Consider the following 70,507-nt stretch of genomic DNA (forward strand, 5'->3'; position numbering starts at 1 on the left):
TTTCATCGTGTCTATAAAAAGAACATCAATATGAAGACAACAAAAAAAGTTTTCAGTACAATCAATTCATCCCTAAAGTAATCATAATCATATTCAAGAAATCAAAACTCTGTAGTCAAGCAAAGACTTCAGTTCTCTTACACTAGATTTAAATTTTTTTTTTATTGAGTTATTGCTGATAATAAATCTCAACCGAGTATTGAGTAAATTATGATCATAGATAATTTGAGTACTTTGTAATTTTTTTTTTAATTTATTAAAATGTATAGTGTAAAAATCATTTATGTAAAGAAATGTATATGTAAAAATCATTTCAATGTTGAAAGGTGAATGATGTAACTAATCAAGAGTGATCAAGAAAAAACCGTGTGAAAGCAAGAACGTTCTTATGTGAAGGACATTAGTGGAAAAACTTATAGATTGTGAGGACTAGACGTAGTCCACATTTGATGAACTAAAATACATTATTGTATAATTCTCTTATCTCTATTATTTATTATTTATCATTCACTATCACTAATTACGTAAAATTAATCAATTTCATTTATTTTTTACTAACCAATAATGTTATTGATTTTTTTATGAGTAACCAAAATTGATTTTGAGTTAAGTTAAACTATATTAATGAAAACATGTTAGATTGATATAAAAAATAAAAATATAAGTTTTCAATTGAAGTGTAAAGTAAAATACAAATAACAAAAATGAAAATTGCTTTCATAGAATTTTTATTTACTTAAGACTTTGAAATTCTTCTTTTAAAATTATATTAATAATAGTATTTGTTTCTTAATCTTTGTCGTCAACAATTAGATTATGTAAGTCTAATGTGAAACTTCTACATTTTTTTAATTTACACAAGAGTAGCTCTAACTTTCAACACTTAGTGTTTAGATTCTAATAAAAAATTAAACAAAATAAACACACAGTTGGATAAAAAAAATCAAACGTCACATTTAATTGATTAAATAATAGAAAATATAGATAAAAAAATTAATTTATGTAAAAATTATTTAAATAATAGACGAAAAACGAAATACAGAGATAATGTTAGATAAAAATTGGAATTAAAAACACCCATCTTTCTCGATAAAGGTAAAAAAATGCTACACGTATCATTTGTTAAAATTGAAGTTTTTATAAAAATAGTTGACACAAAAAAACAAACAAAAGCGAAAAGGAACAAAGCATCGTTCACCTTTTGATAGTGATTCATCAGCGGTTCTAGGTTTATCGTCAATAATAATAACAACAATAATAAAGAAAATGAAATTACGCATTCATTCATTTAATAAAGTACGCGAGTCAATTATTTTTACTCCTTTGTCTAATAATAATTGACAAGGTAAAAAAAAAATTGTCCCTAAAATAATGGATTATTTCAATTTTAAAATATTTTTTAACAAATATTTAATTAATATTATTTACATTGTTTTTAGTATATATTTTTATTGTATATTTTTATAACATTGATAATTATCCATACTAAACAAAATAATTTGTTAATATAATATTTTATATATAAATTTTTGAATACTTCTGAAATAAATAAATAATTTGAAGACTTATAAATTTGGAAATTACAAGTAAAAAGTACTCCTAACATTAGACCCTGTATCCACCATGCTCATTTGTCTTTGAGGAGAAGGGCAATGGAGAAACAGTTGCATAGGTTGTTTGTGTTGTCAAATGTATTTGTTTTTGTTGCATCTCTTGTGTCCACAACTGAGAGTCAGAGCAATGTCTCAGGTGTAGGAGACCCAGGAATGCAAAGAGATAGTCTAAGGGTAGCCTTTGAAGCTTGGAATTTCTGCAATGAAGTTGGCCAACAAGCTCCTCACATGGGTAGCCCAAGAGCTGCTCAATGTTTTGATCTTTCAGAAGGTAAGCCAAATCACATAACAAAACATATTACACAGTCTCTCTCTTTTTTTACTTATCAAAGATCATTTCAGTCAGGATTTGAACTCAGGTTTCCTGAAGAAATCACCCTTCACTATATTCCAGTCTCTTAAATTTTATATAAGTGCTAAAAAAATTCTACAATTTTTAGTTTTATTTTGTTGAAATTGTAACTGGTAGTGATGGTTGGCCAGGTTCATTGATTCACAAGGTAACAGAAAATGATAACAAACTTGGTGTTGGGGATTCATTACCTGGTCTGAAACCAGAATACATCAACAACACAGACCTCTATGCTGTTCAAAAGGAACTTTATTTAGGTTCTTTATGTGAAGTTGAAGACACTCCAAGGCCATGGCAATTTTGGATGATAATGCTAAAAAATGGAAATTATGACACTAGGTCTGGGTTATGTCCTAAAGATGGTCAAAAAGTACCTCCTTTTAGTCCAGGAAGGTTTCCTTGTTTCGGAACAGGGTGCATGAACCAACCCATTTTGTGTCATCAATGGACAAAGCTGAAAGGTGGAGTAATGAGAGGAGGATTTAATGGCACTTATGATTTGGATTATGGTTGTGATGCAGTTGATAGTAATGTCTCTTTTTATGAGGTTGTTTGGGAGAAGAAAGTTAATGTTGGAAGTTGGTTGTTTAAACATAAGCTTAAGACTTCAAATAAATACCCTTGGTTGATGCTTTACTTGAGAGCTGATGCAACTAGTGGATTCTCTGGTGGTTACCATTATAACACTAGGGGAATGCTAAAAACTGTAAGTCTAAAGTTCTCAACATTTCCTTCACAATCCAATGTTTCAAATGACAAATGCATTAGCTACATATTAATTAAGATTTGTTAGTTTAGTTAGAATCACTATATAATAAAGTTTATCCTACACTTATTGGAATCAACTTTTTTCATTCAATCAATTTCAAATAATCCATCTTTCTCTCAATTATTTTTCTATTTGTTGGGCTCTGTCATGCTTCTGAATAAACACTCTATCTCATTATCACTTTACTTCTTTTTCCGGTCAATTTTGTTTAATTAACTGTTAAATTAATAAGTATTTTAATTTCCTTCAATGTATCAAATTTAATTAGACAAAATTAACCATCTGCATTTTATAATTCAGCTTCTAGAATCACCAAATTTTAAGGTGAAGTTAACCTTAGATATCAAGAAAGGTGGAGGATCCAAGAGCCAATTCTACCTTCTAGACATGGGAAGTTGCTGGAAGAACAATGGTGCACCTTGTGATGGAGATGTACTCACTGATGTCACTAGATACAGTGAAATGATCATCAATCCAGAAACTCCAGCTTGGTGTAGCCCTACAGGTTTAGGAAACTGTCCACCATTTCATATCACTCCAGATGACAAAAAAATATTCAGAAATGACACTGCAAATTTCCCTTATTCAGCTTATCACTATTACTGTGCTCCAGGCAATGCTCAACATTTGGAGCAACCTGTTAGCACTTGTGATCCTTATAGTAATCCTCAAGCACAAGAGATAGTTCAGTTGTTGCCTCATCCTATTTGGGGTGAGTATGGTTATCCCACCAAAAAAGGTGATGGTTGGGTTGGTGATGCAAGGACTTGGGAACTTGATGTTGGTGGCCTTTCAAGTAGGCTTTACTTTTATCAGGTCAGTAATTTAATTTACTACTCTTTTATTGGAAACTCATGAGTCATCACATTACATCACATGCTCATTTGTAGGATCTGGATTACATGCTGTAATAATCACACATAGTAATTAATTTTGACCATTAATTTGAGATCAGTTGGTTCAGATTTCACATTCATTCAACATATTTAAACAATTTAAGTCACTGTGATTTTGCAAAAGTTACATAGTATAATTTCTGCAAAATGTCAATCCAAACGGAAAACCAAATATCCACCAAGTGCATGTTTGGTTTGGCAGTAGAAATGGCAAAATCACGGTGAACCACTATGATTTTGTAGAAACTACACTTTGTAGCTTTTGCAAAATCACGGCGACTCAATGTGATTTTGCAATCTCGCCACAAAACTAAACATTCACTAAGTTGTTGATTTAGATTGCATGGTCGAGTTCAGTAACTGTGTCAGGGGTTTTTTTCCCTCACGTATGTGTCTAACAAATTTTAATTCATTTTTGTTGTGCAGGATCCGGGTACTACTCCTGCCAAAAGAATATGGACATCTATTGATACTGGTACTGAGATATTTGTTAGTGACAAAGATGAAGTGGCAGAGTGGACTCTAAGTGACTATGATGTTATTCTAACACACCCAAGAAATAGCTTGGTGACTCAAGTAGAAAGAAAATAGGATTGATAATAAAGAGTAAACTAAACTTTTGGGATTATTAGGTGATCCAAAAAGTTCAGGTTTCTAAATGCTCATTGTCAAAAGAAATCCTGAGGAATAAAGTATAATAAATTATGATAATCAAGGTTAATGATTTCAACGAATTTATTTGATTCAATCATTCTTGATTTTTTGTTTGTCATGAGATAAATTTTTTGTTTTTACTTTTTAGAGGTTACGGGTATGGACATATTTCAGTTAAGTAAATAGATATTTTAGAGCAATTAAATTTGAATATATGAAAATAGATAAAAATTGATAGGCGTGTTGTAAATTGATGTGATGAAAAATCACTTCAGTTGACAATAAGTTATTGTTAGTACTTGGAAAAAATATTGAAGTAATTAAGGTATGTTATTTCTGCTGAAGATAATTTTCATTGAGGTGAATGAGTTTCTACTTTTATAATAGAAACTACTTTTTGAAATTTATACAAAATTATGGCTTTGATGTCATTTTGCTAAACTTGGTAGAAACTACTTTTTGAAGCTTAGGGATCAAATTCTTTGTCGAAATAGAAAGAAAAAAAGTCATATTCGAATGGCCAGGTTAAAGAAGCACGTTTTCTTATCTCAAGTCTCAATCAATCCAATCCAGTGCTTTATCGAGTACCTTAAACGCAACGCTAGAAGTTTGGTCAGTTGGCCATACTTATTTCAGCTGGGATAGAGAGGATGATGAAGAAAATGATGTAAAAGGTATCCATATTTATATGATATTTGCTTTTATTTTAGTCATGCGAATCTTTAAAAATAGAAAATAACGTGAAAACAACTCAACTTTTTTATAACCATTAATCAATATTGAAAAACAGACAACGGTTTCTAAATGCAAATAAGTCATGTATAACAAAAGAGCCATCAATTCATCCTTTTTTTAGTAGAAGGTACTTAATGTTTGTTCGGACCATATTGCCGAAGGAACGCCTTATTACAAATATTGGAATTTAGACGTAAAAACAAATTAGTTTAAAGTCTAATACGAAGAAAGTGATAATTAATGCCTTATTGGAATTTAGACGTAAAAACAAATTATTTAAAAAATGCAATCAATGCATTTCACTTGAGAAGATGAATATGACACTTAAGTGTTTGAATATAATTCTCCATAAATTTAAAATAAATGCTTATTCATATTTCTAACAAACAAGTTTAAAGTTGACACGTGGTCTTCTTTTTTAAGAAATTTACATCATTCGTTCAACATTAATTATTAAATTACTTCGAAAATTTGTATATACCATCCAACTTATTTATTAGTTTTTCTCCACTCGTAATGAATTAGACGAACTCTCGTTATAATTAACTTTTGTTCATTAACTAATATGACAATTAATTTAATAATAACTCATGTAACATTCTAGATGCCAACTCATATCTACTTATGTGTCTATTCATTACAGTAGTGAACAATTCCACTGCTTTCCTTTATTGGAAATTTATATTAACAGTTCAATGTTAATTATACTGGTCTTTCAAATATAATTACATACATAATTTACTTAGTTACCTCAAAAATTTGCATATAGTCCAACTCATTTATTGGTTGTTCTTCACTCATAACATATTACACGACATTTCATTATAATTAATCTTCGCCCATTATATTTCTCCCTCGAAAAAGTAAACATAACATTTCTTTGCTTCACTGATAATGTACTTAAATTCTCACTTAATTAGCATTGGTCCACTCTTTTCACCCTTTAGGTAAGTATAATTGTTGCCCAACTCCTTAAATTAATTTTATCAATTCATAATATACACAATCAACAAAGAATGAATATGCATATTACTATATACACATGCATCGGTTTGGTATAGGTTATTTGGTCTTGAGTTCCTTCCATTTGATTTTCCTTCATTCAATTATCCTGCTCATTCATTCACAATGGTCTTCAACAATTTTTATCCGAACATTTCATTAGAATAATTCGAAAAGTATGTTTATACTTTATATTATTCAAACAAATATACATTGTAAACATTGCATAATATATGGTTTTATTGATCACACAGATTTAGTGTCTAATTCATATTAATATTTGTTTGACAGTTTTGTGCAATCCGACAAGATTAATGAAAGAACGACTGCTTATGGAGAATTATTCATGAATGCTAAATCAGAAGAAAATTTCACAAAGTTCTTTACATGCGCACGGTGGAAATGATTAACCAGTTATTCTGCACAACATTTTCCTTAACAAAAGATCATTAGACTACTATTAAAACCATTGCATTCATTAAATAAGTTGTTTGGCTCAATGCATTAGATGCAAAGAAATTCTATATTAGTGATCTATTAAGTTACCAATGTAATAGAATACAATGTCATTTAGGTTGAGTAACAAATTAGTAAAGACAAATAATAGCCACTTAACGATTGGACAACAATTAATAGTATAAACACATGACTTATGTTATACCTTCATTGACACATGTGTTGGCATTAATAGCACAAGAAGTTCATGAGTCTTAGGTTATTGGATATTAACACATCTTTAACCCATGTGCATATTTTGGTGTGGCTAAAAAAAAAGGATTCATGAACTTAAATGAATATTATCATGCCTCTTCCACTACTCCATCTAGACGCATGTTCATAAGAAAAATCAAATGATTAGAAAACTGTAAGTATTATAGGGTTTGAGTAGGTATGGTGTCATTTTACTTGTTAAAAAGATTTAGACATACATTATCTAACGGTTGACGATGAAGGTCAAGAAAAAATACTACTTCTAATATAGTTTAAAAATAAGTATTTCAAAGTCTTAAGTAAATAAAAATTCTACAAAAATAACTTTCATTTTTTGTTATTTGTATTATATAAATTTACCATATTTTTATTAATATTGTTAATTTTTGCATGAAGTTTTTTTTACTGACCCGTGCATTGTGCGGGTATAGGTTTAACTAGTGAATCAAGATCCAAAATATTGGTGTACAATTTTCAGCGACATTGGTCACGTGTTTGGACTTTTGCACCAAACTTAATTGTTTATGTGTAATAATTACTATTAGATTATTAATTTTTTTATTGAATATAATTAATTTTTTAAATTTTATATAAAACATAATTTAAATTTACTAAATTGTTCATTTGTATGTCAAACACGTAACTATCGAAATTAAATATTTTTATTAAAATAAGGATATATTAGGAATACTTACATTAAATTAATTAATTTTAGTTGATAAGACGGATCAAAATTTGATGTCTCATTTTTGTTTATAATGTGACTAGAGGAAGTCAGTTGTAAGTGTGTAATGATATTAACAACTTATAGCACAAGATATATACTCCCAATTGCTACTAAGAACCTAATAGAACTTTTCAAAAGAAAGTTTCTTTTTCAAACAATTATTTTTCGGTTGGATCAAGGTCCACTTCTGGAACCCCACCTGCATTAGTAGAGGTGCATATTTTCTAAAATATTGAGTTTTTAAATATATAAATTTTGTTGATTCTCTTTTGGTAATAAATAGAAATCGAGGAATGAATTATGTTTTTCATTTGATGCAGATTAGCTTCTTGTTCTTCTAAAAGCATGTAGGACTTTTTTAATATATATAAAAAATCAAATTGATATTAATATTTATTTAATTTCATTGATTAAAACATGGCATTACAATCTTCTCTTTATTTCTCTTTTGTCTTCATCTTCTTCGTAACAGAAGAGTTCATAATAGAAGAAGAGTAATTTATGATCATTTTTGGATATGAAATCACCCTCTATATCTATTATTTTTTTGTTATCATTTTACCTAATGAAATAATTCTCACATATATTAATTTTTCTTTGTATTTTTCTGTTATCTCGCAACTTACGTGCGACATTTAATTTTCCTGTCTAATTGTTGTGTTTATTTTATTCAGATTTACTTTGATCCAGGACATACAAACAAATTCAATCAATGAAACATCATCAAAATTACATATATGGATATATGCATATTTCAATCACTTTAATTTTGTCAACTATGAAAATAAGTATCATCTTAATTTTTTGACATAGATTATCAAAAAATGAAAAAATGTTTCCAATTTTGTAAAATCATTTTTTACTATTTATTATTATTATTGCAAAAAGTATTAATTTAGGAGTAAAACTGAAAAAATAATTAAAATCAATACCACTTTAAAAAACACAGCAACACTTATTTTGAGAGAATTTTTATATTTTCTAGTCCCAAAATAATTGCTGTAGTTGACCATATCACACAAATTAAGAAAAGATGATAAATAAATTAAAGAAAATGGTGATTTTATTAAACTATCTATATCAACTATTGATTTATTTTCATTATCATAATAACTTAGAATGATGCACACAACATTATTTAGATGGTACAATTAGAAAATAAATATTTAAAGTTGCATTAAAAACGGAAAGCAATAATTTTTTTTGAGACAATTTTTGTGTGCAAATGTGACAATTATTTTTGGACAGAGGGAGCAATGATTAAAATTGATTTTAATTTTAATTAAAAGTAAGTTAAATGTAACATAATTTATGTTTGAATATATTCGTATAAAAGTGAATTTAATAATAAATTATAATGTAAAAATCACGTTATAATTCAAAAACTACAAATCTTAACTTCTGGAAGAAAAATCAATTATAATTATAACACCAAAACCAATTTTACAACTAAAGAGTTGATTTTGACTCTTCTACAATTGAAACCAAAGATACACTTATTGGCTGGTTTAATGTACTACGAGCTAATAGAAAGCAGTACACTTTGGTTCTCACAGATAGCAGTACACTTTTGCTCTCACAGAACCATAATAAAAGAGAGAGTTAGTAGTACAGCTAAAATTTCCTAGTACATGCATATGTACTGCAAAAAGTACAAACCATTCCCTCCTTATCCTATTACATATAGAAATCAAACGGAATCACACCTTCATTCAACAATGCATTTTATGCATATGGTAATTTGAAAACCCAAATGTTCAATGAGGCAACCTTCTTATTAGATGAGAAGCTGATTAATTTCACACAAAGAGGGGGTAAGATGATGTAATTTAGATGTAGAAAAGGTTGGGGGCTGAGATTAATTGTTAGAGACAGCACAAAGACAGGGAACAGGCTGAGCATGGATGGAACTATCGACAGAATTGAGGAGACAACTGTCATGGTTCCACTCATGCACTGCCTCTTCCCTGGCTCTGTTCCAATTACTCCTTAGTCCCTTTCCTCTTTTATTTGTTCATTTATTTATCTAGTATATGATTTGTTTTAAAATGTGTTGAATTAAAATGCAATGAATCCAGCATCTACTGATATACATCTCATTCTGTTTTTAATTACTAAATGAAAAACTATAATCCGATATATAATTGTGAAGCAAAAGTATGGTTATATGCCTTATCGTTATACATCTGTCAATTGTCATTCACTCATTCTAGTTTCTACTGTCTTATACATTTTTATAGTAGAGTGGACACTGAAATCAGACTTTTTCTGTAATTTCACGTGTTCTGGTTTGGTGGTTTAGGGGAGAAACATATGAGTTCAAAAAATAAAAATTCATGAGTTCAACTTTCCACACATACAAAATAACAACTAAAAACACTAACACTTCTAGTTAAATATGTTGAAATTTGCAGTATATGGACAATAAAGTGTGGTCCGAGTCATCCGACACATTTTGAGTGATTATGCATGAAGTAAGAAAGTTTTATTCTCTAAGGCTATGATATAAACTAGATTTCCAACTCTTGCAATGCTTGAAATTTGAAAAGATTAGGATTTATTTTTGACCGAATATGAGACTAATCTCCTAATATGTTTATCATAAAACACTCGCCCCTCGCACAAGCTCAACACTGCTTAACTAACTTAACTAACTGAGCTTAAACTCATTTGATAGTTATACATTATAATTTATAATTATATATTTAAAATTCTAAATTAAGAGCCTAAAAGAATAGAGAACAGAAGATCAGCAAGTTATCTGAGTAGTGATAAGCTGCAGCTGCATATTTTCTGAGTTCAACAGAGAGATTCACCAAACCAAGCCATGAATGAGAGAATAAAGACAAAATTAACAAAAAGAAGGGGTTTACATCACATGGTAGCATCAATTAATATTATTATTATTATTATCAGACAAGCATAAAGACTTAGTAAGGTCAACAAGAACACATGTATGATGATCTTCTCCAAGTTTATAATCAAGTTTACCAGATTCAATAAGCTCCAAATCCTCCAAAAGTATCACATAATGTTCTTCAACATCCCCTGCACTCTTTTTTCCTCCAACCATTGCTGCAACCATCTCCCATCTTTCTGGATGCCTCTCATCTACTAAAGCTAAAGCCAGCTCAAACAATTTGTTCTCCTTCCAACTCCACCCACATAACCCCTTTGGAATTTCATCCATGTCACTCTTCATCATAGAATTGTGATTCTATGAGGTGATTAAAAATGATGGAAATTCAATTACATTACATTATGCTAATAATAATAATATACTAATTTTGGAGAATCTCATTAGTACCTTATTTGAATTAATGGGTTGTATTATGTCTTCACCCTTGTGTGATACTTGGAGGAGTCAAGTACCTGCAAAAATCAAAATCATCTTATCTTTGGCGTCATTAAAAGGGCCACATGAGATTAAATTAAACTCAATTTATATATGATAATGAAAGGTTGATTATTTTGGGCCAAAACAGTAAAATGATAATATAATAAAATAGAGAAAATTAAGTACCTCACTATCCATTTTCTAGTAAGAATTAGACTCTCGAGATTTTTTTATTTCCTATTTAAGGTATTGATGTCATGTGGTCCTTGATTTTTTTGAGCATGCTTCATGTGGAAATTTATATACCTGAAATATTTATGCATAATGATAATATATTTGAAACATATGGATGAAGCAAGGCCAGAAATTGTCCAAAAATTATCTATTGCACGGATAGTAGGTGAATTTTGGTGGTTAAGATTGAACAATGCTTGATCTTTCTGATAGATTCGATACCTCACCAACCGGAATTAGGTCACTTTCGAAGGTGTAGGGTCTGATTAAAGTCTAAGATGCAGAAAGCACAGGGAAGTAAACAAGAACATAATAAGATAATTAGATAGCGTTTATTTTGGGTTTTTTCTTTTTCATTTTAGGTTTATTAATTAAATCACTTTCTTTCAGTCGATTAATATATAAAATAATTAAAAATAAGAAGAAAAAAATAAGCATGTTTCCAAAAATAGTAAAAACAAAAAGTCAATTTTGGAACTTGTTAACGCATTAGAGTCCCCCCATCAGTAGATATTAGAATTATCTTGACAATACTCACGGTTTTTCTCTGAAATAGGAATCACATTATCTGTAGGGGTGTGAAATATGATTAATTGAAATATATTGATAAATTGGATTTACCAAATCATTTAAATATTGAATAACATATTAAAAAATAATTCAGTTAATTAAAGTTAATTCAAAAATCAGTTTAACAATTTTAAATTTTTTTTAACCTCAATTAAGATAGTTTTCTTATAAAATTTTTGAAATTTATTTTTCTCGAAAAGATATATAGAAAATATCGAAACTTTAAAAAAAATTATTTTTTTCTTGCAAATGTTTTGAGAAAAAATCAAAAACATATTTTTTCTAAAAAAAATTTGGTTTTTTTTTAAAAAAATTGAAACTTTTTTTTATCTATTTTTCTCAAAAAAATTTTGCCAAAAGAATTTCAAAATTATTTTTTCAAAAAAAAAATTTATCAGAAAATTTTTTATATTTATCTTTTTTGAAAAAAAAAATTGTTTTATCTAAAGAATTTCAAGATTCTTTTTTCAAATAACTATTTTGAAATTGATTTTAACTAAAAATTTGTTCAAAATATTAAAGTAGTTTATATTTATAAACCAATTTTAAATAGGTTTAGAACTGCACTGAAATTAATTTAAAAGTAGTTTTCAATAACTGAACTAAACCATTTATGTAGTTCAACATAGTTCGATTTTTACACCTTGAACACCTCTAGCTACCTCCGTTATTTTTTATTTATTTTAAAAGCTAAAAAAGATATATATACTCTATATTTACAATTTATTTAGTAATAATTTTAAAGATAGTGATTGAAAATGATGATTATTGGAGGTGACAAAATGGTGGACAGCAGTAGCCGTGGAAGATAGAGGTGGTGTTTGGTGCTAACCAGAGTTGTGCTGGATGATATTTCTAAAATATTAATAAATATATGTAAGTTTATACGTTTTTTTATAGATACAATCAGGTTGTTGGTTCAGTGGTTGTTTTTCAAATTGATATTGAATAACTTCTCATATCCAAACTCAGGTACTACGCTAAAATGTGCTAAAAATAAACAACCAGATTGTTACAACTATTTAGTAAAAATATTTTTACTATGAATGTTATTTTTATATAGATTTTTGCAAATTGAATAACAGAACTAAAAGTTGTATCTATTCTTCTGACATTATTTTTTTAACAATTGTGTTCGGAAAAAATACAATACGAAATTTTGCTATTACTATCCACTTTGTCTCATTATTTTTTATATTCTAAATCATTTTATTCTTCTCTAATGCATGAGTGAAGAATAAGAAAGATTATCTTATAATATACTAGATACTTTTTGTGTGTTAGTAAAAATTATATTAAAATTTTTCAAAGTATCTTAAAGGGGATTTATTGTTCATCTCATTTGCATCCAATTGATGACATTTAGAGGTGGTAGCCAACAAATGACTACCATATAATGGTGATCAAAGGTCGGCGGTGATTGTGGTGGTCAGAAGTTGTAATTAAAGTGGTGTGTGACAACATTTGTAGCAATAGAATAGTGGTCGGTGATAGTTAAAATGGTGATTGACAATAATCAAAATAGTAACACAATCATTGATGATCATATATTAACATTTAAAAAAAAAAAGAATTACATAACATATTTTTTAGTTTTCAAATTTAAATGAAATATGTTTTTATCAAGGAAATAAATCAATTCAACCTCATTTTCCATAAATTTAACTTTAAAACAAATAATCATAAACTTTAAACTATCCCTGAGTTTAACCATGACAGCTATATACATAGTTAAGGTATCTGACCAATACTCATTTTTGTGATAAACTGGCTATACATTGAGAACCGGTGGAGTTTAATGGAAATTAAGATGCGACTTAGATATTTGAGAGTGATATTTTTATAATTTTTTTTTTGTAAGATATAAATCAAAGTCTAAACAAATACAGAATCATTATTTAAACTGTTTTTCTTTTTAAAAAATAATGATCTTAATTACTTGATTGATTTTGATTTTTTCAAAATTACACTTAGTATGAATACAATTATGAATAATCACATAAGTTAAATAGAATTATATACACAAAAAAAACTCTCAAATAATAATTATAAAGTAAACGCTGACATATTTTTAAGTTTTGTTAGATATATAATACCGCAACAATTAACTATTTAAAAGTGATGTCATTTTTTTCATTTTTTATGACTTAAATTTAGAATCCACCTCAAATATCAATCTTTGACTTGTACACATGTGAAAAATATCAGACTTATCCAAGACTTTGACACAGCATCCTAAAGAAATAAATATGTCACTGGCTCATGTTCAAGTATTTCAATCTTAGAATAAAGTAAATTTTATTTTTCTACTACAATACTATACAAAAAGCATTCATACATATACCTGGTTTCAAATATATATACAACTTAAATTTCAAGCCCACATATTTGTGGCATCACATTTAATTCCTAGTATCCATATTTGTCTTATTCTCTAATGGTCCTACAGTAGTTTCTACTTCTTTTGATATAATCCATATAATTTAAGGTTTAAAGTTTTACCTAATTACAATATAGTATTGTATCCAAAATTATAAGCAAAAACATGTCAAAAAAATTGATATATTTACATCAACTTTATTTGATGAACTTTTGCTTATATTTTGGGAGGACGAATAGATATTATATAATGGTCTAGTTATATATGCAATGGTGGATTTCATTTAGTGAAGCCAAGTTCAAAGGGGACGCCAGTGGCTGGCAACCATACACCACCTTGGAGCCATTGATCAGCAGTATATTTAATTGCTTCCTCTTTGGTAAGAACTCCATGTCCCCACTTAACTCTTGCTGAAGAATTAGCACCAAGTCCAGTGTTAGCATACTCAGCAAAGAAACATGTATCAAGGAATTGTGTTCCTGACCAAGGAAGATATCCATCTGGTTGAATTAAATCACCAATTGTATTTTCCATGAATATAGCTCTCGAATAAGCCTTCCATGGCCTCGCTAAATAAGACCTCACTGTCAATCTATCAGCTTCCAATGATGCATCTGGCATGATCTCACAATTCTGAATTACTACACCTGTTGGCATGTTCTTTTGATCTGTTCCATCAGCCACCACTATGGTTTGTTGATTTGGACCTGGTTTTCTCACTAGTATTTTGGAGCTTTGTATTAAGGTTGTTGAGTACCCGAAAATGAAATCAATCGTGCCTGAAATTTCACAGTTTCTATAGAATTGACGGTGGGCGTGTGCATACAATGTGTCTTGATAACCTCTTATGGCGCAGTCGAAGAATACTGATCTGTCACCTTGAACGCGAAGTGCTACTGCTTGATGCTTGCTTGCTCCTGCTGTGTTCTCAAATGCCATTGACTTTGCAACAAAATCTTCTGCAACAGTAGCTGCACATTCAAGTAATATCTTAATTCAATATATATATATATAATTTTGAAAATATAATTAGTAGGTGAAATGAATGGAGAAGAACTTACAAAATGTAGCAGTTCTCATAGTCTTCCAACCATCTACATAATTTTTACTACCAGTGATGATAGTCTTGGTAGGGCCATCACCAAACATTAGAATTCTCTTCTTTTTCTTGTCAACGGTAATGTATTCATCGTAGGTACCAGCCTTAACGTAGATAACATATCTACCTTCATGATCTTTAGGATAAGAGTTAATGGCATCAAGAACAGTGTTAAATTGGCCACTTCCATCTTTGGCAACAACAACATTAGGTTTAGGAGTACGACCTGTATCCATATCAGCCAATAGCCTGCGATCAGCAGCAGTCATCCAAGTTGGGTAACCATCGTGATCAACCTCAAGAAGACGACGAGAAGCAGGATTAACCTTCAAATCCAAGTTAAATGCAATGAGTACTTTGGAAATCTCAGACACAACATCAAGTGCTAACGCGGTAAGTTTTCCAACATAATCCAAACTGTCTGTTTGCAACTGTTCTTGAATCTTCTTTTCGCCGTCGGTGTCAAAGCCGTCAAGGCATGATTGTTGGTAGGCAATGACAGCACCTAACCAGTTTTTAAGTTCTGATGCACGGTCATTAACGTTGTGAATGTCGTTATCATTAACCATAATATTGGAGGCTTGTAATTCATCTATTGCGAATTCTAACAAGTCTTTGCAATCGTCAAGGGCCATTTTTGTGCTGGAAATGTTTTTGCTATTTTCAACTGTGAGTCTGTCGCTCATGTTAAATGCTTTGATCACATTATCCATTGTATTTTTGACAACACTTTTTATGTAATCTTTTGGGTCTGAGGTGTTAACAGCACTAAGAGTGTCAACACAAAATTTATGGTCATCGCTGTTTTGGCACACTGCTGTTACAGCTTTATTATGTGCACTCAAATCGTTGTTGTTATTGGTTCCATCACTGGGAACAACGGTTTCACCGCTTGGGCCTGATGTTCGAACAAGAGCAACAACACCTAAGGCAACACCTACTACAAGAATCACAGAAACAGCTGAAACTATAACTTTTCTTTCCATTTTCTTATTAACTTACTTTTTGCAATCTTTATTTTACCTTTTAAATGGTTTTATATATCTTTTTTTTATCAATGAGTATGTGATATGAAAATGAGGTTTTCAATTCCTTACTATTTCTGGGAGTGATGTTTTGAGATAATATTGGTCATTGTTTGATGAACCATTTCTAGTACTTTTTTGTTTTATATGGATGGTTCAAGGTTTAGTTTTTTGGATACGTTGACCATTTCTTTGAAAATTGACTTCTGGTTTCTATCAGATATACTAAAAATTGTTTAACCATCAATCCTTAAGGGAATTGATCGGCAATGCGTATGCACATTTGCTATCCATCACTTTTATTACAATTTCATCCGCTCAATTATTTTGTGTATGAGGCGTCTTAGACGGATAATTATTTGTGTTACACATTTTTTATTTTGGTCATCAAATTTTAAATATGAAGGACACACTAAATCAAAACAAACTGAAATTTATCTTTATTTTTTTGGTAAACTACGTGATTCGTAAATTATAATAAAATAAATATCTATTTTGGCATAAATAGTAAGAATTTTACTTTTTAACTTTTGTTCTTTTTTTTTACCGTGCAGCATATAGCTTTGTCGTGTGACCTACACACATTCATTGTGTTTAATTCACAAAATATAAATACTAGACGGAACAATGTATATCAATACAAAATTGTACACGATAACTTTTTATACTTTAATATGTTTGATGATCGATGCACATCACATATAAAATGTATAAAATATATATATATAAGGCTTGGTACTTTACATCCACCTCTTTTTAAGAAGGTGTAAATAACTTATACATTTTTATTTGGACAAAAACATCACTATTTATTATTTTAAATAAGTAAAATTGAATTGTAGTTTTGTAACTTTTATTTTTAATTATTATTTTATAAGTCGTTAATCTACACCACATTAACAATCTATACCTATTTATTTGGATAAAATCATCTTTACTATTTTAAATAAGTAAAATTGAAGACAGACAAGTGTCCGAAGCTTTTGCTTTTGCTTTTTAGAAAATATTCGTTTTTTCTGATAATAGTTTTTTTTTTTAAGTCTGAAATCGAATACGGTCTAGGGCTGAGACTTAATACATTAACCTATTTTTCAAAACATTGCATCAAAACAAATTTTTGCCAGATGACAAGCAATCCTTAGTATTTGTTATTTTGAAATTGAATTTATTAAAAGAGATCAAAACTCAATTCCGGATTTTCTAACAAGAGAATTTCTTCAAAACAAGACTTGAGTGATGCCTAGAAAATCAAAAAGAATCGAGGTCCAAAAGGACCAACCACTAGACAACTCAAAACCTCTTTCATCGGCAAAACTCATCCGATCTTGGGTAGAAGCAGTCGAAATATATACAATATATATATATATATATATATATATAAATATATAGTATATAATATATATATATATATATATAAATATATATTAGTTGGTGCAAATTAGCATCATGCACATTTTTATTTCAAACAAGAGAATCCAACATTAATAAGGAGATGAAGGAGAAAAAATGATGTAGAGAGAATCAAGATATATAGTAAAGAGAGATAAGAAGGAGATAATGAGAGAAAGAGAGAGACTAGAGAGATATAAGAGAGGGGGTGACATGAAAATGTATAGAGAGTGTGTAGAGAGAGCCAGTAGAGAAAGATAAGAGGGGGAGAGAGGGGAAGATATATAAGATAAAAAAATGAGAAACTAGAGATATACATGAGACAATAGCGAGATAATTAACTTTTAGTATTTGTCTAACACACCACACATGCCTATCCAAATAAACTTAAAACTTTCCTTGGATTCGAACCTCTAATAATCACCACCGCTGAACCAAAATCAAATATCTTGACAAGTTTACTTCGCAAATGTAATTAGCCATTGCTTTCTCTCAAAAATCTATATTTTAGAAACTCCTCTGACGACTACCGCATATCCAACAACAGATGAGGGACAAAAAAAAAACTGGCCTGAGAAACCATTGTTGTTTTAACATCAAAATAGAGTAAAATAAAATATTTATAAATAATCTCGTTTATTAAATGAATAAAATTTTACAAATAAAATTTTTTATATAGTAAATATTTCGTAATATCTCTTAACAAACTCAATTAATTATCAAATTTATAAATCTAACTTATAATTACAGTTAAAATAGAACATAACTTTAAAAAATAATCATTTGTTTTCAAAAACATAATCACTTATATCTGTTTAATTTATAACAGCTTTTGAAAAAAAATCATAAACTGAAAATAATCTTAAAAATTGTTTCAAATGAAAAATTATTTTTAGTAGTTTATCATAAAAATTATTTTTATAAATGATTTTTTTATTTAAAAAATTTAATTTTCATCGTAGACAACTTCTGCTATTTTTAAGAATCTCTAACAAATAATCTTAAAATTATCAAATATCAAAATCTCTTTTTATAATCCGTAACAAACGAGCGTTGAATAAAAAAATTGATGTATATATAAAAAACTAGTTTATACATATAAAAAAATTAAATAAAGTTAAATAACATTCTTAATTAGTGTGTATATAATTATTTTTGCTTATAATATTTTATTAATTACGAGTACATTTTGCTAGACCTATATATAGTGTATTTTTATTGTAAATCTCCATTTTATAAAGAGAATCATTCAAAGATTAATGATGAGATAAGTAAAGTCTAAGAAATAATTATTTCAGATATAATTTAAACTTAAGCTCTCCTTTAAACTTAAGCTCTCCTGAATAATTCACTATTCTCTAAAACTCATTAACTATTTTGACTCAGTCACTTTGATTATATAGAATACTAATTATATCATCATCTAATATTAAGAATCTTTGTATAAAAAAAAGATAGTCATATATAATTCTATCCTAAAGGTTTTTATTTTACTCAAAAGAAAATATACAGTTTTGAAAATACAAATTACTTTTTTATTACATTAAAAATTAAATAAATTTACCTACTATTCTTAACTTGTATTATATAATTAATTATTTTAACTTATAATTGAGTAAGGATAGGGTAGATGAAACACTTACAAAATAATTTTTTTCACAAACGAATTAAAGTAAAAAATTTCAAGTAACATATAAGCTGTACACATACAATTCTCCCATACATACAAATCACATGTAAAGGGTTCCACCTGAGCTAGCTAGCTTGAAATTGAGACCAGCTTCAAAGTAGAATCAACACATGTAAGCTAGTAAATTTTTTCTATGTACTTAACTGAACAAACTTGTGTGTACATAAAAAGTACACACCTGTAACTACTAACAATAAATGAATTCCCAATTCCCAACCCTTGAAATGAATTTGTTGAAACTGAATTAAGCTTTAGTGAAGCCAATGGTATAAGGAATACCAGTAGCCTTCAACCAATCATCAGCTTTTCCAGTTGGTCCAGCTCTAAGGAATTGTCCTGCAGTAAATTGTGCAGCTTCATTAGAATTAATATTAGGGTGATAACCTTTCCAGTTAACCCTTTTAGAAACATCAGCACCAGGTCCAGTATTAGCATATTCAGCATAATACAATGTGTCAAGAAATTGAGTTCCATCCCAAACACTCCATCCTTCTGGTTGAATTAAATCACCAATATTTGATTCCATAACAACTGTCTTAGAATATTCTTTCCATGGCCTACCCAAATATGATTTGAATTCAAATCTAACCGGTTGCAAAGCACTTTCTGCAACGATTTCACAGTTTTGGAGTACAATTCCTGTAGCCATGCTTCTTTGCTTTGTTCCGTCCGCTGTTACTGTGTTGAATTGATTAGGTCCTGGCTTTCTTATGACGATTTTAGAGTTTTGGATTAACGTTGGAGATGCACCAAATATGAAGTCCACTGTACCAGAGATTTCACAGTTGCGGTAGAATTGTCGATTTGTTTGAACGTATAATGTGTCTTGGTAACCGTGCATTGCACAATCAAAGAATGCTGTCATGTCTCCTTGGTTTCTAAATGCTACTGCTTGGTGTTTTTCTGGTCCTGCTGTGTTCTCGAATGCCATTGACTTTGCAATGAATCCATTTGCAACATTTGCTGTTATAAATACATAATAAACACATGATCAATTCAAGTTAAATTCATTGATCCAATATATATATATATAAAACTTACCAAATGTGGCTGTTTGCATCGTCTTGACACCATCTACAAAGTTTTTGTGACCGGTGACGATGGTCTTTGTAGGACCATCGCCATACATAAGAATATTTATTGACTTTTTGGGAATAGTGATATACTCGTCGTAGACACCAGCCTTAACATATATAATGTATCTTTCTTTGAAGTCTTTAGGATAGGAATCAATAGCCTCTTTAACTGTTTTAAATTTACCACTACCATCTTTAGCAACAACCACGTTTGGTGGAGGATTTCCACCGTTGTTTGTCTTAGACAATAACTTACGATCAGAAATTGAGAACCACGTGGGCAATCCTTCGTTATCTAGTTCATTAACATCCAAAAGACGACGAGAAGCTGGATTCAAATCCATTTTCAAGTCGAAAGTTTGGAGGATGTGAGTCATACTAGTTACAATGTCAAGTGTCATTCCAGTAAGTTTTTCCATTTGGTCCAAACTTTCTGTTTTCAAGAGTTCCTTCACCTGGTCCTCACCTTTGGTGTCGCTATCAAACCCTTCCGTGCATGATTGTTGGTAGGAGATAACAGCACTCAACCAATTCCTAAAGTCAGGTATTTGATCATGAATCGCTTGAATGTGGTTATCACGAACTAAATTAGCTGATGCTTCGAGACTATCAAGAGCGAATTCCATTAAATCTTTGCAATCATCAAGGGCCATATGGACACCAGGATTTTTGTCTCCATGTTCAATTGTTAACCTATCACTCATATTTAATGCACCTATAACGCTTTTCGCACTTGCTGCAACAGCAGCTGCAAAATAAGCTGTTGGATCAGAGGAATTGGCGGGTTTAACAGAGTTAAGAGTGTCATGACAAAGTTGTGGATTTTCAGTTACTTGACAAATGGATTTCAAATTTTTTTGATGTGCTGCTAATTCAGGATCACTACTATCCTTTTTGTTAACAACAACTACAACTCCAATGGCAACACCCACCACAAGAATGATGGATACACCAGAAACAAGCACTTTTCCGTTCATATCTTTTTTGTTTTAAACTTCTTCAGATCTTTTTTTATTTTTTTATTCCTCCCCTTATTTGGTTTTAATTTGTGTATGGAGAGGCTGATTGATTAGTAGAAATATATAATTAGGCACAGAAAAAACCACAAGGATATTGAGGTTCTTATATAGGATGGGAATTTCTTCTTTTTATTTTATTTTATTAGTCCTAGAATAGATGTGAGAAAGACAACCTTAAGATGAATGAGTGTTTAGAAATGTAGATCATAATTAGGACACTGTTATTTCTTCCTATAATAAGCAAGAATTGGTATTTTTCAGGATAAAATTATGTGATGAATTGGTGGTAGACAAGGTTAGCTTGCATTGTGATGGCTAAAAATAGTTGAGGCATGGACAAATTTTTAGTCTATGGATATATATTCTTTCAAGTCGTCCTTTATTGTTGGAAAACCACATACATGATCGATCATTCGTTGATGAACTTCAATGACTTGTTCCCGTTAATTCAGATGGCAAGGATCACTTGTGTTATGGATAGTGTTATATTTTGATAATTTAAGGAGTTAATGGTAATTCTTGATACAAATCAAAATTTGCAACTTTTTTTTATGTATAAACTAGCAAAATTTGCGGTTAGTATGACTGATCTATATTTATAATATATAAAAACATAGTCATAAGCAACATTTCATTTATTATTTTTCCATGCAATACCAAATTTGCCACGTCATAGTAATTTTGAGGTGGCATAGTCTAAAACACATATTCACACTATTTTATTTTACGCTTACTACTCAGTCCCGATCAAACACTTCAACTATTAAACTCTTTCGTTTCATATTCTTATATTCTGATATTCATGCAAAGAAGAAAGAAAGAAAAAAAAAAACAATAGAGCTTTTGTTTACTTTCCCGCGAAAATGTAAGCTTGGCTTTGGAAGAGAGGCGAAACAACTGCAAAGAGAGAGGAAGACAGTTGAGTTGGTTGTCCCGTGAGAAGTGAATGAGGAAAAGTGAGAATTTGTTTTGGGAGGAAACTATTGAAATATTGAAAGGTGATTTCATTAGTAGCATAAGCTCCATGCATGTAGTTTGCTCATTGCACCCTTCATGAGCTAGTTGTTTTGCGATGAAATTGATTTTTTTCGGGTTTGATACTAAAACTCAGTGAAAGGAAACTCAAAATGTTGCAGCTAAGTAGTTAATGTTGCAAAACACTTGAATTCGTGCGATATGGTATCACATAGTAGGTATGATACTCAATGCCACATGCATTCTGCCTAATAAAATATCATAAATATTCCTATAATTTGATTTTACGCCAAATTAATCTTCTACTCTCTTGACTTACTTTTTTTTGGTTTTACTTTAGTCTTTTAATTATTTTTGTTTTATTTTAGAATTTTAATTATATTTTTGTTAGTCAAATTAGTCATTTATATTAATTTTTTTATAAAAAGAGTTTAGTTTTATCAAATTTTTCTTATCACCCATCTACAAACTCATAAATCCATAAATTTACGATAACCTTAAAAATCTAGACAATTCATACCTTCAAATTCATAACTTAGAAATTCAAATGAATAATCTTTCAAACTCAGAAAAATAAAAAAATTCCTCAAATCTATTTCTCATAATCCAATCATTATTTTTCTTTCATACAAAAGATAATTTATTTATTTATTTTGAATCTGAATTTAATTATTCTTTTACCTAAACATTATGCTTTTTAAGTATATATTTGGAGAAATTTGCTTTTTAAAAAGGGGATTTTCAAGATTAAGAAATTTATTTTGAAAGGTAAAGATTAAGAAAATTGCAGATTGAAATTTTTAACTAATTGATAAAAATAAAAAATAAAAAAAACGATGCACTCCATTTTAAAATTATGTAGCTACACTACTTTTAAGACTAGTAAAAGGTCGCCATTTAATAAGACGATCTATTAAAGACACCTACATTTGAAACAGTGACTTTATATTACAATGTTGTTTCTATTTTTTATTTTAAAAAATATAAAAATATAAGAACTTTTCCATTTAGAAGCGACTTCTTACTACATGTTTTTATATTATTTTAAAATGAAAAATGTAAAATAATAATAGTAAAGTAATAATATATAATAATATAATTCAATAAAATTGTTAAAAATACAACAACAGAAAATCAGAAGATAAAATAAAATATTACAAAAGTCTATTAGAGTTGTTAGTAACATTCTAATAATGTTTTTTTAGTATGATCATTATCTAACATGGGTTATATTTTCTTGCCTATATTTCTTTTGAACGATTTTTATTGAGCAACATAAAAAAAAGGTTGAAACAAGGTATCACTTATGTCCAATAAAGGGTAACGGTCTCATATGCAGGGGAAATATTATATTATAATTTTAAATGCAGAAATTTAAGAAAGGTCCAAATAACTCCTCACATTAGAACTCGCATGGACAATAGAGGAAAAGAACCACGAAAATATGGGTCATGTACTCATGTTGAATAATCAATCATACTCAAAACATTAACTAAATATTACTTAAAACTCTAGTTGATTTTTCTAATATTTTGTATATTTAGCAATTTTATTGAATTATATTATTATTAATTATTTTGTTATAATTATTATACTTTTCAATTTAAAATAATGCAAAAAATAAATGAAGTAAGAAATCTCCATTTCAAATGGCAACATTCTTATCATATCATAAAGTCTGCAATTTCAAATGACTAACATTCTTATTCTTATCGTATCATAAAGTTGTCATTTCAAATTAAGGTGTCATTTACTAGGCCACATTTCCAATAGAGGACCTTCCACTAGTCTCAAGAGTATGTTAGCTTAATATATAAATTTTAAAATAAGTTATATTGGTATTTATTTTTTCTTTTAAAAAAGGGTTATTTAAAAAAAAAATCTCTTAAAGATGAGTGAGATGATAAAACTTAATTTTTTTGTCAAAAATTAACTGAAACAGTCAATTTAACTAATAAAAATATAGTTAAATGATCAAAAGATAACAAAAAATAATAAGAGAACTAAAGTAAAACCAGAAAATAAATTAAAAGGCTAAAAAAACTAATTTATCCTTTCATTATAATTTTCGGTGTATCTTCTTGGATTTTGTTTATTAGAAAATTTGATTTATAGTTATTAGAGTAAATATAAATAATGGATTTTGTATGATGTGACAAATTTTGAGAATGAGACATATATGTATAATCAGTTGTAACGGAGTGTCAAAAGTTTATATTAGATTTTCACTCTATTATCTAAGGTGCACGGTGAAATGATTTTGGCACTTTTGGCCTTGGTTGATTATTTGAATCTTTACTAGCATTTTTTTAACACTAAAACAGAGCACTTTGAAAATCCTAAACTTGAGTACCCATAAATTGTTTTATATTCATTCACTGTTTTGTGGCTTTTGATGGCATATATTTAGGTTTTTTGGTCTTTTAGTCTCTCATCCATTTGATTAATCCAATGGTCCAGATTTGAGGAAGGAGAGAGAAGTAGACAACTTTTGAACGTGAAAAGAAAACACTTCTAGTTATTGTTGCCGTGCTACTCACTCCCTCTTCTTTTGAACTCAAAAGTAATCATATGTACACTAACAAAAAATGTTAACTGAAAGTTACTCTAGAAATGATAATATTTAATACGGTGGAGTTAATTGCAATTTACTTATATTTGGGTCCATCAAACATGACATGTGGAGTACTAAAATTATATCACTCGTATTTATACTCATTTTAAAAACGAGTTTTCTTGGGGAAAGGCTTGTACCCCATAGAAATCACATTCGAAACAAAAGCCTCAACATTGAGCGGTGAAACAGACTACTTTGTTTTCCAAACATCGGAATTGAAATTATATAGGATCATACAACCCTCAACTTTTTAGAAATATTTTAATAAAATAATTAATCTAGTAAGAACAACAACCATTTGTCATCATAATTGTTAGCAATGAAGTAGTCCAATGACTCGCTCTTTGATCTGGGTATACACATTTATGCTTCCCAATTTTGCTAGGACAATAAAGTAAATATGGCAATCATCCCAGAAGTAAGAGATAGAAGGAAGGAAAATACAGAGAAAACAACTAACATTAATAAAAAGAATAGATGAAGCAAGGAAACCTCAAATAGCCTCATGGATTATAGACAAAATGAATGCAGTGTAGTGTAACCTTTGGGACAAAAAGCCATGTTCCAGCAATTTAATACCAGCTTTTGAAGCAGTCTCTTATACTTTGCATGCACACTTGTGAACATACTCACAGATATAGAAAGAGATATTAATTTGCTGTTTCACCAGCAGGTCCAGCTCGAGCAGTCAACAGAGGTTGAAGAGCTTTGACTACAATGCTCATGTTAGGTCTGAAATCAGCTTCATATTGCACACACAGTGCAGCAACAGCAGCCATCTGTAATAAACAAGAAAACTCGGTGTTATACCAGAACGTTATTCTTAATTAAGTCAATAATTTAACACTGGTGCTAGGCGTGGTTCCTAATTCCTGTAAAGGTTCCCACAAATAATGTGTATATTATTTCTACTGTGAAGTGTTTGCACATTTTCCTCTAGCATTAAGAACATATAAAATGGTTCGTAACAATTGAGAACATACTATAGATTTTTTTTAAAAAAAAAACCTGCCTTTCATTTGCTCAACTTATTACAATATATTCGATGAAGTTCCCACTCAAGGAAATAATTCAGAACATATAGATTTAAACTTCGGTCTCTTGTATAGTATTTGCTATCTAAGCAAAATATCTAATGAGCTTCTTTTATATTCAAATAAAATATAAGCTATATAACACTTGCACAAACAGTTAACAGCATGAAAAATGGCCAAATAAAATAAAAATAAGAAATATATATACACACACACACTAAAAGATGTAAACACCTTAGCAACAGCTTTTGGTGGGTATTCTCCTCCTAGTCTTGTATCAACACACTGCCTGACTTTATCCTCACTGAGTTTAGGTGTAGCCTGAAACACACATCAATCAAGATCAGCTAGAATTTACAGTGGACAGAGATCACAATAAAAAGAAGCTTCGATTCTGTTTCTTTTTTCTTTTGTTGGTGCAAGGGGTGAGAGTGTAAGGATATAAATTAGTACCCAAGTAACCAGACTCTGTTGTCCACGTGGTAGTGTATGATCAACAGGTTTCCTTCCGGTCAAAAGTTCCAGAAGGACAACACCAAAACTGTATACATCACTCTTAGCATTCAATTGTCCAGTCATTGCATATCTGCATCCACAAGATAATGTTTAGCAGTTGAAGCTGGGGCACTAAATATAAAAGATAGTTTTCCCAAATTGATACTAAGATAAAGAAACATAATATATGGGAATTGCTCATGCTTGTCCAGTCATCTGTAGCATAAGAACATTCTCTATGGCTTTTCCAATAATTATTATTCAGCATTTACACACAAAAAACAGGTCCATCACATCCAATAGGGATAAAACGATGCATGTGGTCTGATATGTAACTTGAAATCTTACTCTGGTGCATGATAACCAAAGGTTCCAAGGACACGGGTGGAATGAAGACGTGCAGCCATGTCTGGAGCCTGATTTGACAAATCAAAATCTGCAATTTTAGCAACATCATCATCAAATATCAGCACATTGCTTGACTTGATGTCCCGGTGAATAATATGGGGATCAGCCTTCTCATGCAAGTATTCAAGCCCTCTTGCAGCCCCAACAGCAATTTTTACTCTCTGCGCCCATGTCAAAACTGGACCAGGTTGTGCTCCTTTAACCCCTTTTCTGCCTACATGTAAAAGAACAATGATGAAAACATTTAAATATAATTAAAATACAGACTACAGTAATATATATCTCAAGGGGAGAGACATTGTCTGGCAAGCATCAAAAAGAAAAAAAAATGTTATAATCTATAATCTTATCAGTTCCTTAATGTAGAAAGAAATTCAACCACTGTTTATCAACGTTGATACTTTTCTAACATGACCAATAGAAAGGCAAAATCATATACCATGTAAAATGTCATGAAGAGACCCATTAGATGCAAATTCATAAGCAAGAATACGGGAGTTTCCATCAACGCAATATCCAAGCAACTGGACAAAATTTTCGTGCTTCAGCCTTGATACCATTGAAACCTGAAAGCTCAGAAAACCACATGGTGTCTGTATGGGAACAACATTCAATGATGTAACAAAAAATACTTAGCCAAGGTTTCCGCACAAATATACCTGGGCCAAGAATTCCTCGTCGGGCTGTTTACTGGCATCTAACTTCTTGATTGCTGCAGCCGGGCCATTTTTAAGAACTCCATAGTATACTCTTCCATAGGATCCCTCTCCAATAAGAGAATCTTGTCCAAAGTTATCAGTAACTTCTTTCAGTTCATCTGCCTGTATCTCAGGAACTTCAATGGGCTGCACTTTAACAGCCTGAGCCCCCTGTTTTGCAGTCTCAGAAGCATGATAATTTCCATCATTCCCTGCAAAGTGGAATTTGTCAGAATAATTACATCAAACTCAAATCAGGTAAATATAAGAAAACCAATTAACCCGGTTAAGTGTTGTAAACAGCATCTCAATTGCATATTATGGGTTCAATCCAGTCGAAACGGAAACACCCCTCAAATATGCATGAACTCTTTTGAGTTGCAAACTATATATATCATCCCTAATGCACTCCTCTAACTTATATGAGTCAAATTACCTGCTGGATTTTTTACAACATATGGTCCACCACTTTCGGCAGCCTTGTGGTACTCATCCTCTTCGCAACAGCTGAAACAACTCATGATTCTTTCCTAATAAAATTAATTCATAAACCTGTCAGACCATCCTAATAATAATTCACTTTTAAGCTTGAAGATATAGTCCATTCAAAAAATAACAATAACACTTCCACAGTTCCATGTAGATTCTCATTGCAAAAAACTAGATACATCCTAGTGATATTGCAACGTTGAACAATTCAAATATCATGAAATAAAGAAGGACATAGTGTATTTGTGTGGATTTTCTCCGCAACCACATTGAGTGGTAATATGAAGTATTATGTCAACATAGCTTCATTTCATTCGCATAGTATAAAAACCTGAATAGACAAGATGCTTACACTCAATTTTTGTTTTTGTTTTGCAACTGTCAATGTTACAAACAATTAGTTTTGTTAATCTAGTTATTTTTTTTGCTGAAAGTGGGGATCGAAAATGCTGCAACCTTATCACTTTACTCCCTAACTTCGCCACCTCAGTCACCAAGCCAAACTTATATCCCCTAGATAGATGCTTACACTCAATTGATTTAATTATCAGCTAAAATTTGCAATAATTGCCTACCTCTCAGAAATCAAGTCATCAAATATTAAAAATTAAATATTACATGATCCTTGAACAACAAACAAAGGCAATTGAACCATTAAATTTTCACAGCATAGTATATCAATAATGCTCGACTACAATTCGATAAAACTCAACGCCCCTAGTTACAAAAATCAAATCTCATTCGAATGAATCGAATTAAAGCGGATCGAGTCCGTTTCCCCCAATCAGACAAAACTACTATCAAAATTCAAGCCAGTAGTCACAGATCGGTCCAGAGCAAACTCAGTTTTGTTGAAAACATTTGTTAAATTAAAAAAATAAAAATAAAATGCTCATCCATAAACGAAATTATTGAACCAAAAAATTCAAACAACAGAATGAAAATAACAAGTACATGATTATTATTTTTTTGCTAAATCAAAAAGGTAAAGTGTTACAGTGAAGGACGTGATAGATCGATGAGTACCTGAAATGAGACGAAAGAGCGAAATTGTGGAGTTGAGACTCTTGAAGCGGTAGGTGGTGAGAGTGTGGAAAAGGGCGAAGACGCGTAATTGAGGATTTGAGTCCGCGAAACGGGTGAAAGTAGCGCAGGATAAGCAGAAAGGAGTGCGTAGAATAAAGGAGGTGCCGAACAAGCAAAGCTTTTGACTCGGTTTTGAGTTGGAATTAGAGCTACGATTGTTGTGCTGTACTGTTAGTTATAGAAGGATATTTTTTTTCTCACAGCTAGTATCGTAGTGTAATGCTAATATCCCGCTAATTAAATGCCACTAATTCATCACTGACGTTAGACTTCACTTGCGAAACAGTAATAGCGCGTACAATCATACAATCTGATTCAGTAAAAAAGTAAACCCACCATAGTACGGTCTTATTAAAAAAAATTCCAAGTAATTAACAAATTATAAAAATATATTTAGTCTTTCACCTTATTATATTTTGAAGAAAAAAAATTTAATAATAAATTATTTATTTAATAGACTATTTTGATGATTAATTTATATTTTTTATTGAATCATAAATTTAAATGACAATATTTTATATTTTTAGCGATTAAAATTATGGTTTATCATCCATAAAGAAAGAGTTGATGTTACAAAATTAATATCTTAGAAATAAATAATTAGTTTTGAAATGTTTGAATGACATTCATCAAAATTGATTTTATATTTAAAATTGATTTTAATTTAAAGTTATGATTTATATTTTTTTATTCAAAATATGATTTTTACCCTTAAATTTAATATATGTTTTAGTTTTGCGGTGATAAAAATTAATTTTAATCAAATTAAATTTGATAAAAAGTGAATTAAACAAAAAATAATTTATATTTAAACAATTAATATAAAAATAATTTTTATCAATTCATATTATTTAAACAGTTTGAATCAAAATTAATTTTAAACGTGTAATTACTAAAATGAATTTTAATATGTGAACTTAAAAATTAAATTAAATTTATAATTTATACAATAATTCATTAAGTTTATGTTGCGTCATTAATCTAAGTATTTATAGTCTATTAATACTTTTAAATTAAAATACATATATTGTATTAGAATCATCGTCCCGTATTTTAACCTCTTATCTCATCCCACATAAAATTATATTTTTGTCCTTTTTTATTAGCAGTAAAATCCTCAAAAAAGTTTAACACTCATTTTTCCATCTCTCTTTTGAAACTTTATAAAATTATCTCTTATATTCGAAAGTATCAAAAAATTTGAAAGAAAAAATTAAGTATTATTCGAAAATTTGAAATGTTCGAAATAAAGTTATTTCATAAATTGTTTAACCTTTCGAAAGTTTTGAAATTTTGAAATGAAATTTTTTCAGATTATTCAAACTTTCGAAATGAAATTTTTTCAGAGATTATTTAAACTTTGGAAGTTATGAAATGTTCGAAATGAAGTTTTTTCATAAATGGTCGGAACTTTCGAACTTTTTGAAATTTTCAAAATAAAAATTTCCAGATTTTTCAAACTTTCAAGGATTTCAAAATTTTTGAAATTGAACCTTTGCAGAAATTCCGAAACTTTAGAATTTTTATAAACTTTTGAAATTAACAATTTACTAAATGTTTGGTCTGGATCTGAGTCTTTTTAATTATTGACATAAACTTTTCATTTATATATTTTTTCCATGTATATAAACTTTCCATTATTTTTAATTAACAAACTTTCTATTTTTTTTATTTTGAAAATTTCGAATATTTATTGTTTCAAATATTTCAATGTTTCAAAAGTTTTGAAAAAACTTTTGAAAATTTGGAAAAAAAGTTTTTTCGAAACTTTAATGTTGTTCTAAAGGTTTGAAAATTTCAAAAATAATTGTTTTGAAATTAAGAAAAATTACTTACTTTTTATATTTCGAAAATTTGTAAACTTTCGAATGGTGGGACAATTTCTGTAAAATTTCAAAATATAGGTGAAAAAATAAGTAGTTTTTTTTTTAGGGTTTTATAGATAGTAAAAAATGGCAAAAATATAATTTCAAGTGTGATGAAGGTGAGAGGTTAAAGTGTGAGAATGTATGATAGAAATATTTTTTCTCCATTGTTAAGCAGAAATAAGCTTAAAACCGATAAAATTACGTGGTTTAGAGAATTAGAATTCATTCTACCATATTTTAACTTCTATCCCACGTTTTATCAAATTTTGGATGAATTTCTACAATTATTTTTATAGAAAATATAAAAAATTTAAACAAAATTAGCCTTTTTTATCCAATATTTATGTTTTGTTTACATACTCAAAATTTCATTTTTAAATTTTTGGATAACGAAATTTTTTATAAAAAATTTCATTTTTGAAATTTTCGCAAAATTTACTTTTAACTTTTTTTTTACATATCAAAACTTTTGAATTTTTGAAATTTAAAATTTTTTTCTCATTTTTTTTATACTACCAAAACTGAGTTTTTTTTAAATTTTCAGGATAAGAAATTTTTTCTACAAATCGAAAAAATTTATTTTTTAAATTTCCATTTTGCAAAATTTTTTCTCAGTCTTTCTTATATATTGGAAATTTTGAGGTTTTTGAAATTTTTACTACGACCTTAAATTTTGGTTTTTCAAAATTTTTAGTAGAAAATATTTTTTTCTCAATTTATTTTACATACTGAAAATTTCCTTTTTGAAGTGCAAAATTTTTTATCAAATTTTTTTATACAAGAAATTTCATTTTTGAAATTTTATGTATGTAAATTTTTTCTATTTTTTTATTTATAAAAAATTTAAAATCTTTGGTTGGTTAATTTCTAAGCTGAATTTTTTAAACAAAAAAATAATAATAATAAAATTTTTGTATTTATGTAGAATAAATAATGAGTCTAAAAATTTTCAATAAAAATAATAGAGATAAAATTGAATTTTTAAAAATTATAAAGATAAAGTACAAAATGTGATATATGAAATTGAATTTTCAGCCGTCAATTGTATCAACAAGTTAACGTAGTCACCGATAAAATCACTGATATGAAAGGGCCATAGTGTTATCGAAGTATGCAAGCCTTTGATCTATTGGGCCATATAACATAGAACGAATACCCTTAAGTTATCATCTATATATTATAAAAAAGTTGGGTTTTGTACCCTTAATTAACTTTATACCCCCTCAATTTGTTAAAAACTTAAAATTATCTTTAAAAATTTTATTGACTAAATAGTAAAAAGAAATTACTTCAAAATCTCACCATCTCAACCAAATTTCCGGCACGTAAAGTTTTCCCATCAAAATCCAGTACACAAAAATTCACTATCGAAAATTTCGTATTTCAAATTTCCGGTAGTTACATTTATCTTACCAGAAATTTGAAATTTCCGGTAGTTACATTCTCTTTAATTTGAAATATCCAATAGTTATTTTAGTTAACTGAAAATTTCAAAAATCCGGTATGTTATTTATTTATTTTTTAAATAGGGATAGAAATAATACAACCAATATGTATAGATTTGACTGAAACATTCACAACTGATCAAATTTTTGAGTCACAAGAATAAAATAAAATGTAAAAAAAGAATAAAAAAATTGTTCTGGAAATTTCAGTAATAAATGAAATTTCTGGCGAACATCCCAAAATTTTAAAATTTCCGATGAACATCCCAAAATTTTGTAATTTTTGATAATTATGAATCAATATCAGAAATTTCACGTTAATGTCACTATGTCAATCTCATTGTCTAGCCCAATTGACATCCCTCTATGCTAGCTTAATTGCGAAAACCTCATTGATGGACACATTCACAATAAAAAAGACATACCATATTATAAATTTTATATTATATTCCTTTTTTTAAAAACATCATTTTAATACATCTTATCTTAAGACTAATATACAATATTTTGGTGTTGTTGTTCTTTTTAATTTTTTTATTTTTAAAATAAGAAAATTTTGTTTCTTCTTTAAAAGGTCGCATCTTGAGATGCGATCATGTGTTGATTTATTATTACTTTTTAATAAATAAATAAAATTTAAATTAATAAATAAAAACAAAAATCAAATAAAATTAATAAAATTAATAAAATTAAACAAAATATATTAAATAAATAAAAAATATTAAAGTTAATGTGAGTCATGTAGATGTGGTAAATAAAACAATTTTCTTATATTTTAGATCATATTCAAATAAATTAATAACTTTATCACATTTTACAACAAACTCCCTCTTATTTTGAGGCTGCAAATAAATTAACAACTCCATCGTATTTTGCAATTAGGCATGACAACAGGGTGAAGCGGGGGGTGTATAGAGATAAGAATATAATTTTTAATATTTAGTTATAGATATAAGAATATAATTTTTAATATTTAGTTATAGAGATAAGAATATAATTTTTAATATTTAAAAAAATATTTAGTATATTAAATATGTATATGTATAGAAAATTTAAAAATTATTATAATATTATTTGCGGAGCGGGTTCGGGTGCGGGGTGAATATCATCACCCCAAATCCTGTCTCCACCTCTAGTTTTTTAATTTCAGGGAAAATCTGAACCCGTATCCAATGAAAACGAGTTATTCCCATTCAAATCAAACGGATTTAGATGACTACACGCAGGTGCAGGTTATATTGCCATCTTATTCGCAACCAACTCCCTCCTATTTTATTGTCAATTTTATTTATAAATAAAATAAAATTAACAACTCTATTGGATCATATTTTACCGTCAATTTTATTTGTTAAAATATAAATTGACTTGTTTAAAAATAAAATAGATGTTAAGAATAAAATAAACCGATATAGTTAATAGATTATTATTGGATAACCGTTATAATATATGTATTTTATTTTTAATGTCTATTTTATTTTTAATATAAATAAATGTATTTTCATTTCTTTGCTTATTTACAAATAAAATACGATGAAGTTGCTAATTTTATTTATAAATAAAATTGACAACCACATATGAGTGAGTTAGTTGCAATATAGAGTTACTAAATTTATTTGCAATATGTTGCAAAATAGAAAGGAGTTGTCGACAAACTAGGATGAAGTAGCTAATTAATTTACAATATACACCAAAAAATGAGTTGTTAAAGTATTATAATACGTTTCTTTTAGTTGACACATCTATGAAATCATATTTTTTAATTTAATATATTTTGTTTGATTTAATTAATATATTTAGTTTTTTTTATTATATATATTTTTTATTAATTTAACACTTGTTTATTTATAAAAAAAGTAAAATAAAGGAACATGGTTGTATCCTCCAAAAAGAGGCAATTAAAAAAAATCTTAAAGTGATCGCAATATACCCGCCTTACAATCTGAAGATTACAAAAAAATACTTTTATATTTAAATTTTAAAATATGATACATTAAAAAGAATTTGAAAAAAAAATATATAATAGAAAAATGTTCGAAAATCGGTGTTGGAATTTTGGAAACAATAATGGCTCCAACAAATGCCAAATAAAAAGACTATTTAGTTCAAATCCAAGTGTTGAATACACTGATGTTTGAGCTCAAAAGCAACTTTAAACGTCTTATTTAATTCAAATCCAATGTTTTAAAAGATTTAGCTCATAACATGTAAAACCAAATATAGTATCCTAAGAAATAACTTACTGGTTTGACTAGCGATATCGAAAGGATTATATTTTAAAGATTTAGCGTTTAATACATATAGTAATTATTATATATACCACGATTTTCCTATAAAAAATATTTCAATATCCTTTAATTAACAATAAAAATCAAAAGTTGGAAAACAATTACTATTTTTTCATTTTATGCGAGAAACAAAATATATGACTCATCTATTCCTACCATTTTATGTTGTGTTACTAATCCCTACCTAGTTAAGCACTTCCTATCTCTCCTCCCCATTGATTCTAATACCAAATTTATGAATTCCCATCAATGGCAAAATATGATTTTTCAGATTGTGTCTTCTCTGTTTAATTTCTAAAGGGTCATTTTGGAAAGGGTTTATTTAAACAGATAGAGGTCCTGCCAATATAATTAATGCGTAGGTTATGCAAGTGTTACGAGGTCTATTTTAGATTATTGTGTTTTGATTGTGGAAAACTTAATTTCACGGAGGCAATGCATGGTGCCATGGCCCACACTATCTATTAACTTTTAATGATATTGATTTTATATGCAACAAGTTGATGTATATATTTAAATTATGATATATATGCTCCAACTTAATATGGGAATGTTGATTAATTAGAATTGTTTTCTCGTTTCTTATTTTTCTTTATTTTGAGAGATTCACTTATATATAATAGGCTAAATTACATTTGTGGTCCCTTAACTTAATTTTAAGTAACGTTTTAGTCTCTTATCTTTTTTTTTTTTTTTTCTATTTAGTCCTTTATTCCTAATAATATCAAATAAAGTATGAAAATATGAGTTTATATGAAGATTTGCGTTACGAATTTGATGAAATTTGTATTATATTGAAGAATATAATTAATTTTATGAGTTTTGATTGAATTTTTTTTTTGAATTTTTGTTTAAAAAAGGATAACATTGTTGAAATTTTAAACATAAAATATCAAATTGTCATTTAAAATTAAAATAAAGGACTAAGTCGGGAAAAAAAAGATAAAGGACTAAAACTTTACTTGAAATTAAGTTAAGAGACCACAAATGTAATTTAGCCTATATAATATACTCCCTTGTGTAATGCTAGTTAGTCATTCTAACTTATTCAATTCTGTTTTTTTTTTTTGACTGAATTCAAATATATTCATCTAAGCAAATGCAATTGCACTCATCATCGTGCTTACAAAATTATAGTGAATGATTTGTGGATGCATCCTTGAACTTATTTATGCTCTTATTTCTCTTTGGGGTAGGAATCTTTATCTACAATAAGGGCAAGGGGCTCATGCACCAAGTTATCGCAACCTTGAACTTCTTTATGCTTCTATCTCTCTTTTGATTTTGGCCATGCTTTAAATTTGTAATATTTGATTTTGCTTAGACATGTGTTCTAGTTTTATGATGTAAAATGCATAGCTACGAGTACAATATTGTATCGGGTACTGGTACATGTACAAATGCGGTATTTTATAAAATATAAAAATACTATTGCGTTAATAAAAAAATATAATTATTTTTTATATAATTTATATAAGAGAGTTAAATTGTTAAATTCATAATACAAAATCACAATAAGAATTTACAAAGTTTTAAATTATCTTCCAATATACCAACAAATAAATTCAAATACACAAATAATATTATATTAAAATAAAAAAAAAAATCATCAATTTTACTCAAATAAAATAACGAGAAAAAACAGAATACACGCGAATACAAATAAATACCTCGTACGGATTATTCACTGTTTTAGTAATACCCTACATACTTTATAGTTTATGACATTTCTAAGGTATATATGTTTTGCCTGTTTTCAATTTGAATTTGACTGTGGATGACTAAATTGTCAATTTTATTGTCCTACTACTACTAGTTTGTGATTCACATGTCAGCTATTTATGTAGTTTTTCAGTAAGCTTTCATCAACGACTTTGCAACATTCTTAATGCACTCAAGACAAGTTAATGTTGATACAACAACTACGGTTCACTTGTTTGACAGTAAACAATAGTATTGTCTTTATTAACTGTAGTATAGTATCACTGCTTGCATATTTTTACTTTATTAACTGTAGTATTGTCTTAATTAGCTTGTGGTAGCATAACAAAGCACAGTAAGGATGAAGAAGAATCAGAATCAGTTAGTTAAGAATATTATATAAACTTTTAAGAACATATAAAGAATATATACATGTTGGGACTTGGAGAGAAGTTATGAGTAATGAAAATGCCAATAGAAGGTTTATGAACCCTTCTAAAACTAAGAGAATATGTTTTGATAGAATGGAACAAAGTAAAGCAACATGAAACATTAATGTTTTATTTTATTATTTGAATATTTATTTTTCATTTCATCATTCGGGGGAGTAAATGAAATGGAATATGTTATAATTATTTATTCAAATGAATTGGCAGTATAGATCATAATAGTATAAATTTACGGTAACTAAACAAACATACTAAACAATTGCTTTTTATAAACTAAAAAATGCATTGGAAAAAAAAAAGTCTGGGGCAAAAAAATCTACTAGACGAAACAAAGCAAAAGAGAAGATTAAATTACTTGTATTATTCGGCACACCTAAAGTGGATATTATAAACAACTGCGATCAATAGTTTCTTTTGTTTTCTTTTAGGTTTAGAGACCACTAAAGTAAAACTATGATTCTAGTTTCAAAGTTGTTCCAAAATACGTCTATCGTGGACAACATTCCCATTATAGATTTGGTCTGCATGGATTTGAAGGCCTTGGACAGTCTCATTCTCTTACGATGCATCATTTCAAAAGTTGATAATACGCAAATCAAGGAACACATTTCACTAATCTCCTTGAATTTCTTCAACAATATGATCCATAGTATTATGAGCAGAGGTAGAAAAACTATGCCAAAGACATCATAAATAACATCTACAACCTTTCTATCAACAAATCTACTCTTGTTAGCTATATCCTCTTTTGCAAAATCAACCCATGTTTTCAATGTGTTAATTTGATTTTGGCGTATTCACCCCGACATATTAAAGAGATGGGTTTCGTAATAGGGGTAAGCATATTTATTGGCTCAACAAAAAATTATTATTACTTAGTTAGCTATATCTTCTCATGTTGTCGAGGCAATTGCCCATCCTTAGTTGGTATTTGAGGCAGGCCTAAAACCCAAACTAGTAAATTTAAAGGATATTAGGTCTCTTTAATTTTTTTATTTTTTAGTTTCAAAAAAGTACAAAACTTTATGTATTCTAAAGAAAACATAATTAAAATATTTTGTATCTTAAAAAATAAAAAAGTAACATTTAATAAATTATTATTTTAGAGATAGTTTTAGACTTCAAAAAAATGTTAAGTCAACTTTGTGGCTATTTTTTCTCACTACCCTCTTTCTGAAATTTATATATCCATATATCCCCTTTTGAAAATAATCTATCAAAATGCCCTTTTTTTTAACAAAATTTTTTCCCCTTACAAGTCGCCATTTGAAATGGCGACTTCCTTAAGGAAGGCTAACTCCCAAATGGCGACTTCCAACTGATTTTTTTTAATAAAAAAAAATCAATTTTTTGTTTAAATTTTAGTAAAATTATAACTAAAATTTTATCATAATTTAAATTTTCTATTTATCTATTTTTATGAATTATATTAATTATATATATATATATATCACTTTTGTTATTTCAACAAAAATTGAAATAATTATTTTTTACAAAAAACTAACCTTTTAAAAAATGACATTTCGAACTTGAATTTCCTAAAATTTTATCATAATTTAAAATTTCTATTTATCTATTTTTATGAATTATATTAGTTATATATATATATATATATATTACTTTTGTTATTTCAATAAAAATTAAAATATTTTTTTAATGAAAAAATTATTTTATAAATGCCCATTTGGATTTACTAATTTTTTTTCATAATTTAAATTTCTATTTATTTATTTTTTATGAATTATAATAATTAATTATATATATAATTTTACTAAAAATTTAAAAAAAATTGATTTTTTTTTTTAAAAAAAATCAGTTGGAAGTTGCCATTTGGGAGTTGGTCTTCCTTAAGGAAGTCGCCATTCCAAATGGTGACTTGTAAGGGGAAAATTTTTTTTTTTAAAAAAAGGGCATTTTGGTAGATTGTTTTCAAAATATGGAGTATATGGGTAGATAAATTTCAGAAAGAGGGCAGTGAGAAAAAATAGCCCAACTTTGTTGGTATCTTCTCTGTTTTTTAAAATAAATAAATAATTTAATTACGATAGTTTTGTATAGAGCAGGGAAAAATCAATTGACCTGGCCAAACTTCAGCCATCAAAATGGACTAATTTGATACACAAGCGGGTTATATCGGATTACAGATTACAAGTAAACAGGTTCGCAAATATAAGAATATACGGGTTTGAGTTGTTGTGTGCAAGAGAAGAAAAATAGACTCATAGTTATCCGAATCCGACCTTTTTACTTCAAAATTTAAGTATAGACGAATATCTCACTCTCACTTGGTTATCACACCATCAGTATGATATATGAGTTGTTAATTTAATAAAAATCTACTCGAACATCGACATAAATATTGAAAATCAATATGTTTTGTTAGAAAATGAATTTGAAAATAGACCAAAAAGAAAGTAAAAAAAAAAAAACATTCCAATAAAAAATAAAAAGTCCATCACCCGAACCAACTCTCCCGCAAACTCACACTAATTCAAACTGGCATAAACTGATGCAAATTTGATCAAATTAGATCTATAAATTACAAACTTGATTTTGAATTATTTGACAAAATTGAACTCGAGTCCACCTATATCCAACAAATGTGCAACTCTGATTTTATATATATATTTACACAATTTTTAAAATATGTGATATCAATTAAATATTTATTAATTTATATACAAAATTATAATAATAGAGCTCTCTAAATTTTCTTTTTTGAGAAATGAAAAACATCTCAACTCTATTGGGTCGACAAAAAATTATTAACTAGTAGAATAATATATATATTCACGTTGTGGTGAGCTTTTTTGAATGGAAACAAACAGCAGCACTGCTCAGTGTCTTGGACCAGCTTGGGTAGTAGTTTAGGACACGGAATTGTTATATCCTTGCTCAATAAATTGACTAGCTTTTTTGTGTGGTTAAACTTGATATTTTTGTAAAGTGTGGTTTAACATGATAAAGGTACTTTATCGTAAGCAATATAAACATTATCTTTAATAAACGACTTATAGGAAATCATTTTAAAAGAAAGGACGATATATAAGAAGCGATGAGGAAAAATCTCCCTTAATGGGCTAAAAGATTTATTAACACGAAAAAGAAAGGCTTTTCCACCACGACATTCGTGAAAAGAAATATGGACACATGCAACGAATTAAATTTAAAAAAGATACCAAATACATTTCGTCGCTTTTGAGTTGTATAAACAAACAAAAGGGATTTTTTAACATTGATTGAGAAACGATCCAAGTATTTTGCCAACCCAAAATAATAAATACATAAATACGTTATTCTGCAAAGAGGGAAATTAATTATTTAATTAATCTACCAAATGTTTTATTTTACAGGTAATCTACCAAATGTTATAGTCCTTCTAATCTTTAAATATAAATACAAATAAGTTAAAGATAATTGATATATTTGTTTTAATTTTTTTATTAAATATTTTATATTTTAACTCATTTTTTGCTTATTTTCAAAAGCGAATGAAATACTATATTTAAAGCACCGTTTAATTAACTCAACTATATAAAGTAATTTTCAAAACAATTTTTCATGCATTAGAAGAAAAAAAATTCGTACATCATTTGCAATTGACATAAATTATTAGACTTTATGCTCACATTTGTTAAAACTTGAATTTAAATTTAAAATTTCACCATTAATAAGTTATGGCTCACTCTAATTACATAATTTATTTTTTTTATAGATGAAATAGTATAAATACTATAAGAAAATGTATATACAATTGTATTGAATTTCATCAATTGATTTGATTGAGAATTGAATCTTTACAATGAATGGAATCTTGCTTTATATAACATGCAAAATTTAATACAAAATAAAACCAAAAAGAGCTCAAACTAACTTGCACAATCTCTAATTAACTCAGATAACTAACTAATTGTCAAACTGACTAACCGACTATTTTACAAAGCAATGATGTATAATCTAATACCACCCCTCAAGATGGAGAATAGATGTTGATGATTCCCAGCTTGGAAATGAGAGTGGAGAAGGTCGAAGTGGGAATAGCCTTAGTAAAGATGTCAGCTAATTGGTGCTATGTTTTGACATTAAAGAGTTTTAGCAAGTTTGACTGAACCAGTTCTCGTATAAAATGGTAGTCAATGTCGATATTTTTAGAACGTTCATGGTGGACAGGATTAGAGGCAAGATGGATGGTACAAGTAAACATCACAACCAAACAACTTCACTTGCAGCAGAGGACAATACCCTATACTCAGTTTCAACAAAAGATTTAGAGACTGTAGTTTTTTTTTTTTTTTGCCTTCCAATAAACTAAAGCATCACCAAGGAAGAGGCAAAAACCAATAATGAATTTTCTAGTATCCACACAACTGTCCCAATGAGCATCAACATAAGCTGAAAGTGCAAGATAATTAGTTGAAGGAAACAAAAGACCTTAGCCTGATGCAGATTTAAGGTACTGCAAAAGATAGTGAACAACAAGGAGATGAGGTCGTCGTGGCTGTTGCATATATTGGTTGAGCTTATGAGCAGCAAAGCTAATATCAGGTCGCGATATAGACAAGTACACGAGTTTGCTAATGAATTGTCGATAAAGTGATGGATCAGAAATAGAAGCACATTTAGTTGTCGAAAGTTTAGCATTGGGATCCATTGGGAGTGAAACATGTTTGCAGCCCAAAAAACCAGTATCCTCAAGCCGTTTGAAAGTATATTTACGCTGAGAAAGTGATATGCCATTGCTAGACTTAGCAATTTCCAAGCCTATAAAATACTTCAAGTTCCCAAGAACTTTTAGTTTGAACAATTATTGAAGGAGGGCTTGAGCCTCAACAATTTTAGTGGAATTTGGGTCTGCCAACACAATATCATCAACGTAAACAAGTAGAATGATCAAAGAGGGACTTGAACCAGAAGTAAATAAGGAATAATCGTTTCTAGACTGATCAAAACCATGAGCAAGCAAGGTGGTGGAGAACTTGCAAAACCATTGTCGTGATGTTTGTCTAAGGCCATACAAGGATTTATTCAGCTTGCAAACCAAACCTTTTTTAGCCAGATGGTAACCCAAAGGATGAGTCATGTAAACCTCTTCAAAAAGTTCACCATTAAGGAATGTGTTATTCGCATCTAATTGCAACAAATTCCATTTCTTTGTTGCTGCCACTGTGAGTAAAATACGAATAGACGTGAGCTTGGCAATAGGGGAAAAAGTATATGCGAAGTCAATACCAGTCTGTTGAGTATAATCCTTGGCTACCAAGCGAGCTTTATGACGATCCACACTGCCATCAGGTTTGAATTTTGCTTTATATACCCATTTGCTGCCAATATAATGCTTACCAGGTGGAAGGGAAATAAGAGACCAAGTATTGTTGGCCTCCAAGGCTTTGATTTCTTCACTCATAACTTGTCTCCATTCAAGGCTAGACACTATCTGATGGAAAAATTGAGGTTCAGAAACAACTGGTACTGCACATATGAAGAATTTGTAAGATGGATTGAGATGAGTCTAAGAACAAAACTGTTGAATGGGATATAGGGGTGACTGAGATGTCATCACATAGTCATTTAAGTAAGTGGGTAAACAAGTATTCATGGTGGAGGATTTAGATCGTCTAGTGGGTATTGAATATTTGGATCGGGTAAGGGATCAAAAACTGGTGTGTTTGTGTTCAAGAATGGGAGTGACAATCACCAAATCAGGAAATGGATCATGTGAGATAGATGTATTAGGTAAGTCATTAAATGGGAAAGTGGTCTCATCAATTGATTTAATTGAGGATTGAATCTTTACAATGAATGGAATCCTGCTTTATATAACATGTAAGATTTAGTACAAAATAAAACTAAGAAGAGCTTAAACTAACTTGTACAATCTCTAATTACCTCAAATGACTAACTAACTAACTGACTATTTTATAAATCAATGATATATAATCTAATAAATTATAAAATATTATATTTGAATGCACGATACGATGATCAAATTAATAATATCGACATTTTTATATAATTAATGTAAATTCTATCATTTGAAAAGAGAAAAAATGGGTCCATTCTATTATACGATATTATATCATACTCTTTTTCTATTTCTAAGTTTGTGTTATTTTCGGCTATTGTACGCGTATCATTGCACACAATCAAAGACCAAATCCACCGAGACGTTGACCGTATGTATGCAAAGAGTAGGGGACGGTAAGTAGTATCAATGCATGTGAAAGATTACTAATAATGACTTAATGAAGAGAGAGAGAAACTTTATTAAAGTAGCATTAGGAAAACATCACACTCAATAACTATTTCACATTGTTTAATTATTTTACAAAAATAAATAAAATGATAAAAAAACAAAAAAAAACTGTGATTTTATTAAATTATTTATAGTAATTATTGACTTATTTTTAGTCATAAATACAAAATAGATAATAATAATTTAAAAATAATTCACACAAAGTCAATTAAAAAGTATAATTAAAGTAAAATAATTAAAATTATATTAAAAATCAACTTTGACAACTATTTTAAAATAATTTTTCATTATCAAGTACAATTTCATTAAACTAAAAAATTAGAACACAAGCTTTTTGATAAAGAGGATTCATCGTAATAATAATCATATCATTACAATAATAATAGGAGTAGAGTGGTGTTGTGGTCATAGGTGGTTGGCAATTGTCATGTGGTGATAAGGGAAAAAAACAGAACTTTGTTATAGGAGCAAAAAAACAAAGAAGTGGAGGAATGTGACATTTACTTGACGAAACGCGGTGTGAGTAAGCAACTAGTAATTAATAACCAAAGGTACAAGGGGAAATTAGCAGTGCAAAGATGAGTGATGTGTGGATCTACAGCAACAAATGGAATCTTATGTTAATTTTTGGGTCCTCATCACATAATAAGGTAAAGTGCGAGCGAGAGACACGCAGTGTGCGCAACTGGCCCACCACTTTGAGGTCGGTGGGGTGTCCTGTTCGCGATCCCCACCCCCCACTTCGGACTCAGTACATACATCCATTCATTTAAATATGCTTTTAGTACAAGTACATATTTTTTCTTTTGACCCGTATTTTTTTTATTGGTGTAGGAACTTGTATTTGTGAGTAAACCGTCTAAATTTGTGTTTGGACATGAGAAATATAAATTTGTTGATTTTTTATTATGTTGATTGTTATTTTTCTAGGTTAGATTCATGGGGAGGATCGCTCACACATTTACGAGTCTTAATTGATATGTAGGTTCGATTTAATATTTTTTCTATTAAAACGGATAAAAATGAATAAATGATTAAGAAAATTATAGTTAAACGATTAAAATAAAATAAAAAATTAAAATAAAATTAAAATAATTAAAAAACTTTATAAAAAATTTAGGGAAAGTAGTAGTTTGAAAAAGGTAATTATTATTTTTCATTTAATCAAGAAAATTAAATATGTTAAGTACTTATACTATTTTTAATATATGTCCAATTAAATTACCTTTCTTTATAATTAAGTCTAGATGTAATATTATTATTCTATTTTTTAAGTAGTGTGCCATAAGTCCATAACAGAGTATACTATCATCACACCGTTTTTTCTGCCGAAACGAAAAATTAAAATAACATTTGAAATCGTAATTCGTCATCATCGTCAACAATAATCAACAATAACGCCGTTTCTGTCCACATAACCTGTTGGCCATTTCCGTGCCGCACTTTCCGACGTTCACTCGCCGCCGATCTGCTTTGCTTCTAACCTTACCTCTGTGACGTACACCTCGCTCAGTACTATGTTTACCTTTACTTTACGTTATCATCAAATTGATGCTTAATTTTAACTGAATTTTTTTAAAAAGAAATTAATTGCCTTATGTGTATTTTAAAATATTTTTTTTATAGGATTGTTTCTCAGTACTTTGAGTTCAGTTAGGTTTCTGTTACAGAGTAGTTGACTTGGAAAATTGGAAGAATTGGTGATTTAGTTACTTCTACTTGATTATGTGGATTTCCCTTAATTGGAACCATGGTTGCGTGCGCGTGCTCTTTCTTGACTGTTGGGGATGAATTGAAGCTTATTGAATTAGATTTGTATTGTTAATTTTGTACTTTCAACTAAACTGAGGGTTAATTATTTGTATTGAGGAGTAATAATTAGATTAAGATTGATTTGAGAGTTCTTAATTGTGAACTGTGATCATGGAAGCTAGATTGGGTGATGAAGCTTATCATTTTTATGGTGTTGGTGGTTCATCTGATTTGAGTGGTATGAGGAGAAGGTCTGGAGAATGGAATTTGAATGATTGGAGATGGGATGGTGATTTGTTCATAGCTAACCGTGTGAATCCGGTGTCAGCGGATGTTCTGGGAGTGGGACAACAATTTTTCCCTCTCGGGTCTGGGATCCACCCGGTGGCTGGGGTTTCCTCCAACGCTTCTTCTTCGTGCTCCGAGGAAGGAGATCTTGAGAATCCCAAAAGGAGCAACGAAGGGGAGAGGAAAAGGAGAGTTATTGTTTTGGAAGATGATGGTTTGAATGAGGAAGCAGGTGGCCTTAGTTTAAAGCTTGCCGGACATGCTTCACCGGTGGTGGAAAGGGAGATTGCAAACTGGGATGGTATGAATGGAAAAAAGAGCAGAGTAGCTGGAGGTGCTTCAAATCGAGCTGTTTGTCAGGTTGAAGATTGTGGCGCAGATCTGAGCCGAGCTAAGGATTATCACAGACGTCATAAAGTTTGTGAAATGCATTCTAAGGCCAGTAGGGCACTTGTGGGAAATGCAATGCAGAGGTTTTGTCAACAGTGTAGTAGGTAATTTTCGCTTATTTATTGCTTTCCGTTGTTGCTTAGGTTGATACTTGATACTAATGTGTATAAAGGAAATAAATACTTTTGCCATTAATTAATTTTTACAATACCAAAATCTAACCGATAGCGTAAAATTGAAAACTGCATCTCAATACCACCAAATATCATTATGGATTTCTTTTAGTGCTCTTTTACTCAATACCAATACAATACCAAAATCTAACCGATAGCGGACAATTGAAAACTGCATCTCAATACCGCCAAATATCATTATGGATTTCTTTTAGTACTCTTTTATTCAATAATTTGGTATTAACTTTTATCTAAGAGTTTGATGTGGATGACTTTATTGCATGGCATTCTTTTACTTCATCAACAGGTTTCACATACTTCAAGAGTTCGATGAAGGAAAGAGAAGCTGTCGAAGGCGCTTGGCTGGCCATAATAAAAGGAGACGGAAAACAAATAATGAAGCTGTTCCTAATGGAAATTCAATAAATGATGATCAAACTAGTAGTTATCTGTTGATAAGTTTATTGAAGATACTTTCAAATATGCATTGTAAGTATTTCTTCTAATCATTATCTTTGCAACTAGAGCCCAGAGGAATTGGTTAGAAATGAGGAAAGTTGTGGTATTAATTTAAACTGTTTATTGCTCAACATGACTGCTATGTTGGTAGCCATAAAAATTAGTTTGGTTAGTTATATAAATCTGGTTTATTGTAGCTGTACTTTTATCGGGCAAGACATGTTAATTATGGGAGTGAGGTTTCTTAAGTTACACCTGTAGCTGTAGGTCTAGTAATGTGTCTGTTTTTTAACACACAACCAATTATAAGTTTTAACTAGGCCAACACATTGCTTCTTCAGAAAGATGCATGGAAAAAATTATCTCTGTCCTCAAGTTTACATTTCATATCATGTTGAAGAATTTGGTTTAGGTTGTTCACCCGATTTCTATGAAAAATATCGTGTCAAATGGAAAACAGGATGGGCACGAAAAGTGTACTTTTGAACTTTTTTCCATCTTTTTTTTCTATTGTGGCTTGGCTTCTGAATGCTCTGAGTGGTTGATGTATAGACCATGTTAGTCTCTAACAGGAAAAAAGCTTGATATAACAGTTTAGAAGAGGGCAATGAAAATGATCTGACCTTGGCTTTTGTGTGTTGATCGACTTTATCTTGTGAAATCTTATCAGAAGATTCATTTCCACTAACAAGCATATGTAAATAGACGGACAAAAGTTGTAATAAATATTCTTTAATTTTGGTAATAAGATGCACTGTTTATTTATTAAGCTCTCAAAATCCTAGGAATGGACCCTCACCAAACGAGTTTCTAACTCAAAAGTAAACTTGCTGGCATCTTGTAAAGCTGTTCTAATTCTTTGCTTTTGCTACTCGCAACTAACATTTACCTTTCAGTTCTTTTCTCTTAACTTTGCTGACAAGAAAAAACCGAACGAAGCTCCCTGATCTGATATCTTTGCCTTTATTTGGTGATCATTTGTTGCTTTTCTAAATTGGTGTCTTTGTTCTTTCACTAGGCACTTAGGCCTTGTCAATAGCTTGATTTTGATGACTGGTTTACTAATTGCGCTGTGCCTTCAGATAAATGGAATATCCCGGTGGTAATGAGATATTTGTCAAATAATTTGTGGCGGCTTGATATTGTTTGGTGGTGGTGGTGGTTGTTGTATATATGCCAATTAGACATATAAACACCAAAAAGGAACTTTGATGGCATCAAATAATTAAAGAACTTCATAAATATGTCTTAGTCTTGAAGTTTTCTAAAACTCACCCTAGTTATCTTCATCTCTTTATTAAGTTGTCATTAAATTGGCCCAACAGATCAAAGACTGGCCTCTAAAAGAGGATATGTCGGTTAAATATTAGCGGATACTATATTGAAAATGGTAAATATACAGGACAATTCAATAATTTTTGTTCTCTTCTTTTTTAGAATACACATGTTTCAGCAATTGACACAGTCGATTTTTAGGAACTGTAAAATTTTCACTTGTAAGTGCCAATCTTGTGTGATGTTGCAAGCTTATGATTTACGAGACTGATTATTTTTATAACAATGAGGCACTTATTTATTGCATCATATGGTGAGAATGACATTTGGGATTGTATAATGATATCTATGTTTTCTTAGTAAGTAAGAACATTCTCACATTTCTTCCTCTGGATTCTATTTATGTTATGACTGTGCTTTTCTTGCGATGGATATTGATGTTTTAAATTAATTACAGCTGACAGATCAGATCAGAATACAGATCAGGATTTACTAACTCATCTTGTAAGGAGTCTTGCTAGTCAGAATGATGAACAAGGGAGCAAGAACTTGTCAAACCTTTTGCGGGAACAAGATAATTTGTTGAGAGAAGGGGGTTCTTCTAGGAAATCAGAGATGGTGTCAGCTTTATTTTCCAACAGTTCTCAAGGCTCTCCAACTGTTATAAGACAACATCAAACTGTATCCACGAATGAAATGCAACACGAAATGATGCATACACATGATATTATGGCCTCTGATCATCACATCCTGTCTTCAATAAAACCCAGCATTTCAAACAGTCCTCCAGCTTACTCAGAAGCCAGAGATAGTAGTGCACAAATAAAGACAAATAATTTTGATTTGAATGACATATATATTGACTCAGATGATGGCACGGAAGATCTAGAAAGATTGCCTGTTTCTACAAATCTTGGCACTAGCTCTGCTGATTACCCATGGATACGACTAGATTCTCATCAGTCAAGTCCACCTCAAACAAGTGGAAATTCGGATTCTGCATCTGCCCAGTCTCCTTCTAGTTCTAGTGGAGAAGCTCAGGTGTGTTTGTTTTGCTGCATTATTTTGAATTGGCTATTTTACTCATGCTTTACTGTATCATCTTTTCATTCAAATGAAAGTGAACATGTCCCCACGATTAAGTTTATTTGACTTCAATTATAGAATTGAGGATGTTTTACTGTAACCCACATACATTTGTTAAGGCAATGTGTGGTGTTGGTTGGTTCTTGAACTTACTGGTGACGCTTTACGTGGTTTGCGGTGCCACCTTGGTGTTACAACTGTAACAAGATACATGGCTCGAGGCCTTTGATTGGTTTGTTTGCATGATTTCTATGTTTTCTTTAAAACTGTTTGCTCTATGCATTTTTTTATTGTTTGATCAAACTCAAACCTCCGGCCAAAACCAAAATAAAAAGCTTTGGTGGAAACACAACTGAATAAATTAATAAACATGGGTGATTATTTCCCCTTTTCTTACCTTGGTTGTTGAACAATGCTTTCTAAATTAAGTTTATATAAATTGAGATTGCTGTCCTGTAACTTTTTTTTTTGTTTCCTCCATTCAGAGTCGCACAGACAGAATTGTTTTTAAACTCTTTGGTAAAGAGCCAAATGATTTTCCTCTTGTACTTAGAGCACAGGTACTTTATGCTTTCTAAAGCAGCTAAGAGTAGCTTCTCATTTCTTTTCTTTTTAAATTTAATCACACTGAGGGTTTCAATTGCCAGATTCTTGATTGGTTATCCCACAGTCCTACTGATATCGAGAGCTACATACGGCCCGGTTGTATTGTTTTGACTATTTATCTGCGTCAGACTGAGGCTGTGTGGGAGGAAGTAAGTTTTTTCCTTCTAAAAATATCGTCCTGTTTACATTGGTGGTTATTTCTGCTAACATGCAACATTCCTTACCTTACATGACTTGATTGTTTTTTTGCAGCTTTGCTGTGATCTGAGTTCCAGTTTGAGTAAGCTGCTGGATGTCTCAGATGATGTGTTTTGGAGAACTGGATGGGTTCACATCAGGGTGCAGCATCAAATGGCATTCATTTTCAATGGTCTCTTGTTACATCTCTGTTGTTGTTCTTAGTGGTCAACATAACAGGAGTAAAAAAATTATTTCAGTAATCCATCAAATGAGTTCATTAAAAGTTTGAAGTCCTTGCTTGACAAGCTGTGTCTATGTTATAAGACTTGTATATGCATGTAATATGTGTCATAGCTACATATATTTATTTATATGATTAGGTTTCTAACTGCTATTTCTGTGGTGCAGGTAAAGTTGTCATAGATACATCACTACCTTTTAGAAGTAACAATTATAGCAAGATTTGGACTGTAAGTCCAATTGCTGTACCAGCATCAAAGAGAGCTCAATTTTCTGTTAAAGGTGTCAACCTGATGCGCCCTGCCACAAGGTAATCTCTGTTGCTTTGTGATTTGTCAATGCGTTGCATGTTGGGGGTAGTTATATTAAATGTTGTAACTTGGACCTGCTCTCTAAGTTCCAGGATTTGGTTTAAATATATGTATTTTTTGTTGGGCTAGTGTTTTATATGACTCTTAAACCTGTCCTTAGGTTAATGTGTGCTTTCGAAGGAAAATATCTAGTCTGTGAAGATGCTCGTGAGTCAACGGATCAATACTCCAAGGATCTTGACGAACTTCAGTGCATCCAATTTTCATGTTCTGTCCCTGTGGCAAATGGAAGAGGATTTATTGAGGTGCTTTTTCTTCACTCTCAAAATTTATCCACAGAAAAAAGTAGGCAGGGAAACGAGCTAGTTGCTCCTCAATGAGGGGATAAGAAAATTTCTCTTGTACCCTATTTTTACTTTTATGGTACAATTTCACACACAATGATTACTGTTGCTGTTGATGATATCCTAATTCATAAGTTGTTGATCAATTTGAGTGCATCCATTTTCCCATGTGTAATATATTTTACTGAAGATAAGCACTCCTGTCCTGATGCTATGTGCTGAGCTTTAGGTTTCTACTTCATTTTTTGATTTGCTAGATTGAGGACCAGGGTTTGAGTAGCAGTTTCTTTCCTTTCATAGTGGCAGAGGAGGATGTTTGCTCAGAGATCCGTGTGCTTGAGCCTCTACTGGAATTAAGTGAAACTGATCGAAATATTGAAGGGACTGGAAAAATTAAAGCCCACAGTCAAGCTATGGATTTCATTCATGAAATGGGCTGGCTTCTTCACAGAAGCCAATTAAAATATAGGATGGTTCACTTGAACACTGGTGTAGATCTCTTTCCATTAGAACGGTTCACGTGGCTTATGGAGTTTTCCATGGACCATGATTGGTGTGCAGTGGTGAAAAAGCTGTTGAACCTACTGCTTGATGAAACTGTGAACAAAGGAGATCACCCTAATCTGCATCAAGCACTTTCAGATATGGGCCTCCTTCACAGAGCTGTAAGGAGAAATAGCAAGCAGTTAGTGGAGCTGCTTTTAAGATATGTTCCTGAAAGTACATCTGATAAACTAAAACCCACAGGCAAGGCACTGGTTGATGGAGAGAATCATTGCTTCTTGTTTAGACCTGATGCTGTTGGTCCTGCTGGTTTGACACCACTCCATATAGCAGCAGGGAAAGATGGTTCCGAGGATGTACTGGATGCTCTGATTAATGATCCTTGCATGGTAAAATTACGCCACCTTAACTTACATCACTATTAGATTCGATTTCTTCTAATATGTTGGAAATTTTCTCGTGGCTTTTATTTGGACCTACGCTGCATCTAACTCTTTTTTTATGTATACAAAGCTGCATTTAACTATTGTTTACTCTGTGGTTCATCATATCTGAAACCTGCTGTTAACTGATACAAATACTATTGCTTGTATTATTGTCACACTTGTATACTGCTAGTGACATTTGAATTGTTTTTAAATTTTATTGGATGCAATCAACCTGTGTTATCTGGAGGCTACCAATCATATAGCTGGTTGACCCGCCGAACTACTATGGTCACTAATATTAGCTGACTGCACATGTTTGGCACAGTGCTGTGTCTTGTGTGAATGAATTGAATGACTAACCCCGCCACCCCCCCATCCCCCATTAATTGTCTCCTTTTGGATATCTGGTGCATCACGTGTTCCGTAGCGCTGCATTAGTAATGGGATTTTCATGACAGGTGGGAATTGAGGCATGGAAGAATGCTCGTGACAGCACAGGCTCCACACCCGAGGATTATGCACGATTGCGCGGCCATTATACTTACATTCACTTGGTGCAGAAAAACCTTAACAAGAGACAAGGAGCAGCTCATGTGGTGGTTGAGATTCCCAGAAATCCGGCTGAGAGTTATACAAACCCAAAGCAAAATGAGTCGTTCACTAGCTTTGAGATTGGAAAAGCTGAAGTAAGACGTGGCCAAGGCCACTGTAAACTTTGTGATTCTAAAATTTCTTGTAGAACTGCAGTGGGAAGGTCTATGGTATACAGACCTGCAATGCTCTCTATGGTGGCCATAGCAGCAGTATGTGTTTGTGTGGCACTTCTGTTTAAAAGTTCACCTGAAGTTCTATACATGTTCCGACCCTTCAGATGGGAATCGTTGGATTTTGGAACAAGCTAAGGTTCACTGGCTTGCAACTAATAAAACATGATAGGTCATGTATGGATGCGTTCATAGACTGAATGACTGAGATTTAGGATTTGTTCTTTGTAATGTGGCTAAATTATGCATATATTATTTACATATTTGTTATCCTTTTATGGACATACTTGTACACTGTATGTGAAAACCGCTTTTGTTAAACCTCAATTTGTTAGGATCCTTGTAATTTAAGTGTAATATTTGAATGGAATCTTCCGTGGAATACTTGAAATGGAGAATGTAATGGTTAATGATGACAACAACAATCAGGTCTTATCTTACTAAGTAGGATCATCTACATGGATACAAATGACATTATAATATATTCTGTCATATAATATTTTTATCCAGCTCATTAATTTGGAGATCTTTTTTAATTGTGTAATATGTAATGGGCGATGAATATATGATTGGAGGAGACGATTTCTGTTTGTGTTTCAGAAGCCAAATAAACTTGCAGCAGATTTTCCGTATGTTATGTTTAAAACATTTCACTGAATACGTAAGTAGAATTGGAGGATCTTTCAAGGATAGGAATATTTACACCAATTCTTTGTTTTATGGTGTCCATCAATAAGCAGCTATGGTTGAGGGGTTTGGTATATCAACTTAGTTAAGAATTAGAGTTTAAACTTTGGTGAACTAATATGACGATTAATATAATAACATTTGTCTACTCAAAAAAGTAAAAATAAACAGCTATTTTATTGCAAAATGATAAGAATGCGTAGACACATTATCCTACGAGGTTTGAGATAATCATATTTGTCAATGAGACTACTTCAAACAAGGCCGAAAAAGGTAAAATGGGCCAGCCAGTAACAATTATTTAGCCCATTACCATATCTGTGGTCAAATAAGTCTAAAAAGTTAATACAATCATGAAAATGCGGTGAGCGTGGATCGAACACGCGACCTTCAGATCTTCAGTCTGACGCTCTCCCAACTGAGCTATCCCCGCATGTTGATAGTGACTTCAAGAAACGTCATATATTATACAGCAATATCCTGATTGTGCTTACCCGCAAAAAACTTCTAAATAAATAATGTATTTTGACTTTTTGTTCTTAACAGTGCCCGTGTTGTATTAGATTTACACGGAAGTTAGAAGAAGGAAATTTACAATCGGAGAACGTCTTGTGTTGCTTTGACACCAAAACCTAATAATAATGGGAGGAGGTTCTTGTTTCCAGAATGAATTTACTTTCGGTTCGTTCGATTCTTCCTTCCTTCTTTTCTTATCCAAATTTCCTTTTATCTAATTTATTGTTATTTTGGTGTGTGCAGATCAAAGGCTTGAAGAATCGCGAGATATTGTTGCCAAATACCCCGACCGAATCCCCGTAAGTCCCTTGTTCATTTTAATTTTCGATCACACTATTTTTCTTATTAATTTATTTCTAAAAAGAAAAATCTATTTTATTTATAAACTTCTGTTGATTTCATTTTCCCCCAATTTAATTTCATTTGCCTCTCTAAGCTTATATTCTTTGCCCTCTGTTATAATAATTTAATTTCATCATATGATTCAATTCTTGAATAACTATTGTTATTCAGGTGATTGTGGAAAGGTATTCGAAATGCGATCTACCTGATTTGGAGAAGAAAAAGTAAGACCACTTCTATCAAACTAAAACTTCGACTTTGACTCTTTGATTGAATTCATATTGCTAAACAAAAATAGCTACAACTGTATAAATAAAATTTGGATCATATATTCTTGATAGAAACCATTGATGAGAGAAAAGTATAGAAAAATAATATGAAAATTGTTATCATAATGAAAATGTTGGTTACATCAACAGTTACTATAAGAACAACTAACAAGCATAACTAACTAATTAACTAGTTTATCAAAGACATATGATTTTTACATTTGATTAAATGCATAAAACTCAGTGTAAGTAGCAATTTTGCAAATAATAACTCACTTAATAATTTTACCATTTCTTATATTTGTGATAGATATCTTGTTCCACGAGACTTGTCTGTTGGCCATTTCATTCATATTTTGAGTTCAAGACTTAGTTTACCCCCTGGAAAAGCCCTCTTTGTATTTGTGAAGAATACCTTACCTCAAACTGGTAATAAACTTGCACTATCCCTTAATCCAATTTTTTCTTCTTCTTCTTTATTCCTGTTATTCATCTGCCATTGTGTTGTTTTTATGATTATTTGCAGCTAGTATGATGGATTCTGTTTATAAATCATTCAAAGATGCGGATGGATTTCTTTACATGTATTATAGCACTGAGAAAACCTTTGGATCCTGTACATAAATATCAACTATTAAACTCTCTTATACACTTGTTATGAGCCGTCTTATGTAAAAAACCTGTACATATTTGTTGTATGGTTTTACTAATTATTGTGTTCTTTTTCACCTTTCAAATGCTATGTATAACATACCACCGAGGTCTAGCGCAAGTGGTTTGTGTGTTTGTGTGAATGTTGTAAACCATGGAATAGTGAATTCAATTTTTACTCGTGAAAAATTCCTATGTTTAATAACATTGAACCGTTTGGTCTATCGTCGGTTTGAAAATCAAACCTTTGATAATCTATAGGAAACTGCTCTTACTAGCAGTTACTATTCCTGTAAAGTCCCAAAAAAGAACACAGAATAATTGTGTAAGATATTGCTACATCCTTTTTGTTTAATATAACCAAAATATATATATATATATATACATTTTCCTTACTGCATTTTTTATTGGTAATCATTCTGTCATATATTGTATGCATATTGTGTTCTTTAAACACAATCCGTTTGATACTTCAACACAGTCCCCCACTCCATCTTTAATCCCATGGCAAAACTAGCTTGTATCTTATATTCTCGCGTCAACAAATCAGAGCTAAGAAACACATTGATAAACCCAATACATTGAAATGGAAGAGATTCAATTTTTTTGCTAGCATGAGACTGCTACATATAAGGATAACTTAAACTAATTGATTAAACAAAACGTATCTTATTTTTGGGAGTCAATAACTTGTTAATGTTGATTGGTGGAGACACTTGATCTTGAAGGTTGCTAGTTGGATGTTCATGATAATTAGTAAATAAATTTCACATTGGACTTAATATTTGATTTATCATTGAACACACTTTATATCCCAAATTAAAAGCAAAAAATCCCATTTTTTATTTCAAATTATAAGCAAAAAACGACTCACTTTTGCCCTATTTAATTGTGTTGTTCCAAAAATACGCTTCAAGTTATTTACTGTCTTTTCCAAAAGTTGTTTACTTTTAGTAAACAAAAATAACTACCTGATGTTTAGTTCCGACCTCAATAAATAAGTTAGATCGTTCTTCGTCGAAGATATTGAAAACATTGTTTTTCTTTAGTATAAACTTAAGAAAACATCGTCAAAAGATCATTTTAATGAAAACATTATTAAACCTCCACACTAATTATATTTATAGTTTTTTAATTTACACTCCTATTAATACATTCCACTCCTCAATAGACTTAAAAAGATCATATTGTCCTTTGTACTAAATATAAAAAATTGATTTTATTTATTTATTTTACTTTTCACTCACATATTCAAATTTTTTTAATATTTTAAAACTTTCAAAACTTCCGAAGCACATGTAAATTATTATTTTTGAACTTTTTTGATTAATTTAAAACATTTGAAACACTATTCTCAATTTTTCAAAACATTTTCGAAAGTTTTGAACAATTCCAAACTTTCGAAATAGTTGATTCAATTATTTTTAAGTTTCGAACAATTAGAAACTTCTGAAATAGAGAATTCAAGATTTTTCGAAAGTTTTCAGCAACACGAAACTTTTGAAACACAGTTTTTTAAAACTTTCGAATAAAATAAACTTTTGAGATTTTCAATTTTTTTGAAAGTTTCGAATCATTCTTAATTTTTAAAATTATTATTTTGAATACAAATTATTGATATGTTAATTTATAGTGATTAGGATCAGATACACAAATGGAGAAATTATTCGCACTATCGCTTGTAATATACGTGATAAAGGCGAAAGAGTTTCATCCACTGCATCTTATCGACAAATGAATGAGGCTAATCGTCCACCTCGTCAAAATTGTCTTAGGCATGGTTTCAGGTCTTGAGAACTTGATGAGGATGTTCAGAAGCTTGAACAAATGGACTATAAGGAAGATGAGGAGAAGAAAGTTGAAGAGCAGGTCCAACAATGTGGACTTCCTAAAGTACCTTGGTGACATCGGTGTTGACATAATATAAAGTCCATGTGGCTTGGAGGATATAGGAAGAACATATATATTTTAATTAATTAATTTTAATCAAGAGTAAATATATTATGTTTAATGCATTTTTGTAATGAAATTTAGTAGATTATTTGATTGTTATGTTTTTTTAATAACTTATAGGGTCATGGTCCTTAGAAGGTGTTGAAACTGAAAAAGTTTGCTGAAGTATTGATACATGATATTGTACAACATTGAATTAAAAAATTTGGATTGGTACATTTGTCTTCAGTTTATTTGACGATAGTCTTGTATCTAATATGCCTTTGTAGAAATGTGGTATAAAGAGACAAACTTGTTTCACATGTTATTTGGAGAGATGATCATTACATTGAATGATGTCATGACTCACATAAATGACTCAATCATATTTTTTAAACAAATCATAATTTAAAAATACATGTTGATTGTTGTATTCCCTAAACGAATTACTCTATTGGTCCAAGCAACGACTAATCTTTATTTATAAGGTATGAACTATAAATCTTTAACATAATCAATAAAAATAATAATATCAGTAGACACTAACTCAAAATATTGCAAGTGATGATTACATTCATCCACATTAGTCGAATATACAATATTTTTCCATACATCGATTAGTTCATCTTGTATATCCTTTTTTCACATATTGTTTGTATTTTGCCCTAATATTTTTTCATTATGAAAACGAAAAAGCCGATTAATTGAAGTGGGAAATACAATACCTATAACATTCATCGTGGCAAGATCTCTATCGATCATAATAACTTTAGAAATTTAATTCTCATAGACGAACAAATGTCTTACCTTTTCAAATGCTCAAATGCAGTTTTCTTGTCGCTCTTGTTCCAAGTAAGTAAATGTTACAGAAAATGTCAATCCAGTAGACACTTCACCAACAATTTCAAGCAATGGTAGCCAATATCTATTTATTTTGTATGTGCTATCATATATCAAAACAACATGAAACATGTTGAACAACTTTATACAATTTGAATGCGCCAAAAATATGTCTCTCAGAACATATATATCCTCCAATCTTCTTGTCCAATACACATAATTTTCACTTTGTATTAATTTCAAAAGATGGTGTATTTTTGTGTACAAACCTTTCAAAAATGAACTATAAGTACTCCTTGTTTTATATATGAGTGGAAACTGTGAAATTCTCTTTATTTTGCTTTTTTAATACATTCAAAATAAATATTGGTGCAAGTTTATATTATGTCATGTCATTAATAAATTTTCTCTTATTTGCATTTAAAAGCCTCAAATATGAATGGTCGTATAAAGTATCCACTAAATTATGATTGTGTATTTTACATCGAAGACTAATTTTCCATCATTCACTGATATTCAACGATATACATATGAGTTTGAATGAATAATTACCATTGTGAATGGATACATATGAGTTTGATATATAAATTTCAACGTAGGGTATAATAAAAAGTTTTTTTTTTAAAAAAAAAGAGGACATGCAAAAAGAAAACCATATTAAGAAGGGTTAATGAAATTATTTTCATTAATGTTTAGTTAAAATTAAATTTTTGAGACTTCTATCAAATTAACTCATCAATAGTCTAATGATGTATTATCTATGAGTAAGTTTGACCATATTTTAAATTTAACACCACAAAATTTTGAAGTTTTACATTTTTTGTTATATTTTAACATAATGAATATTTATTTATTTATTAAATTATATATAAAAAATAAATAAGTTTCTTCTCGTCGCCGAACCGTCTGTCTGTCGTTCTTCACCATCTCCCTATGTCATTCTTCATTAAGAATCGAAGATGATAGTTAATTAAAAATCAAAGACAAATTTGAAAACGACGATGCGTGATCGACGACACCAAGACGACCGTGACGCAAACACGAGTGAATTGAAAGTGAGATAAAGCCGGGATCTTTTTACGGTGAAAAATTCTTCTCGTTACGGTGGAAGCACAACGGAAGATAGCAATTTCCTTTTGTGGGGGAGAGTAAAAGGTAGGAAAGAGTTATAAAGGTTGATAATGATTTTAACTTTAATTTTAATTAAAATAAAAAAATTAAGAAAATAATTTGTTAAATTTAAGGAGATTAAATTGAAAATATAAATGTACCAGTGCAAGTGTTAACAAATTAAGAGTACAGATACACTCTTCTTTTTAAGAATACCATATAAATTGTCTTACATTTTTTTAGTACAAACATAAGAAAATATTGTTAGACAAGAATATTTAATCTTTCGAATTTCTATAGTACATTTAAAAATTAATATGGTATTATTAAATTAAATTATCAATAATTGAACGAAATTTCATATATAAATGAGGTTGATCATATTTTAGATTAAACACCTCAAATTTATAAATTTTATCTTTTGAATCTATTTTGAAATGACGTTTTTTTTATTATGATTTTAATTAAAATTAAAAAAATTATTTCAATTATGAAAAAGTTTATTTAATTATTGAAATTAAAATTAAATAAATATACTATAATTTTTAATTTAATCAATTTTAATAGATATTATAGGAATGTCCACATAAAAAAATAAAAAAATTTATTAATCAAAATATTAATAATGCCACCCACACTCTTTTTTTATATTACAGAAGAACTTTTGTTAACCTCGACACTAATCATGTTTATAATGATATCTAGGCCCAACAGAGCCACTTGAGAAAACGAAATTATCAATCTTTTTCCGAATTGAATATTAAAGAAGTATCTCGCTTGAATTGCATTCTCCATTGGCATGACCCTACATGTACATTTGACAACATTTATATGCTAATTAGGAGAAAGAGTCGCACTAAATCAGACAAAATTGTTCTCGTCAATAATACATTTTAATACTCCCAATCGGTTTGACCAGCCTTAATCAAGGTTCATTAAACATATAAGTTTAACTTCCGCAGTTAAAACATTTGAAAATCTTAAATCTAATAAAATAATTTCAACAAGTTAAAGAAACAATTTTTTAACCGTATTTGTTAGTCCATGATTGTTCATTAATCCATTTATGATATATTAAATTAAATCTTCAACTTCATTAAATTAAATCTTCAACTTCATTAAATTACATATCACATGATATCATTATATTTATATCATATATATTACTTATAATGTTGTGTAGTATCTTTCATATACCTCTATAATTTATATCATATTTTTTAATTTAATTTTTGTACCTCACGCATTATGTATATATATATTGAGAACCTATTCTCAAAAGTGGCTCATGAAAATAAAGAATAACTCTACTATCTTCTCACTCCAATAAACTTTGAGTGTTTCTCTATTTTTAACTTTGCATATTTATATTAAATGGTAACAAAATAAATTATATCTAATGTTATCTTATAAAATCATTCTTTCAATTTTTTTTTAAACTTTTGTTGAGAACATACATTCGATACAAAATTTTGTCGCTTACAAAATATTAAAATTTTCATAGTTTCTCAATTTTCATCCAAGTATCAATGAAAAATGTGAGATTATGTAAATTTATCTGACTTCCTCATCGAAGTCAAAGTTTATGTTCATGTTATTTTCTTTCTCCACTTGAATTTACTCATCTTCTATTTTTCCTATTTTTTTATCTGCCTTTCAGTTTTAATCTAATATGATTTCTCAATTCTCATCCCAAATATCAATTGAAAATGTGAGATTGTATAAGATCTTTAGTTACTTTATCAACTAGGTCAAAATTTATGCTTAGGTCATTTCTCTCTCCATTTAATTTTACTCATCTTTTGTTGTTCATCTTTTTTTTAATCTATTTTTCCTATCCACAAAATGATTTTTCTTAACTGAATCTTGACATTCTCAATTCATTTATTCTTTTAAATTTTTATTTCAATTATATATAATAGATAATTGGATATAGATAAGTATTATAGTTCACTTGAGTCAAGAGATTACAACGTCAACTAGCATAGAAAATTTGTTTTTCTATTTGTTCGACCATAAACACTAACTCAATGGCATATGGAAACATGGCTTCACAAAATTTTGTTTATAGTTCACACTAATACTTCATTTGAACAATATTGTTTTAACTTAATGCATGTATAAAAAATATTGAAAAGTAGGGAGGACAAGATAACTATTCAATAAAAACGAGAAGAAAAAATGACAAATAATTATGAAAATACAATTTGTCTATGAGATATTAGTTAAACGGTAAAATTTTATTATTGTAGATATAATTAATTCAACTCAAAAGAATAAAAATAATTATCTAATTACAAATTTTACAATTTCTTCTATCCTATAAATATTCTATTTTCAAATTAATATATTAATAAATTATATATATCACTCTAAAAATAAAATAAAAATTAAATACGTGGAAAGCGCGGTAATATCCTAGTGATATTTAATACCCAAAAGCCGGCATATTTGTTACTACTATAAAAATGGTAGGGCGACCTGGTGGTAATCACAATCCACTATGTTGCTTGTAAATATTATCATGTTTGTAATAGGAAATAGTCACACCTCTTTCCTCCATTATTCAATATCATTTACTCTTTGCCCATATCTAATTAACCATAGCCTCCCAAGAGCCTGAAGAAATGTTCAAAATTAGATTATTTCAACATTTGTATAACACTGAAGGCTACAGCCAAACACGTTTTTTGTTTCCAAAGTCAGACCTACTCTCACCTTCATATATTTCCCAACTTATATATATACTCATGAGACATGTGTTCTGCTCCTCAACCTTAATCAGTAGCCAACAACACACATAATACATATTTGCATATCATTCTCTTCCTTCTTCACTCACTACTTAGCATACTAATACTCAAAAACTAAAATATCTACTACTTTAATTAATTGAGTTAGCATCCCTCAAACAATGTCTAGAACTCTAAGAATGCATGCATTAATGCTCTTTACCTTCGTTCTAATTCTCTCAGTTTCAACATTGGCATCATCAACATCATTGAAAGTTGGTTTCTATAAGACAACATGTCCATCAGCTGAGGCAATTGTGAGAAGAGCTGTAAACAAAGCTGTTTCACTTAACCCCGGCATCGCTGCTGGTCTCATAAGAATGCATTTTCATGATTGCTTTGTCAGGGTACGCAACTTCACTTTAATACTTTCATAGATTTAATTCATCTATATTGTCAGCATAAAAAAAGAAATTACACCATTTCTAGATTTTAATTATACATATGATTCTTATATTATTTATTAGTTTATATGGAAACTTAGTACTGGAATTTTTGTATAAATCTTCAGGGATGTGATGGTTCTGTATTATTAGAATCAACACAAGGAAATCCATCTGAGAGAGACCATCCTGCAAACAATCCAAGCTTACGTGGCTTTGAAGTAATCAACGAAGCTAAGTCACAAATAGAAGCTGCATGTCCAAAAACAGTGTCATGTGCAGACATTCTTGCTTTTGCAGCTAGAGACAGTACTCACAAAGTTGGCGGCATATATTATACAGTACAATCAGGGCGCAGAGACGGTCGGGTATCGATCTTCGACGAAGTGACACAAAATCTACCAGGACCATCTTTCAATGCAAAGGAACTTATCAGTAATTTTGGTAGAAAAGGTCTTTCAGCAGATGAAATGGTGACACTTTCTGGAGCTCATTCTATTGGTGTTTCGCATTGTTCTTCGTTCTCAAACCGTTTATACTCTTTCAATAAAACTTTTTCACAAGATCCTTCTATGAATCCTAAGTTTGCTGAGTTGTTGAAATCCAAGTGTCCACCACCACAGACACAAACACAGAGTGATCCAACGGTGGTGTTTGATGCTTCTACGCCTAATCGTTTGGACAACAATTACTATTTGAGGTTACAGAAGCATCGTGGTTTATTAACCTCAGATCAAACTTTGGTTAGCAGTGGATTAACTAGGAACTCGGTGTTAAGAAATGCTAAACATGGTTCAAGGTGGGGAGTGAAGTTTGCTAAGGCAATGGTGCATATGGGTTCCTTAGATGTGTTGACAGGTTTTGAAGGTGAGATTAGGGAGCGTTGCAACGTTGTTAATTTTAATTAACTGCATTATCAGCTTCTTGATCTTCTAAACATTTATCCAGAGATGCAAAGATATATTCTTATATTTGTTTATTGTGATTAAAAAAAAAAAAGATGACTGGTTCAATCTTAATTTGATAATACTTTTTTTGTTTGTTTGGAATTATTCTTAGTGTGTAACTGTTTGTACTCTTCAACAATTCAAGTGTATATGTTCAATCTAGTGTAATGAAAAGTGTAAAAGTAGTGAAACTACTTTGTTTGAATTATATATGTTGCATCCTTTCAAAGTTTACTGTTTATATATTTTGTTATGGGTTGATGACTTTATTATTCAGTTGACATCTTAATTGTATGCTGCTATGAAAAAAAAGTGTTTATCCAAAATTATTCAAATTATAGTTTAAAATTAAAACATTGATGAGGTAAACAGGTGCGATTATTATATGATTGTCAATCTTTTATTGCAGCACTCTTCCTCTTACAAAACCGTTTACTTTTTCCATTTTTCACAAAATGAAGAAATCCCAAATCAAGAGTTGAACTTTGCTTAATGAGTATATAATATAATATCTATCTATTTTTATTTATTCTTTATGATGAGAATTTCATCTTTTCAATTAGACCCATTACTCAACTTTATTTGCTGAAAACAAAATAGATTTTTCTTTTCATTTAACCGCAATATAAAAGTTTACAACTTAACCACAACTTCAATCACAATTTAAAACTATAATGACAAACCAAACTAGTATGACCTCAAAAATGCATGAGGGAAGAATCTAGGGAGAATATTAATTTTTGCTTTTACAATCAACCAATACATGCCATAGCAGGGTATGTGAACTATTGCCAGACAGATATACCTGTAGAACAGATGCATTAGAAAAAGTAATAAATCTTTGGTATACAGAAAGCAAATTAGAGAAGGCATGAAATTTGTGGTGTTAATAGTAAATTTTACCATAGGGGAGACCATGTGGTATTAAGCTCAAGAAATGGGTATGGCCACCTGTTAGAGGAAGAAAGTTTTAGCCAATGATGATGATGCCAAAAAATGTGAAAATACAATTACATCTTAGTATCTTACCAAATGAAACCACATGCGTGGATAACCCATTGGAAAGTAGCGTAGGAGCAACTCCATAGCACAAAATATGCGAGTCTAAACCAAGTAAAAGACTGAAAAATAATACATACACACAACAAATTCAAACCATTAGCTTTTTGAATTGGTGTTTAGTTCTATTCCACTGAGTGTGTCACTTACAAGATTGTTCAGCAGTGTATCCAAAAGAAGGAAAAGTGCGTTCATGGTATGCATGCAACCCATCAACTGTCAAAAACAGATCAACACAAATTAATGATACCTTCAAATAGCAATTTCTCATACAATTGTTTATTCAATTTGATTCATATTAATAGGCAAGTTATTAAAGGAAGAAATGCAATTACCATGTTTAGCTTAAAACGAGAAATGGATAAGAATGGAACGATAACACACCAAAAGACAATATCTGTTAATATGACAGCACCAGCGCTAGTCTGCCAAATGCAGAATATCAATATCAGTTCAATTTGAATATCAGAATAATGGTTGGTGACAAAATGTAAAACCAATTTTCATCATAATTTTCAGGAGGAAACTTAACCTGAAAGGTAATTTGCATGAGGTAACCCCAGAATCCTGCTTTCTGTTTAGAATCCTCTTTAACATACAAGCTTTGGAACCTAAAAACGGAACTTTTGGTTTCAAAATCCCTAGTTCTCATAAACTCTGTCCTATTTTCCCCATTTTGAAGTGGAGGTTTGTTCAACAATTTCCAACATCCGTATGCAGATACTATTGTCCCCAACTACATTAATTAATTCCAAAAACAATACCAAGTGCATAAATAATAGAAGCTTATTAGATAAAATAACTGAGAATATACTCTTGTTGAGTTTGACTCACCCCAAAATACATCACTACTAATGTTAAAGTCCACCTGCATATAAATATAAGTAATAAAGTTATACGACCATTTTACAACCCTCTTAAAAGAATTTGAACTTTGTCTTTATCTTTAATGTTACAAGACTAAACTTTTACCTGGTGAACAAGTTTAATTAGAATGGAGTGATAGTGATTGAAAGGAAAGAGGACATACTCAGTATAGTAGTAAAAGATGGTTGCATCGTATTGACGAAGATCCAATGATAATAAGATGAACAAGGTGAGAAAGGAAAAGAAACGTGTAGCTAACAGAACAACAGGGTGCACTCCTCGCCAACAGCTGGTCCATAGCTGGAAGGTGGTTATATGGCCTATGGGCAGTCTATTGTCAGGTGACGGTGAAGCAACCAGAAGAGTCTCTGACGTGTCAACCAAGTTGTCAAAATCGGGTTGAGAGGCAGAGGAGCCTTCTTTATTCCAGAGAATCCATAAGGCACCAAGGATTGAAACTCCAACAATTCCAAAACATACAAAGTCGTACCACTCTACCACCAATGCCATGGAATGGATTCACTGTTAGGCTCGCTGGTTATTCAACCTTAACCACTACACTAGGCACCTGTTGTTTTTTGTGCATATTGTTATTATTCGTAAACTAAAGAGCGAGAGTGTTAAAAGGGAGAAGCTTGTTGTGGAATTTGGATACAAAAGGAAGGTAGTGGCGGGGAATGGTAGTTTTGACTTTAGTTTGACTATCCGGTTAAGTTCACCTTAATTTCAATACAGGTTACTGTTACTGCCTACTAGTACTAACATACTCATTTAAGGATGACATCAAAACATCAAACATCAATGCAAGGGATTAAATTGTAACATCAAAATTTTGTAAATGTGATTCTAATTATAGTTCATGTGAGTGTTTTTTTTTTCTTTCTAATTTCATAATAATAAGACTTTAGAGTTATTATTGAAGAGGTTAAATATGTTGAGCTTCACATTGCCTATGAAGTATTGTGATATTGTCAAGACTCAAGAATAATCTACGCAGTAAGCGTTGAGGTAATCAAATTGAGGGTGATACAGTTAATGAAATTGAACACTTTCCATTCCCACCTCTAAGTAATGGCACCAATTCTGAAGTAAATGATGACTCTATTCACAGTCATTAGATCTAAAGCTTAGTAGTATCACCTGAAGTAAAATACAAAGCATAGCTTTAACTACACTTGACTTTTTACATGGGTTTTGGTTCTTGTCCTCTATGAAGAAAGCATAACTTCAATAATATTATTTTTCTTAATATATATATATATATGATTTATATAAAATTACTGTGGCTTTAATATTTAAAATTATCATAATTAGACCGTACCAATCATGAATAGACATTTCTCTATTCATTGAATCCATTTAAAATCAGATTTTACCACTACGTGATTGTTATATTGTCAATATTTTTTTTTTAAATCATTGTGATCATTTATCCGTATTGTTTTTCATTAGTATATTTCATTAAATTTATTACTTTCGGTAGAAATATTGTAGTAAAATGTCGAGTTTTTTGGAATATTTTTCTTAAAATATATTTTATCTGTTATAAACAACTCGTTTGATTATTTCACACAACTAAAAACGTTAATAAAGTGAGATAAATATTTTTTGATAAATTATTGTGGGGAGGAGGGAGGGTCAGGGAGTATAAATTAGCAGCAAGTTGGTTTGGGCCAAAAGGGTGTAACGAAATGAAACAAATTTGAGTGGGCACAGATCTACCATCCGTCATGAGGACGTGGATTATTATTTATGTGATTCACAATTTGATAGGACGAACTAATAATCACGGTGGTCGTGGTCAGAGGGAAGAGAAGAGACTCATAGAAGTGCGAATTTTGAATAAAAAACTGGACCATGTCTTCAACTGCAACTGCAGCCATCGTAAGCTCTTTTTCAACAACCACAGCTTTATCTCGCACTGCCAGAACCAATTTTACTTCCAGAAGCTTCCTCGCAACTCCACTCTCTTCCAATCACTTATTCTTCAAGCTCCCTCACACTTCTCCTAAGCGATCCCCAACCTTGCGTCGCTTCAACCGTTTTTCCCCTGTCATGGAATGGCAGGATTGCACGTAACTAACTCCTTTTCTTTTCACTTCTCACTAATTACTACTTTTTTTTATTTTATTTTATTGCTATCTGTGTATTTATGGTTAAAATTTATTTTGGCTGATAAGTATCATGTATAACAGTTCTGTACTTCTGATTGATATGTCATTTACTAAAACAAATAATCTGAGTGAAAATTTGACAATTTCTATTATTCATTAACAAGAAATGCCGAATTAGTGATGGTTTTTCTTTGAAAGAATATAGGCACACATAGATATCATAGGGTATAATTAGCGGGATATACTTTAAATTATATGCACCTCACTCGTTAATTGTCATGTATACTCTATTTTCCTTTTTGTTGGGTGGTTTTGTCATTTTATTTCTCTTAGAATTAGAGGACAATTTTGTCATTTTATTAATGTTCTATATTTCTCAAATGGGGTCAGTTTTTAGCACATCTGTTTGGTTTCCTCAAGCTGAACCAACCACAGTGGTTGAGAAGCATGGTAGAGCCCCACACAAAGAAAAACAATTGAGAGAAAAATTGAATTGATTCAATGAAAAAAGTTGATTGTAGTGAATATATGATACACTTTATATATAGTGATCATAGCTATGCTATCAAATTTTAACTAACTTGTAGTCAGTACTAATCAACTTATAACTACCTATAACCAACTCATAACAAGGTATCTAACTACATCTAACAACAGCTTCGCACTTCAATGAAAAAATTATATTGCCAACTGCAGGGTTAAGAAGGAGGTTGATGTGCCGGTCTCTGTAGCATTTGCTTGTTATTCTGATCGTGAAGCCATCCCTGAATGGATGCCTTTTATTTCCACTGTTAAGGTGTGCTTGCTCTCCTACTAACCCTTGATTATAAGGCTAATATCAAAATTACCGTTATCGGGTTTTATGAAAGAAATTAATCACTTTACCTTATGGAATCATGGCATGCAAGATGAAATCTTGCCTCTTTTCCTGTCAGACTAGATTAACTGCACTGATGAGGATACCTCAATTGAAATTAGCCAATATTGGATTATGTTATTTAGAACACGTCCTTATATTTTTATAAATTGAAAGTGCTTTCATAATCAGGAATTATTGTCTGTTAAATGTAGCGCGAATAATATTGCTTCTGCTAGTTTTTCTTTGCTAAATCAAATATTTAGCTTGTTTGTTTGAATTTTTAGTCCTTATATTTCATTTAGTAAACAACTTTCAAATAATACATGTGTTTCAACTGTTTAAGGTATATGCACGTGCAATCTTCATTCAAATATTATGAAATGTAATAAATAAATTTTGATTATGGATCCATTTCTGCAGATATTGCCAGACAAACCTGACCTGTCGCGATGGTCCTTGAAGTATCAGGCATTTGGTCAAGATATTGAGTTCTCTTGGCTTGCTCGTAATATGCAGGAAAAGATTGCCTACCTAATACTTTTGCTTCTTTTCGAAAACACTCTTTACAATTGGTATTTTTGATTCATGTTATATCACCTTCTTGCAGCCCATTCCAAATCAGAAAATACATTGGCGATCTCTGGAAGGTCTTCCCAACAGGTAACTGACAAGAACATTTTCTAATAAGTGAATATCATGTGCTTAATTGCCTTTTCTGTGGAAATTTTGGTAGTTCAACTTATGGAGCCATTTGACAAGTAAGACTGATTATAAAATTTCTGATTCACATTTTTTTCATTAATTTCCTTGTGTTTTTATATTGACCTGTCCAACCCTTACTGTAGTAATATAGCTTGGCTTGGATGTAATTAACCTTCATAATTAGATCAGCTACAAGAAATGAACTTGAAATTTTTGATGATGTGCTCAAGTAATTTATAAAATTAAAAGAATCAACAAAATCTTGTGCTATTCACCTTTGTTTGGTAAACAAAAGAGGTTCAAAAGACAGGAGAGGAGAATTAATTATAAATTAAGATATGAATATGTGAATGATACGCCCCCTTCTTTATATTGTTTCATTTCCCAAACATACTATTAAGTTACACTTTATTATGCTTAATTGGCTGAATTTACTTCATGAAGTAGAATATGTGCCATTATTTCCTATGAGTAACGAAAAAGAAGCAAGGGTAAATCCCTTCCCCACACTGGTGCCCAAAGAAAAAAAGTTGAAGATTTCCAATATTTGTGTATTAAATTCAGCAGCGAAGGTCACTTAAAATTAGTTTATTGGCAAAATTACTTTTTTAGTCCTATAATTTATTTTTTCGTTTCACTTTAATTTTCTAATTATTTTTCGTTCTGAATTGGTCCCTTAACTATACTTCGTTAGTCAAATTGGTCATTTTATGTTAATTTCTACCAAAAAATGTTATGCTTTGTCATCTCACTCATCAACCTAGGAATTTATACTCTTTTTCAATCTAAAAACCCAGAAAATTCATCATATCTTCAAACCCATAACCTTTCAAATCAATAATCTTTTAAACTCATAAAAATCCCATTGAAATTCCTCCACTTGTCACAACCTCAAACCTTTACAATCCAAAACAGAAACACAAGAAACCCTAGTTGACAAACTCTATTATCTCTCTTTGACATAGCAATTTCACATAATCTAATAAAAAAAACTCAATTTTCCATTTCCACAACATCACTGCCTCAATCACTTGGCTTCAAAGTTACCAATCTAAACTAACTTCAAATTCACTTCGAAATAACATTTCTTCTTGCTTTGATATATCTCAATTTGTAATTACTCCCAACACATTTGTTTATATTCAATCTAAGAAAGATTGGGTTAAGACAACTGATTCAACAAATTAGCACTTTTTGACACTATTTGTGAATCAAACCTAACATATCTTGATCACTGTCATGCTAGTATTCTTATTTTGTTTGTTAATTCACAAGAGAATTCTAAACAAGAAGAATGAGTTTGAGATTTTCCATTTTTATAAGTTTGAAAAGTTATAGATTTGAATTTGTAAGTTATGGATTTGAAGATTATATAGTTGATGAATTTTCTGAGTTTTTAGATCGAAGGAAATCTAAATTTATGAGTTTATGGGTTCGAAGATGAGTGAGACGAAGAAGATGATAAAACTTAAGGTTTTTTGACATGACTTATGGAAGTATAATTAAGAAATTTAGAAGTATAAATAAGGAACTAAAGTGAAACTAACAAAATAAGTTAAAAGAGTAAAAGTAATTTAGCCTAGTTATTCTGATATATATCCTAGGAATGTTACGCCATAGCCGTAACACTGACAGGTTCTTATAGCAATATTTTTCTGGTAAGAAATACCAATATCCAACTTGTATGCCTTCAGAATAAACAATTTGAGGTTTCTACTTAAAGAGTCTGCCGTGATATGTGTAGGCTTCTACGCTATAAGTACCGCGTATCTTCTTGTTTTAAGGAAATAAAATGCCTTTAACCTTATAACAATGAAATGTTCTAATTAATAATCAGGTGAGGGAGTCAATAAGTTCCTCACCGGTGGACCACTATGAACAACAATAAGAGCCGTTGGATTAAGTAATCTCGTATAATTTTATTAGGTACTACTACACTAAACCTCAGCTCCATTCACTTTGTTTCTCTCTCTTAGCCAATTCTTTTTCGTTTTTCTCTTTTGTTTCTCCCTAAGGCAACCACGGCCGGTGTTCGCTCACGATTGTCGGACCATCAGGTACCACCGCATTTACCATCGGAAACGTTGTACCCGGAATTTGCAGAAGATTTTTCTTAGTTTGTTACGAATTTATTTTTCCCTATTTGATTCCTTTCGATTTCTATCCTTGACTAATTCTGAAAACCTAATGTAATGTCACGTGAAGGCTATAATTAATATTTAGTTTTGTTGCGATTTTTTATTAGAGCTCTTCCTGTGCATTTTGAGTGAAATAAAGGTGTGGTATTGTTTCTATATGTGTAGGGCATGTGCCCCTATTTTATGCTTCCGAGCAAAGTTGGAGTAAATGGTGAATGTGTTTTTGGTTTGTTTATAGAGAAGGATGTTCTCAAAATTGGTTTAGAGTCGCCAAAACTGTTTTCTGGTTATTTTTTTTTTTTTCAGAAATGAATGCATGTTACAATAGTGAAACGAGATTAAAAAATTTATTTTGTTGATAGAGATTAAAGAATAATTTATACAATTTGAACATCAATCAAAATAATTAATTATTGAA

The 70,507-nt window shown here is 30.1% G+C and overlaps 9 protein-coding genes, 1 long non-coding RNA gene and 1 other non-coding gene across 14 annotated transcripts in view; 5 read left to right on the forward strand and 6 right to left on the reverse strand.

The window, feature by feature from the left end:
• Positions 1 to 1,581: 1,581 nt before the first annotated feature.
• Positions 1,582 to 4,378, forward strand: LOC101490152 (uncharacterized). The gene is made up of 4 exons (XM_004495808.4): positions 1,582 to 1,884; positions 2,097 to 2,671; positions 3,035 to 3,550; positions 4,057 to 4,378. The coding sequence occupies exons 1-4, from the start codon at positions 1,653 to 1,655 to the stop codon at positions 4,219 to 4,221; spliced, it is 1,488 nt and encodes a 495-aa protein (XP_004495865.3). The 5' UTR covers positions 1,582 to 1,652; the 3' UTR covers positions 4,222 to 4,378.
• A 6,072-nt stretch (positions 4,379 to 10,450) lies between these two features.
• On the reverse strand, positions 10,451 to 11,378 carry LOC101490703 (uncharacterized). The gene is made up of 2 exons (XR_012162805.1): positions 10,983 to 11,378; positions 10,451 to 10,831 (listed from the first exon to the last, which is right to left on the reverse strand). It is a non-coding gene; the product is annotated as an uncharacterized lncRNA (long non-coding RNA).
• A 2,495-nt stretch (positions 11,379 to 13,873) lies between these two features.
• On the reverse strand, positions 13,874 to 16,065 carry LOC101491226 (pectinesterase/pectinesterase inhibitor-like). Its single transcript, XM_004495811.4, has 2 exons — positions 15,042 to 16,065; positions 13,874 to 14,951 (listed from the first exon to the last, which is right to left on the reverse strand). The coding sequence occupies exons 1-2, from the start codon at positions 16,063 to 16,065 to the stop codon at positions 14,260 to 14,262; spliced, it is 1,716 nt and encodes a 571-aa protein (XP_004495868.1). The 3' UTR covers positions 13,874 to 14,259.
• A 3,067-nt stretch (positions 16,066 to 19,132) lies between these two features.
• Positions 19,133 to 21,426, reverse strand: LOC101491547 (pectinesterase-like). Its single transcript, XM_004495812.4, has 2 exons — positions 20,225 to 21,426; positions 19,133 to 20,146 (listed from the first exon to the last, which is right to left on the reverse strand). The coding sequence occupies exons 1-2, from the start codon at positions 21,234 to 21,236 to the stop codon at positions 19,428 to 19,430; spliced, it is 1,731 nt and encodes a 576-aa protein (XP_004495869.1). The 5' UTR covers positions 21,237 to 21,426; the 3' UTR covers positions 19,133 to 19,427.
• Positions 21,427 to 25,348: 3,922 nt separating this feature from the next.
• LOC101491854 (pto-interacting protein 1-like) lies at positions 25,349 to 29,291 on the reverse strand. 2 transcript variants are annotated; one of them, XM_004495814.4, is made up of 8 exons: positions 29,021 to 29,291; positions 27,942 to 28,035; positions 27,467 to 27,717; positions 27,247 to 27,373; positions 26,748 to 27,021; positions 26,358 to 26,490; positions 26,139 to 26,225; positions 25,349 to 25,649 (listed from the first exon to the last, which is right to left on the reverse strand). In XM_004495814.4, the coding sequence occupies exons 2-8, from the start codon at positions 28,024 to 28,026 to the stop codon at positions 25,521 to 25,523; spliced, it is 1,086 nt and encodes a 361-aa protein (XP_004495871.1). In that variant the 5' UTR covers positions 28,027 to 28,035; positions 29,021 to 29,291; the 3' UTR covers positions 25,349 to 25,520. The 2 variants fall into 2 exon arrangements, with proteins under 2 accessions (XP_004495871.1, XP_073223853.1); XM_073367752.1 differs by lacking the exon at positions 29,021 to 29,291 and having other exon boundaries at positions 27,942 to 28,057.
• Positions 29,292 to 44,348: 15,057 nt separating this feature from the next.
• LOC101492418 (squamosa promoter-binding-like protein 1) lies at positions 44,349 to 52,306 on the forward strand. 3 transcript variants are annotated; one of them, XM_004495816.4, is made up of 11 exons: positions 44,349 to 44,593; positions 44,708 to 45,615; positions 45,992 to 46,173; positions 47,876 to 48,459; positions 48,990 to 49,064; positions 49,152 to 49,259; positions 49,363 to 49,480; positions 49,699 to 49,840; positions 50,002 to 50,146; positions 50,443 to 51,078; positions 51,576 to 52,306. In XM_004495816.4, the coding sequence occupies exons 2-11, from the start codon at positions 45,005 to 45,007 to the stop codon at positions 52,017 to 52,019; spliced, it is 3,045 nt and encodes a 1,014-aa protein (XP_004495873.1). In that variant the 5' UTR covers positions 44,349 to 44,593; positions 44,708 to 45,004; the 3' UTR covers positions 52,020 to 52,306. The 3 variants fall into 3 exon arrangements, with proteins under 3 accessions (XP_004495873.1, XP_004495874.1, XP_073223705.1); XM_004495817.4 differs by having other exon boundaries at positions 44,349 to 44,579; XM_073367604.1 differs by having other exon boundaries at positions 44,349 to 45,615.
• Positions 52,307 to 52,928: 622 nt separating this feature from the next.
• On the reverse strand, positions 52,929 to 53,001 carry TRNAF-GAA (transfer RNA phenylalanine (anticodon GAA)). The gene has a single exon. It is a non-coding gene; the product is annotated as a tRNA-Phe (tRNA).
• Positions 53,002 to 53,065: 64 nt separating this feature from the next.
• Positions 53,066 to 54,570, forward strand: LOC101493189 (autophagy-related protein 8i-like). Its single transcript, XM_004495818.4, has 5 exons — positions 53,066 to 53,249; positions 53,328 to 53,383; positions 53,598 to 53,650; positions 54,006 to 54,124; positions 54,222 to 54,570. The coding sequence occupies exons 1-5, from the start codon at positions 53,210 to 53,212 to the stop codon at positions 54,317 to 54,319; spliced, it is 366 nt and encodes a 121-aa protein (XP_004495875.1). The 5' UTR covers positions 53,066 to 53,209; the 3' UTR covers positions 54,320 to 54,570.
• Positions 54,571 to 60,991: 6,421 nt separating this feature from the next.
• On the forward strand, positions 60,992 to 62,558 carry LOC101493509 (peroxidase 5-like). Its single transcript, XM_004495819.4, has 2 exons — positions 60,992 to 61,367; positions 61,532 to 62,558. The coding sequence occupies exons 1-2, from the start codon at positions 61,143 to 61,145 to the stop codon at positions 62,309 to 62,311; spliced, it is 1,005 nt and encodes a 334-aa protein (XP_004495876.1). The 5' UTR covers positions 60,992 to 61,142; the 3' UTR covers positions 62,312 to 62,558.
• A 293-nt stretch (positions 62,559 to 62,851) lies between these two features.
• Positions 62,852 to 65,041, reverse strand: LOC101492302 (uncharacterized). The gene is made up of 8 exons (XM_004495980.4): positions 64,440 to 65,041; positions 64,244 to 64,277; positions 63,942 to 64,145; positions 63,745 to 63,834; positions 63,560 to 63,625; positions 63,380 to 63,471; positions 63,254 to 63,301; positions 62,852 to 63,155 (listed from the first exon to the last, which is right to left on the reverse strand). Exons 1-8 carry the CDS (start codon positions 64,784 to 64,786, stop codon positions 63,038 to 63,040), a joined length of 999 nt encoding a protein of 332 aa, XP_004496037.1. The 5' UTR covers positions 64,787 to 65,041; the 3' UTR covers positions 62,852 to 63,037.
• Positions 65,042 to 65,989: 948 nt separating this feature from the next.
• LOC101493822 (uncharacterized) overlaps positions 65,990 to 70,507 on the forward strand; it is a 6,361-nt gene continuing 1,843 nt past the window's right edge. The window contains exons 1-4 of the mRNA XM_073367510.1: positions 65,990 to 66,351; positions 67,087 to 67,186; positions 67,670 to 67,760; positions 67,852 to 67,909. Of these exons, the coding sequence (XP_073223611.1) occupies positions 66,134 to 66,351; positions 67,087 to 67,186; positions 67,670 to 67,760; positions 67,852 to 67,909 (467 nt within the window). The 5' untranslated portion in view covers positions 65,990 to 66,133. The remainder of the gene's footprint in view (positions 66,352 to 67,086; positions 67,187 to 67,669; positions 67,761 to 67,851; positions 67,910 to 70,507) is intronic.

The sequence above is a fragment of the Cicer arietinum genome, chromosome 4 (genome assembly GCF_000331145.2).
Source record: "Cicer arietinum cultivar CDC Frontier isolate Library 1 chromosome 4, Cicar.CDCFrontier_v2.0, whole genome shotgun sequence".
NCBI lineage: Eukaryota > Viridiplantae > Streptophyta > Magnoliopsida > Fabales > Fabaceae > Cicer > Cicer arietinum.

Coding starts and splice junctions, on each gene's coding strand:
- LOC101490152 (XM_004495808.4), top strand. CDS start 1,653: ATGGAGAAACAGTTGCATAGGTTGTTTGTGTTGTCAAATGTATTTGTT. Junction 2,672..3,034: donor CTAGGGGAATGCTAAAAACT/GTAAGTCTAAAG, acceptor TTTATAATTCAG/CTTCTAGAATCACCAAATTT. Junction 3,551..4,056: donor GTAGGCTTTACTTTTATCAG/GTCAGTAATTTA, acceptor TTTGTTGTGCAG/GATCCGGGTACTACTCCTGC.
- LOC101491226 (XM_004495811.4), bottom strand. CDS start 16,065: ATGGAAAGAAAAGTTATAGTTTCAGCTGTTTCTGTGATTCTTGTAGTA. Junction 14,952..15,041: donor TATGAGAACTGCTACATTTT/GTAAGTTCTTCT, acceptor TTGAATGTGCAG/CTACTGTTGCAGAAGATTTT.
- LOC101491547 (XM_004495812.4), bottom strand. CDS start 21,236: ATGAACGGAAAAGTGCTTGTTTCTGGTGTATCCATCATTCTTGTGGTG. Junction 20,147..20,224: donor GATGCAAACAGCCACATTTG/GTAAGTTTTATA, acceptor TATTTATAACAG/CAAATGTTGCAAATGGATTC.
- LOC101491854 (XM_004495814.4), bottom strand. CDS start 28,026: ATGAGTTGTTTCAGCTGTTGCGAAGAGGATGAGTACCACAAGGCTGCC. Junction 27,022..27,246: donor TCTTCATGACATTTTACATG/GTATATGATTTT, acceptor TTTTACATGTAG/GCAGAAAAGGGGTTAAAGGA. Junction 26,491..26,747: donor TTTGGTTATCATGCACCAGA/GTAAGATTTCAA, acceptor TTGTGGATGCAG/ATATGCAATGACTGGACAAT.
- LOC101492418 (XM_073367604.1), top strand. CDS start 45,005: ATGGAAGCTAGATTGGGTGATGAAGCTTATCATTTTTATGGTGTTGGT. Junction 49,841..50,001: donor CTGATGCGCCCTGCCACAAG/GTAATCTCTGTT, acceptor ACCTGTCCTTAG/GTTAATGTGTGCTTTCGAAG. Junction 51,079..51,575: donor TGATTAATGATCCTTGCATG/GTAAAATTACGC, acceptor TTTTCATGACAG/GTGGGAATTGAGGCATGGAA.
- LOC101493189 (XM_004495818.4), top strand. CDS start 53,210: ATGGGAGGAGGTTCTTGTTTCCAGAATGAATTTACTTTCG. Junction 53,250..53,327: donor CCAGAATGAATTTACTTTCG/GTTCGTTCGATT, acceptor TGGTGTGTGCAG/ATCAAAGGCTTGAAGAATCG. Junction 53,384..53,597: donor AATACCCCGACCGAATCCCC/GTAAGTCCCTTG, acceptor ATTGTTATTCAG/GTGATTGTGGAAAGGTATTC.
- LOC101493509 (XM_004495819.4), top strand. CDS start 61,143: ATGTCTAGAACTCTAAGAATGCATGCATTAATGCTCTTTACCTTCGTT. Junction 61,368..61,531: donor TTCATGATTGCTTTGTCAGG/GTACGCAACTTC, acceptor ATAAATCTTCAG/GGATGTGATGGTTCTGTATT.
- LOC101492302 (XM_004495980.4), bottom strand. CDS start 64,786: ATGGCATTGGTGGTAGAGTGGTACGACTTTGTATGTTTTGGAATTGTT. Junction 64,278..64,439: donor ATCTTTTACTACTATACTGA/GTATGTCCTCTT, acceptor ATTTATATGCAG/GTGGACTTTAACATTAGTAG. Junction 63,302..63,379: donor CACGCATGTGGTTTCATTTG/GTAAGATACTAA, acceptor TTCCTCTAACAG/GTGGCCATACCCATTTCTTG.